The sequence below is a fragment of the Microchirus variegatus genome (genome assembly GCF_963457635.1).
Source record: "Microchirus variegatus genome assembly, chromosome: 23".
NCBI lineage: Eukaryota > Metazoa > Chordata > Actinopteri > Pleuronectiformes > Soleidae > Microchirus > Microchirus variegatus.
The window spans coordinates 5,573,517-5,645,175 of record NC_139824.1 but is presented as its reverse complement, the minus strand read 5'-3'; the positions used below and the strand labels follow the sequence as shown (position 1 = coordinate 5,645,175).

The following is a 71,659-nucleotide window of genomic DNA, read 5'->3' as shown; positions in this document are numbered from 1 at the left end:
AGACCTGCCTCACTCCTGCGCGGTCTGTGTGACAGCGGTTTAAAAGCACAGTCAATTTTCACATTTTTAATTCACCACTGGGCTGTTGGAGCATGAGTGCACATTGGATTTAGTTAACTATATTTCAGGTGTTAGGTAGCATGGTACAACAGTTTCCCAGCTGTCACACAAGTGGACTCCTAAAATGTCAGACATGAACTTGAAACTATGGCAACGACCTCAGTCAAAGCTTGATGTCTTACCCGGTGCTTTAAGAGTGGAATGTTTTATTTTAAAAAAATATTGAAATATTGTATATGATTGTTGACTCTTGCACTAACAGAGGAGGAAAACTCACAAATGTGTACATGTACAGCTCAGATGAACTTTTACCTCCACTGGTTAAAAAAAAAAAAAAAAAAACATTTGAACAAATAGCCTTGCAGCTGATGTGGGACTTAATTAAGAACCGGCTGCACAATCCTGATGTGTATAAACCACTTTTTTGTGACTACATTATGTGTGTATCTGGTTAAGAAGTGTAAATAATTGTAAATATTTAACACTCCGTAGTCTACAAATATACTTGTTGAACTTTTTTCAGTACTGTATTGCTCAGTAAATACTGAAATCTACTCATGAGGAGTATTTTCAGGTGAGAGAAATCTACCTTCAGTGTTGTGTAATTTTTCAAAATTGTATTCATTTGTTTTAATGTCAATTAAAGCAGATTGAGCGATGTAGAATGTCCATGGATTGTTAAAGGGTCACTACACCTAGTTTACAAAAGAGCATGTATATATATGCATATATACATATGTATGTGTATATATATATATATATATACACATATGTATATATATATATATTTATATGTATGTATATATATATATATATATATATGTATATATATAGCTTAATGTATATATACAGTAGCTTATATATATATGTGTATATATACAGATAGGTGGTGGCAGAAATCTAAGGTTGCACTGAAGTCCAGCCATTTCCCTGAAAGCGTCAAGAAGGACTGTATGTGTGAATGCAAATGATGCTCCAGAACATTTTATTTCCAAAATAGTGTGTCCACACCAGAAAACCACAGGGAACTAAGGTGTCCCGCCTCATACTATAGCATGTCATCCAAATTTTACCATGTTTTTGACCGAAAAGTCATACAAAAGTATGACATCCAAAATTTGTCCAAAAAGTCATACTATAGCTTGTCTTCCAAAATTAAAAAAAAAAGTCACCTTATTGTTTGTCGTCCAAAAGTCATACATTAGTAGGTCGTCCAAAATTTGGCCAAAAAGTCATACTATAGCATGTCGTCCAGAATTTGACCAAAAAGTCATACTATAGCATGCCGTCCAAAATGTTACTAAAAAGTCATAGTATATAGTATGTCGTCCTAAATCTGACTAAAAAGTCATAGTAAAGTATGTCTTCCAAAATTTGACCAAAAAGTCATACTATAGCATGTCCTCCAAAATTTGATCAAAATGTCATAGTATCGTATGATGTACAAAATTTGACCAAAAAGTCATACTATAGCATGTCGTCCAAAATTTAACCAAAAAGTCATACTATAGTATGTCGTCCAAAATTTGACTAAAAAGTCATAGTATAGTATGTCGTCCAAAATTTGACTACAAAGTCATACTATAGCATGTCGTCCAAAATTTGACCAAAAAGTCATACTATAGCATGTCGTCCAAAATTTGACCAAAAAGTCATACTATAGTATGTCGTCCAAAATATGACTAAAAAGTCATAGTATAGTATGTCGTCCAAAATTTGACAAAAAGTCATACTATAGCAGGTCATCCAAAATTTGGCCAAAAAGTCATACTATAGTATGTCGTCCAGAAATTTGACAAAAAAGTCATACTATAGCATGTCCTCCAAAATTTGACAAAAAGTCATACTATAGCATGTCGTCCAAAATTTGACCAAAAAGTCATACTATAGCATGTTGTCCTAAATTTGACAAAAAGTCATACTATAGCATGTCTTCCAAAGTTTGACCAGTCATACTATAGCATGTCGTCCAAAATTTGACCAAAAAGTCATACTATAGAATGTCGTCCAAAATTTGACCAAAATGCCATAGTATCGTATGATGTCCAAAATTTGACCATGAATTCATAGTATAGCATGTCGTCCTAAATTTGACAAAAATTCATACTATAGCATGTCTTCCAAAATTTGACCAAAGTCTTACTATAGCATGTCGTCCAAAATTTGACCAAAAAGTCATACTATAGCATGTTGTCCTAAATTTGACAAAAAGTCATACTATAGCATGTCCTCCAAAATTTGACAAAAAGTCATACCAGAGCATGTCGTCCAAAATTTGACCAAAAAGTCATACTATAGCATGTTGTCCTAAATTTGACAAAAAGTCATACTATAGCATGTCTTCCAAAGTTTGACCAGTCATACTATAGCATGTCGTCCAAAATTTGACCAAAAAGTCATACTATAGAATGTCGTCCAAAATTTGACCAAAATGCCATAGTATCGTATGATGTCCAAAATTTGACCATTAATTCATACTATAGCATGTCATCCTACATTTGACAAAAAGTCATACTATAGCATGTCTTCCAAAATTTGACCAAAGTCTTACTATAGCATGTCGTCCAAAATTTGACCAAAAAGTCATACTATAGTATGTCGTCCAAAATTTGACTAAAAAGTCATAGTATAGCATGTCATCCAAAATTTGGCCAAAAAATACTATAGTATGTGGTCCAGAAATTTGACAAAAAAGTCATACTATAGCATGTCGTCCAAAATTTGACCAAAAAGTCATACTATAGCATGTTGTCCTAAATTTGACAAAAAGTCATACTATAGCATGTCGTCCAAAATTTGACCAAAAAGTCATATTATAGCATGTCGTCCTAAATTTGACCAAAGTCATACTATAGCATGTCGTCCAAAATTCGACCAAAAAGTCATACTATAGTATGTCGTCCAAAATTTGACCAAAAAGTCATACTATAGCATGTCTTCCAAAATTTGACCAAAGTCATACTATAGCATGTCGTCCAAAATTTGACCAAAAAGTCATACTATAGCATGTTGTCCTAAATTTGACAAAGTCATACAATAGCATGTCTTCCAAAATTTGACCAAAGTCATACTATACTATGTAGTGCGTCCTACTATACTATGCCGTCCATAATGTGACCATTTTTTGGAAAAAAAAATGGTCCAAAATTTGACAAAAACGACATACTATACTATGTCGTCCAAAATCTGACCAATTTTTTTGAAAAACGTTTTTTTGGTCCAAAACATGACAAAAAATTCATACTATACTATGTAGTACGTCCTACTATACTATGCCGTCCATAATGTGACCATTTTTTGGAAAAAAAAATTGGTCCAACATTTGACAAAAACGACATACTATACTATGTCGTCCAAAATTGGATTTTTTTTTTGAAAAACGTTTTTTTGGTCCAAAACATGACAAAAACTTCATACTATACTATGTAGTGCGTCCTACTATACTATGCCGTCCATAATGTGGCCATTTTTTGGAGAAAAAAATTGGTCCGAAATTTGACAAAAACGACATACAAAATTGGACAATTTTTTTTAAAAACGTTTTTCTTTCCAAAACTTGACAAAAAGGTCATACTATACTATGTAGTACGTCCTACTATACTATGCCGTCCATAATGTGACCATTTTTTGGAGAAAAAAAATGGTCCAAAATTTGACAAAAACGACATACTATACTATGTCGTCCAAAATCTGACCAATTTTTTTGAAAAACGTTTTTTTGGTCCAAAACATGACAAAAAATTCATACTATACTATGTAGTACGTCCAACTCTACTATGCCGTCCATAATGTGGCCATTTTTTGGAAAAAAAAATTGGTCCAACATTTGACAAAAACGACATACTATACTATGTCGTCCAAAATTGGATTTTTTTTTTGAAAAACGTTTTTTTGGTCCAAAACATGACAAAAACTTCATACTATACTATGTAGTGCGTCCTACTATACTATGCTGTCCATAATGTGGCCATTTTTTGGAAAAAAAAATTGGTCCAAAATTTGACAAAAACGACATACTATACTATGTCGTCCAAAATTGGACGATTTTTTTTAAAAATGTTTTTTTGGTCCAAAACTTGACAAAAAGGTCATACTATACTATGTAGTACGTCCTACTATACTATGCCGTCCATAATGTGACCATTTTTTGGAGAAAAAAAACGGTCCAAAATTTGACAAAAACGACATACTATACTATGTCGTCCAAAATCTGACCAATTTTTTTGAAAAACGTTTTTTTGGTCCAAAACATGACAAAAACTTCATACTATACTATGTAGTGCGTCCTACTATACTATGCCGTCCATAATGTGGCCATTTTTTGGAAAAAAAAATTGGTCCAAAATTTGACAAAAACGACATACTATACTATGTCGTCCAAAATTGGACAATTTTTTTGAAAAACGTTTTTTTGGTCCAAAACATGACAAAAACTTCATACTATACTATGTAGTACGTCCTACTATACTATGCCGTCCATAATGTGACCATATCTTGGAAAAAAAAATTGGTCCAAAATTTGACAAAAACGACATACTATACTATGACGTCCAAAATCTGACAAATTTTTTTGAAAAACGTTTTTTTGGTCCAAAACATGACAAAAACTTCATACTATACTATGTAGTACGTCCTACTATACTATGCCGTCCATAATGTGACCATTTTTTGGAAAAAAAGAATTGGTCCAAAATTTGACAAAAACGACATACTATACTATGTCGTCCAAAATCTGACCAATTTTTTTGAAAAACGTTTTTTTGGTCCAAAACATGACAAAAACTTCATACTATACTATGTAGTACGTCCTACTATACTATGCCGTCCATAATGTGGCCATTTTTTGGAGAAAAAAAATTGGTCCAAAATTTGACAAAAACGACATACTATACTATGTCGTCCAAAATCTGACAAATTTTTTTGAAAAACGTTTTTTGGTCCAAAACATGACAAAAACTTCATACTATACTATGTAGTGCGTCCTACTATACTATGCCGTCCATAATGTGGCCATTTTTTGGAGAAAAAAAATTGGTCCAAAATTTGACAAAAACGACATACTATACTATGTCATCCAAAATCTGACCAATTTTTTTGAAAAACGTTTTTTTGGTCCAAAACATGACAAAAACTTCATACTATACTATGTAGTACGTCCTACTATACTTTGCCGTCCATAATGTGACCATATTTTGGAAAAAAGAATTGGTCCAAAATTTGACAAAAACGACATACTATACTATGTCGTCCAAAATCTGACCAATTTTTTTGAAAAACGTTTTTTTGGTCCAAAACATGACAAAAACTTCATACTATACTATGTAGTACGTCCTACTATACTATGCCGTCCATAATGTGACCATTTTTTGGAGAAAAAAAATTGGTCCAAAATTTGACAAAAACGACATACTATACTATGTCGTCCAAAATTGGAACATTTTTTTGAAAAACGTTTTTTGGTCCAAAACATGACAAAAACTTCATACTATACTATGTAGTGCGTCCTACTATACTATACCGTCCATAATGTGGCCATTTTTTGGAGAAAAAAAATTGGTCCAGAATTTGACAAAAACGACATACTATATACTATATCGTCCAAAATCTGACCAATTTTTTTGAAAAACGTTTTTTTGGTCCAAAACATGACAAAAACTTCATACTATACTATGTAGTACGTCCTACTATACTATGCCGTCCATAATGTGACCATTTTTTGGAAAAAAAAATTGGTCCAAAATTGGACAAAAACGACATACTATACTATGTTGTCCAAAATTGGAAAAAAAATTTGAAAAACGTTTTTTTGGTCCAAAACATGACAAAAACTTCGTACTATACTATGTAGTGCGTCCTACTATACTATGCCGTCCATAATGTGGCCATTTTTTGGAGAAAAAAAAAGGTCCAAAATTTGACAAAAACGACATACTATACTATGTCGTCCAAAATTGGACAATTTTTTTGAAAAACTTTTTTTGGTCCAAAACATGACAAAAACTTCATACTATACTATGTAGTACGTCCTACTATACTATGCCGTCCATAATGTGACCATATCTTGGAAAAAAAAATTGGTCCAAAATTTGACAAAAACGACATACTATACTATGTCGTCCAAAATCTGACCAATTTTTTTGAAAAACGTTTTTTTGGTCCAAAACATGACAAAAACTTCATACTATACTATGTAGTGCGTCCTACTATACTATGCCGTCCATAATGTGACCATTTTTTGGAGAAAAAAAATGGTCCAAAATTTGACAAAAACGACATACTATACTATGTCGTCCAAAATTGGATTTTTTTTTTGAAAAACGTTTTTTTGGTCCAAAACATGACAAAAACTTCATACTATACTATGTAGTGCGTCCAACTATACTATGCCGTCCATAATGTGGCCATTTTTTGGAAAAAAAAATTGGTCCAAAATTTGACAAAAACGACATACTATACTATGTCGTCCAAAATTGGACAATTTTTTTTAAAAACGTTTTTTTTTCCAAAACTTGACAAAAAGGTCATACTATACTATGTAGTGCGTCCTACTATACTATGCGGTCCAAAATCTGACCAATTTTTTTGAAAAACGTTTTTTTGGTCCAAAACATGACAAAAACTTCATACTATACTATGTAGTGCGTCCTACTATACTATGCCGTCCATAATGTGACCATATTTTGGAAAAAAAAATTGGTCCAGCATTTGACAAAAACGACATACTATACTATGTCGTCCAAAATTGGATTTTTTTTTTGAAAAACGTTTTTTTGGTCCAAAACATGACAAAAACTTCATACTATACTATGTAGTGCGTCCTACTATACTATGCCGTCCATAATGTGGCCATTTTTTGGAAAAAAAAATTGGTCCAAAATTTGACAAAAACGACATACTATACTTTGTCGTCCAAAATTGGACAATTTTTTTTAAAAACGTTTTTTTTTCCAAAACTTGACAAAAAGGTCATACTATACTATGTAGTACGTCCTACTATACTATGCCGTCCATAATGTGACCATTTTTTGGAAAAAAAAATGATCCAAAATTTGACAAAAACGACATACTTTACTATGTTGTCCAAAATCGGACAACTTTTTTTAAAAAACGTTTTTTTGGTCCAAAACTTGACAAAAAGGTCATACTATACTATGTAGTACGTCCTACTATACTATGCCGTCCATAATGTGACCATTTTTTGGAGAAAAAAAATGGTCCAAAATTTGACAAAAACGACATACTATACTATGTCGTCCAAAATCTGACCAATTTTTTTGAAAAACGTTTTTTTGGTCCAAAACATGACAAAAACTTCATACTATACTATGTAGTGCGTCCTACTATACTATGCCGTCCATAATGTGGCCATTTTTTGGAAAAAAAAATTGGTCCAAAATTGGACAAAAACGACATACTGTACTATGTCGTCAAAAATTGGACAATTTTTTTGAAAAACGTTTTTTTGGTCCAAAACATGACAAAAACTTCATACTATACTATGTAGTACGTCCTACTATACTATGCCGTCCATAATGTGACCATATCTTGGAAAAAAAAATTGGTCCAAAATTTGACAAAAACGACATACTATACTATGTCGTCCAAAATCTGACCAATTTTTTTGAAAAACGTTTTTTTGGTCCAAAACATGACAAAAACTTCATACTATACTATGTAGTACGTCCTACTATACTATGCCGTCCATAATGTGACCATTTTTTGGAAAAAAAAAATTGGTCCAAAATTTGACAAAAACGACATACTATACTATGTCGTCCAAAATCTGACCAATTTTTTTGAAAAACGTTTTTTTGGTCCAAAACATGACAAAAACTTCATACTATACTATGTAGTACGTCCTACTATACTATGCCGTCCATAATGTGGCCATTTTTTGGAGAAAAAAAATTGGTCCAAAATTTGACAAAAACGACATACTATACTATGTCGTCCAGAATCTGACCAATTTTTTTGAAAAACGTTTTTTGGTCCAAAACATGACAAAAACTTCATACTATACTATGTAGTGCGTCCTACTATACTATGCCGTCCATAATGTGGCCATTTTTTGGAGAAAAAAAATTGGTCCAAAATTTGACAAAAACGACATACTATACTATGTCGTCCAAAATCTGACCAATTTTTTTGAAAAACGTTTTTTTGGTCCAAAACATGACAAAAACTTCATACTATACTATGTAGTACGTCCTACTATACTTTGCCGTCCATAATGTGACCATATTTTGGAAAAAAGAATTGGTCCAAAATTTGACAAAAACGACATACTATACTATGTCGTCCAAAATCTGACCAATTTTTTTGAAAAACGTTTTTTTGGTCCAAAACATGACAAAAACTTCATACTATACTATGTAGTACGTCCTACTATACTATGCCGTCCATAATGTGACCATTTTTTGGAGAAAAAAAATTCGTCCAAAATTTGACAAAAACGACATACTATACTATGTCGTCCAAAATAGGAACATTTTTTTGAAAAACGTTTTTTGGTCCAAAACATGACAAAAACTTCATACTATACTATGTAGTGCGTCCTACTATACTATACCGTCCATAATGTGGCCATTTTTTGGAGAAAAAAAATTGGTCCAAAATTTGACAAAAACGACATACTATACTATGTCGTCCAAAATTGGACGATTTTTTTGAAAAACGTTTTTTTGGTCCAAAACATGGCAAAAACTTCATACTATACTATGTAGTGCGTCCTACTATACTATGCCGTCCATAATGTGACCATTTTTTGGAAAAAAAAATGGTCCAAAATTTGACAAAAACAACATACTGTACTATGTCGTCCAAAATCTGACCAATTTTTTTGAAAAACGTTTTTTTGGTCCAAAACATGACAAAAAATTCATACTATACTATGTAGTACGTCCTACTATACTATGCCGTCCATAATGTGACCATTTTTTGGAAAAAAAAATTGGTCCAACATTTGACAAAAATGACATACTATACTATGTCGTCCAAAATTGGATTTTTTTTTTGAAAAACGTTTTTTTGGTCCAAAACATGACAAAAACTTCATACTATACTATGTAGTGCGTCCTACTATACTATGCCGTCCGTAATGTGGCCATTTTTTGGAGAAAAAAATTGGTCCAAAATTTGACAAAAACGACATACTATACTATGTCCTCCAAAATTGGACAATTTTTTTTAAAAACGTTTTTCTTTCCAAAACTTGACAAAAAGGCCATACTATACTATGTAGTACGTCCTACTATACTATGCCGTCCATAATGTGACCATTTTTTGGAGAAAAAAAATGGTCCAAAATTTGACAAAAACGACATACTATACTATGTCGTCCAAAATCTGACCAATTTTTTTGAAAAACGTTTTTTTGGTCCAAAACATGACAAAAAATTCATACTATACTATGTAGTACATCCTACTATACTATGCCGTCCATAATGTGACCATTTTTTGGAAAAGAAAAATTGGTCCAAAATTTGACAAAAACGACATACTATACTATGTCGTCCAAAATTGGATTTTTTTTTTGAAAAACGTTTTTTTGGTCCAAAACATGACAAAAACTTCATACTATACTATGTAGTACGTCCTACTATACTATGCCGTCCATAATGTGACCATATCTTGGAAAAAAAAATTGGTCCAAAATTTGACAAAAACGACATACTATACTATGTCGTCCAAAATCTGACCAATTTTTTTGAAAAACGTTTTTTTGGTCCAAAACATGACAAAAACTTCATACTATACTATGTAGTGCGTCCTACTATACTATGCCGTCCATAATGTGACCATTTTTTGGAGAAAAAAAATGGTCCAAAATTTGACAAAAACGACATACTATACTATGTCGTCCAAAATTGGATTTTTTTTTTGAAAAACGTTTTTTTGGTCCAAAACATGACAAAAACTTCATACTATACTATGTAGTGCGTCCAACTATACTATGCCGTCCATAATGTGGCCATTTTTTGGAAAAAAAAATTGGTCCAAAATTTGACAAAAACGACATACTATACTATGTCGTCCAAAATTGGACAATTTTTTTTAAAAACGTTTTTTTTTCCAAAACTTGACAAAAAGGTCATACTATACTATGTAGTGCGTCCTACTATACTATGCGGTCCAAAATCTGACCAATTTTTTTGAAAAACGTTTTTTTGGTCCAAAACATGACAAAAACTTCATACTATACTATGTAGTGCGTCCTACTATACTATGCCGTCCATAATGTGACCATATTTTGGAAAAAAAAATTGGTCCAGCATTTGACAAAAACGACATACTATACTATGTCGTCCAAAATTGGATTTTTTTTTTGAAAAACGTTTTTTTGGTCCAAAACATGACAAAAACTTCATACTATACTATGTAGTGCGTCCTACTATACTATGCCGTCCATAATGTGGCCATTTTTTGGAAAAAAAAATTGGTCCAAAATTTGACAAAAACGACATACTATACTTTGTCGTCCAAAATTGGACAATTTTTTTTAAAAACGTTTTTTTTTCCAAAACTTGACAAAAAGGTCATACTATACTATGTAGTACGTCCTACTATACTATGCCGTCCATAATGTGACCATTTTTTGAAAAAAAAAATGATCCAAAATTTGACAAAAACGACATACTTTACTATGTTGTCCAAAATCGGACAACTTTTTTTAAAAAACGTTTTTTTGGTCCAAAACTTGACAAAAAGGTCATACTATACTATGTAGTACGTCCTACTATACTATGCCGTCCATAATGTGACCATTTTTTGGAGAAAAAAAATGGTCCAAAATTTGACAAAAACGACATACTATACTATGTCGTCCAAAATCTGACCAATTTTTTTGAAAAACGTTTTTTTGGTCCAAAACATGACAAAAACTTCATACTATACTATGTAGTGCGTCCTACTATACTATGCCGTCCATAATGTGGCCATTTTTTGGAAAAAAAAATTGGTCCAAAATTGGACAAAAACGACATACTGTACTATGTCGTCAAAAATTGGACAATTTTTTTGAAAAACGTTTTTTTGGTCCAAAACATGACAAAAACTTCATACTATACTATGTAGTACGTCCTACTATACTATGCCGTCCATAATGTGACCATATCTTGGAAAAAAAAATTGGTCCAAAATTTGACAAAAACGACATACTATACTATGTCGTCCAAAATCTGACCAATTTTTTTGAAAAACGTTTTTTTGGTCCAAAACATGACAAAAACTTCATACTATACTATGTAGTACGTCCTACTATACTATGCCGTCCATAATGTGACCATTTTTTGGAAAAAAAAAATTGGTCCAAAATTTGACAAAAACGACATACTATACTATGTCGTCCAAAATCTGACCAATTTTTTTGAAAAACGTTTTTTTGGTCCAAAACATGACAAAAACTTCATACTATACTATGTAGTACCTCCTACTATACTATGCCGTCCATAATGTGGCCATTTTTTGGAGAAAAAAAATTGGTCCAAAATTTGACAAAAACGACATACTATACTATGTCGTCCAGAATCTGACCAATTTTTTTGAAAAACGTTTTTTGGTCCAAAACATGACAAAAACTTCATACTATACTATGTAGTGCGTCCTACTATACTATGCCGTCCATAATGTGGCCATTTTTTGGAGAAAAAAAATTGGTCCAAAATTTGACAAAAACGACATACTATACTATGTCGTCCAAAATCTGACCAATTTTTTTGAAAAACGTTTTTTTGGTCCAAAACATGACAAAAACTTCATACTATACTATGTAGTACGTCCTACTATACTTTGCCGTCCATAATGTGACCATATTTTGGAAAAAAGAATTGGTCCAAAATTTGACAAAAACGACATACTATACTATGTCGTCCAAAATCTGACCAATTTTTTTGAAAAACGTTTTTTTGGTCCAAAACATGACAAAAACTTCATACTATACTATGTAGTACGTCCTACTATACTATGCCGTCCATAATGTGACCATTTTTTGGAGAAAAAAAATTGGTCCAAAATTTGACAAAAACGACATACTATACTATGTCGTCCAAAATAGGAACATTTTTTTGAAAAACGTTTTTTGGTCCAAAACATGACAAAAACTTCATACTATACTATGTAGTGCGTCCTACTATACTATACCGTCCATAATGTGGCCATTTTTTGGAGAAAAAAAATTGGTCCAAAATTTGACAAAAACGACATACTATACTATGTCGTCCAAAATTGGACGATTTTTTTGAAAAACGTTTTTTTGGTCCAAAACATGGCAAAAACTTCATACTATACTATGTAGTGCGTCCTACTATACTATGCCGTCCATAATGTGACCATTTTTTGGAAAAAAAAATGGTCCAAAATTTGACAAAAACAACATACTGTACTATGTCGTCCAAAATCTGACCAATTTTTTTGAAAAACGTTTTTTTGGTCCAAAACATGACAAAAAATTCATACTATACTATGTAGTACGTCCTACTATACTATGCCGTCCATAATGTGACCATTTTTTGGAAAAAAAAATTGGTCCAACATTTGACAAAAACGACATACTATACTTTGTCGTCCAAAATTGGACAATTTTTTTTAAAAACGTTTTTTTTTCCAAAACTTGACAAAAAGGTCATACTATACTATGTAGTACGTCCTACTATACTATGCCGTCCATAATGTGACCATTTTTTGGAAAAAAAAATGATCCAAAATTTGACAAAAACGACATACTTTACTATGTTGTCCAAAATCGGACAACTTTTTTTAAAAAACGTTTTTTTGGTCCAAAACTTGACAAAAAGGTCATACTATACTATGTAGTACGTCCTACTATACTATGCCGTCCATAATGTGACCATTTTTTGGAGAAAAAAAATGGTCCAAAATTTGACAAAAACGACATACTATACTATGTCGTCCAAAATCTGACCAATTTTTTTGAAAAACGTTTTTTTGGTCCAAAACATGACAAAAACTTCATACTATACTATGTAGTGCGTCCTACTATACTATGCCGTCCATAATGTGGCCATTTTTTGGAAAAAAAAATTGGTCCAAAATTGGACAAAAACGACATACTGTACTATGTCGTCAAAAATTGGACAATTTTTTTGAAAAACGTTTTTTTGGTCCAAAACATGACAAAAACTTCATACTATACTATGTAGTACGTCCTACTATACTATGCCGTCCATAATGTGACCATATCTTGGAAAAAAAAATTGGTCCAAAATTTGACAAAAACGACATACTATACTATGTCGTCCAAAATCTGACCAATTTTTTTGAAAAACGTTTTTTTGGTCCAAAACATGACAAAAACTTCATACTATACTATGTAGTACGTCCTACTATACTATGCCGTCCATAATGTGACCATTTTTTGGAAAAAAAAAATTGGTCCAAAATTTGACAAAAACGACATACTATACTATGTCGTCCAAAATCTGACCAATTTTTTTGAAAAACGTTTTTTTGGTCCAAAACATGACAAAAACTTCATACTATACTATGTAGTACGTCCTACTATACTATGCCGTCCATAATGTGGCCATTTTTTGGAGAAAAAAAATTGGTCCAAAATTTGACAAAAACGACATACTATACTATGTCGTCCAGAATCTGACCAATTTTTTTGAAAAACGTTTTTTGGTCCAAAACATGACAAAAACTTCATACTATACTATGTAGTGCGTCCTACTATACTATGCCGTCCATAATGTGGCCATTTTTTGGAGAAAAAAAATTGGTCCAAAATTTGACAAAAACGACATACTATACTATGTCGTCCAAAATCTGACCAATTTTTTTGAAAAACGTTTTTTTGGTCCAAAACATGACAAAAACTTCATACTATACTATGTAGTACGTCCTACTATACTTTGCCGTCCATAATGTGACCATATTTTGGAAAAAAGAATTGGTCCAAAATTTGACAAAAACGACATACTATACTATGTCGTCCAAAATCTGACCAATTTTTTTGAAAAACGTTTTTTTGGTCCAAAACATGACAAAAACTTCATACTATACTATGTAGTACGTCCTACTATACTATGCCGTCCATAATGTGACCATTTTTTGGAGAAAAAAAATTCGTCCAAAATTTGACAAAAACGACATACTATACTATGTCGTCCAAAATAGGAACATTTTTTTGAAAAACGTTTTTTGGTCCAAAACATGACAAAAACTTCATACTATACTATGTAGTGCGTCCTACTATACTATACCGTCCATAATGTGGCCATTTTTTGGAGAAAAAAAATTGGTCCAAAATTTGACAAAAACGACATACTATACTATGTCGTCCAAAATTGGACGATTTTTTTGAAAAACGTTTTTTTGGTCCAAAACATGGCAAAAACTTCATACTATACTATGTAGTGCGTCCTACTATACTATGCCGTCCATAATGTGACCATTTTTTGGAAAAAAAAATGGTCCAAAATTTGACAAAAACAACATACTGTACTATGTCGTCCAAAATCTGACCAATTTTTTTGAAAAACGTTTTTTTGGTCCAAAACATGACAAAAAATTCATACTATACTATGTAGTACGTCCTACTATACTATGCCGTCCATAATGTGACCATTTTTTGGAAAAAAAAATTGGTCCAACATTTGACAAAAATGACATACTATACTATGTCGTCCAAAATTGGATTTTTTTTTTGAAAAACGTTTTTTTGGTCCAAAACATGACAAAAACTTCATACTATACTATGTAGTGCGTCCTACTATACTATGCCGTCCGTAATGTGGCCATTTTTTGGAGAAAAAAATTGGTCCAAAATTTGACAAAAACGACATACTATACTATGTCCTCCAAAATTGGACAATTTTTTTTAAAAACGTTTTTCTTTCCAAAACTTGACAAAAAGGCCATACTATACTATGTAGTACGTCCTACTATACTATGCCGTCCATAATGTGACCATTTTTTGGAGAAAAAAAATGGTCCAAAATTTGACAAAAACGACATACTATACTATGTCGTCCAAAATCTGACCAATTTTTTTGAAAAACGTTTTTTTGGTCCAAAACATGACAAAAAATTCATACTATACTATGTAGTACATCCTACTATACTATGCCGTCCATAATGTGACCATTTTTTGGAAAAGAAAAATTGGTCCAAAATTTGACAAAAACGACATACTATACTATGTCGTCCAAAATTGGATTTTTTTTTTGAAAAACGTTTTTTTGGTCCAAAACATGACAAAAACTTCATACTATACTATGTAGTACGTCCTACTATACTATGCCGTCCATAATGTGACCATATCTTGGAAAAAAAAATTGGTCCAAAATTTGACAAAAACGACATACTATACTATGTCGTCCAAAATCTGACCAATTTTTTTGAAAAACGTTTTTTTGGTCCAAAACATGACAAAAACTTCATACTATACTATGTAGTGCGTCCTACTATACTATGCCGTCCATAATGTGACCATTTTTTGGAGAAAAAAAATGGTCCAAAATTTGACAAAAACGACATACTATACTATGTCGTCCAAAATTGGATTTTTTTTTTGAAAAACGTTTTTTTGGTCCAAAACATGACAAAAACTTCATACTATACTATGTAGTGCGTCCAACTATACTATGCCGTCCATAATGTGGCCATTTTTTGGAAAAAAAAATTGGTCCAAAATTTGACAAAAACGACATACTATACTATGTCGTCCAAAATTGGACAATTTTTTTTAAAAACGTTTTTTTTTCCAAAACTTGACAAAAAGGTCATACTATACTATGTAGTGCGTCCTACTATACTATGCGGTCCAAAATCTGACCAATTTTTTTGAAAAACGTTTTTTTGGTCCAAAACATGACAAAAACTTCATACTATACTATGTAGTGCGTCCTACTATACTATGCCGTCCATAATGTGACCATATTTTGGAAAAAAAAATTGGTCCAGCATTTGACAAAAACGACATACTATACTATGTCGTCCAAAATTGGATTTTTTTTTTGAAAAACGTTTTTTTGGTCCAAAACATGACAAAAACTTCATACTATACTATGTAGTGCGTCCTACTATACTATGCCGTCCATAATGTGGCCATTTTTTGGAAAAAAAAATTGGTCCAAAATTTGACAAAAACGACATACTATACTTTGTCGTCCAAAATTGGACAATTTTTTTTAAAAACGTTTTTTTTTCCAAAACTTGACAAAAAGGTCATACTATACTATGTAGTACGTCCTACTATACTATGCCGTCCATAATGTGACCATTTTTTGAAAAAAAAAATGATCCAAAATTTGACAAAAACGACATACTTTACTATGTTGTCCAAAATCGGACAACTTTTTTTAAAAAACGTTTTTTTGGTCCAAAACTTGACAAAAAGGTCATACTATACTATGTAGTACGTCCTACTATACTATGCCGTCCATAATGTGACCATTTTTTGGAGAAAAAAAATGGTCCAAAATTTGACAAAAACGACATACTATACTATGTCGTCCAAAATCTGACCAATTTTTTTGAAAAACGTTTTTTTGGTCCAAAACATGACAAAAACTTCATACTATACTATGTAGTGCGTCCTACTATACTATGCCGTCCATAATGTGGCCATTTTTTGGAAAAAAAAATTGGTCCAAAATTGGACAAAAACGACATACTGTACTATGTCGTCAAAAATTGGACAATTTTTTTGAAAAACGTTTTTTTGGTCCAAAACATGACAAAAACTTCATACTATACTATGTAGTACGTCCTACTATACTATGCCGTCCATAATGTGACCATATCTTGGAAAAAAAAATTGGTCCAAAATTTGACAAAAACGACATACTATACTATGTCGTCCAAAATCTGACCAATTTTTTTGAAAAACGTTTTTTTGGTCCAAAACATGACAAAAACTTCATACTATACTATGTAGTACGTCCTACTATACTATGCCGTCCATAATGTGACCATTTTTTGGAAAAAAAAAATTGGTCCAAAATTTGACAAAAACGACATACTATACTATGTCGTCCAAAATCTGACCAATTTTTTTGAAAAACGTTTTTTTGGTCCAAAACATGACAAAAACTTCATACTATACTATGTAGTACCTCCTACTATACTATGCCGTCCATAATGTGGCCATTTTTTGGAGAAAAAAAATTGGTCCAAAATTTGACAAAAACGACATACTATACTATGTCGTCCAGAATCTGACCAATTTTTTTGAAAAACGTTTTTTGGTCCAAAACATGACAAAAACTTCATACTATACTATGTAGTGCGTCCTACTATACTATGCCGTCCATAATGTGGCCATTTTTTGGAGAAAAAAAATTGGTCCAAAATTTGACAAAAACGACATACTATACTATGTCGTCCAAAATCTGACCAATTTTTTTGAAAAACGTTTTTTTGGTCCAAAACATGACAAAAACTTCATACTATACTATGTAGTACGTCCTACTATACTTTGCCGTCCATAATGTGACCATATTTTGGAAAAAAGAATTGGTCCAAAATTTGACAAAAACGACATACTATACTATGTCGTCCAAAATCTGACCAATTTTTTTGAAAAACCAATTTTTTTGAAAAACGTTTTTTTGGTCCAAAACATGACAAAAACTTCATACTATACTATGTAGTACGTCCTACTATACTATGCCGTCCATAATGTGACCATTTTTTGGAGAAAAAAAATTGGTCCAAAATTTGACAAAAACGACATACTATACTATGTCGTCCAAAATAGGAACATTTTTTTGAAAAACGTTTTTTGGTCCAAAACATGACAAAAACTTCATACTATTCTATGTAGTGCGTCCTACTATACTATACCGTCCATAATGTGGCCATTTTTTGGAGAAAAAAAATTGGTCCAAAATTTGACAAAAACGACATACTATACTATGTCGTCCAAAATTGGACGATTTTTTTGAAAAACGTTTTTTTGGTCCAAAACATGGCAAAAACTTCATACTATACTATGTAGTGCGTCCTACTATACTATGCCGTCCATAATGTGACCATTTTTTGGAAAAAAAAATGGTCCAAAATTTGACAAAAACAACATACTGTACTATGTCGTCCAAAATCTGACCAATTTTTTTGAAAAACGTTTTTTTGGTCCAAAACATGACAAAAAATTCATACTATACTATGTAGTACGTCCTACTATACTATGCCGTCCATAATGTGACCATTTTTTGGAAAAAAAAATTGGTCCAACATTTGACAAAAACGACATACTATACTTTGTCGTCCAAAATTGGACAATTTTTTTTAAAAACGTTTTTTTTTCCAAAACTTGACAAAAAGGTCATACTATACTATGTAGTACGTCCTACTATACTATGCCGTCCATAATGTGACCATTTTTTGGAAAAAAAAATGATCCAAAATTTGACAAAAACGACATACTTTACTATGTTGTCCAAAATCGGACAACTTTTTTTAAAAAACGTTTTTTTGGTCCAAAACTTGACAAAAAGGTCATACTATACTATGTAGTACGTCCTACTATACTATGCCGTCCATAATGTGACCATTTTTTGGAGAAAAAAAATGGTCCAAAATTTGACAAAAACGACATACTATACTATGTCGTCCAAAATCTGACCAATTTTTTTGAAAAACGTTTTTTTGGTCCAAAACATGACAAAAACTTCATACTATACTATGTAGTGCGTCCTACTATACTATGCCGTCCATAATGTGGCCATTTTTTGGAAAAAAAAATTGGTCCAAAATTGGACAAAAACGACATACTGTACTATGTCGTCAAAAATTGGACAATTTTTTTGAAAAACGTTTTTTTGGTCCAAAACATGACAAAAACTTCATACTATACTATGTAGTACGTCCTACTATACTATGCCGTCCATAATGTGACCATATCTTGGAAAAAAAAATTGGTCCAAAATTTGACAAAAACGACATACTATACTATGTCGTCCAAAATCTGACCAATTTTTTTGAAAAACGTTTTTTTGGTCCAAAACATGACAAAAACTTCATACTATACTATGTAGTACGTCCTACTATACTATGCCGTCCATAATGTGACCATTTTTTGGAAAAAAAAAATTGGTCCAAAATTTGACAAAAACGACATACTATACTATGTCGTCCAAAATCTGACCAATTTTTTTGAAAAACGTTTTTTTGGTCCAAAACATGACAAAAACTTCATACTATACTATGTAGTACGTCCTACTATACTATGCCGTCCATAATGTGGCCATTTTTTGGAGAAAAAAAATTGGTCCAAAATTTGACAAAAACGACATACTATACTATGTCGTCCAGAATCTGACCAATTTTTTTGAAAAACGTTTTTTGGTCCAAAACATGACAAAAACTTCATACTATACTATGTAGTGCGTCCTACTATACTATGCCGTCCATAATGTGGCCATTTTTTGGAGAAAAAAAATTGGTCCAAAATTTGACAAAAACGACATACTATACTATGTCGTCCAAAATCTGACCAATTTTTTTGAAAAACGTTTTTTTGGTCCAAAACATGACAAAAACTTCATACTATACTATGTAGTACGTCCTACTATACTTTGCCGTCCATAATGTGACCATATTTTGGAAAAAAGAATTGGTCCAAAATTTGACAAAAACGACATACTATACTATGTCGTCCAAAATCTGACCAATTTTTTTGAAAAACGTTTTTTTGGTCCAAAACATGACAAAAACTTCATACTATACTATGTAGTACGTCCTACTATACTATGCCGTCCATAATGTGACCATTTTTTGGAGAAAAAAAATTGGTCCAAAATTTGACAAAAACGACATACTATACTATGTCGTCCAAAATAGGAACATTTTTTTGAAAAACGTTTTTTGGTCCAAAACATGACAAAAACTTCATACTATACTATGTAGTGCGTCCTACTATACTATACCGTCCATAATGTGGCCATTTTTTGGAGAAAAAAAATTGGTCCAAAATTTGACAAAAACGACATACTATACTATGTCGTCCAAAATTGGACGATTTTTTTGAAAAACGTTTTTTTGGTCGAAAACATGGCAAAAACTTCATACTATACTATGTAGTGCGTCCTACTATACTATGCCGTCCATAATGTGACCATTTTTTGGAAAAAAAAATGGTCCAAAATTTGACAAAAACAACATACTGTACTATGTCGTCCAAAATCTGACCAATTTTTTTGAAAAACGTTTTTTTGGTCCAAAACATGACAAAAAATTCATACTATACTATGTAGTACGTCCTACTATACTATGCCGTCCATAATGTGACCATTTTTTGGAAAAAAAAATTGGTCCAACATTTGACAAAAATGACATACTATACTATGTCGTCCAAAATTGGATTTTTTTTTTGAAAAACGTTTTTTTGGTCCAAAACATGACAAAAACTTCATACTATACTATGTAGTGCGTCCTACTATACTATGCCGTCCGTAATGTGGCCATTTTTTGGAGAAAAAAATTGGTCCAAAATTTGACAAAAACGACATACTATACTATGTCCTCCAAAATTGGACAATTTTTTTTAAAAACGTTTTTCTTTCCAAAACTTGACAAAAAGGCCATACTATACTATGTAGTACGTCCTACTATACTATGCCGTCCATAATGTGACCATTTTTTGGAGAAAAAAAATGGTCCAAAATTTGACAAAAACGACATACTATACTATGTCGTCCAAAATCTGACCAATTTTTTTGAAAAACGTTTTTTTGGTCCAAAACATGACAAAAAATTCATACTATACTATGTAGTACGTCCTACTATACTATGCAGTCCATAATGTGACCATTTTTTGGAAAAGAAAAATTGGTCCAAAATTTGACAAAAACGACATACTATACTATGTCGTCCAAAATTGGATTTTTTTTTTGAAAAACGTTTTTTTGGTCCAAAACATGACAAAAACTTCATACTATACTATGTAGTACGTCCTACTATACTATGCCGTCCATAATGTGGCCATTTTTTGGAAAAAAAAATTGGTCCAAAATTGGACAAAAACGACATACTATACTATGTCGTCCAAAATTGGACAATTTTTTTGAAAAACGTTTTTTTGGTCCAAAACATGACAAAAACTTCATACTATACTATGTAGTGCGTCCTACTATACTATGCCGTCCATAATGTGGCCATTTTTTGGAAAAAAAAATTGGTCCAAAATTTGACAAAAACGACATACTATACTATGTCGTCCAAAATTGGATTTTTTTTTTGAAAAACGTTTTTTTGGTCCAAAACATGACAAAAACTTCATACTATACTATGTAGTGCGTCCTACTATACTATGCCGTCCATAATGTGGCCATTTTTTGGAGAAAAAAAATTGGTCCAAAATTTGACAAAAACGACATACTATACTATGTCGTCCAAAATCTGACCAATTTTTTTGAAAAACTTTTTTGGTCCAAAACATCACAAAAACTTCATACTATACTATGTAGTGCGTCCTACTATACTATGCCGTCCATAATGTGGCCATTTTTTGGAAAAAAAAATTGGTCCAAAATTTGACAAAAACGACATACTATACTATGTCGTCCAAAATTGGACAATTTTTTTGAAAAACGTTTTTTTGGTCCAAAACATGACAAAAACTTCATACTATACTATGTAGTACGTCCTACTATACTATGCCGTCCATAATGTGACCATTTTTTGGAAAAAAAAATTGGTCCAAAATTTGACAAAAACGACATACTATACTATGTCCTCCAAAATTGGACAATTTTTTTTAAAAACGTTTTTCTTTCCAAAACTTGACAAAAAGGTCATACTATACTATGTAGTACGTCCTACTATACTATGCCGTCCATAATGTGACCATTTTTTGGAGAAAAAAAATGGTCCAAAATTTGACAAAAACGACATACTATACTATGTCGTCCAAAATCTGACCAATTTTTTTGAAAAACTTTTTTTGGTCCAAAACATCACAAAAACTTCATACTATACTATGTAGTGCGTCCTACTATACTATGCCGTCCATAATGTGGCCATTTTTTGGAAAAAAAAATTGGTCCAAAATTTGACAAAAACGACATACTATACTATGTCGTCCAAAATTGGACAATTTTTTTGAAAAAGGTTTTTTTGGTCCAAAACATGACAAAAACTTCATACTATACTATGTGGTACGTCCTACTATACTATGCCGTCCATAATGTGACCATTTTTTGGAAAAAAAAATTGGTCCAAAATTTGACAAAAACGACATACTATACTATGTCGTCCAAAATTGGATTTTTTTTTTGAAAAACGTTTTTTTGGTCCAAAACATGACAAAAACTTCATACTATACTATGTAGTGCGTCCTACTATACTATGCCGTCCATAATGTGGCCATTTTTTGGAAAAAAAAATTGGTCCAAAATTTGACAAAAACGACATACTATACTATGTCGTCCAAAATCTGACAAATTTTTTTGAAAAACTTTTTTGGTCCAAAACATCACAAAAACTTCATACTATACTATGTAGTGCGTCCTACTATACTATGCCGTCCATAATGTGGCCATTTTTTGGAAAAAAAAATTGGTCCAAAATTTGACAAAAACGACATACTTATACTATGTCGTCCAAAATTGGACAATTTTTTTGAAAAATGTTTTTTTGGTCCAAAACATGACAAAAACTTCATACTATGCTATGTAGTACGTCCTACTATACTATGCCGTCCATAATGTGACCCTTTTTTGGAAAAAAAAATTGGTCCAAAATTTGACAAAAACGACATACTATACTATGTCGTCCAAAATTGGACAATTTTTTTTAAAAACGTTTTTCTTTCCAAAACTTGACAAAAAGGTCATACTATACTATGTAGTACGTCCTACTATACTATGCCGTCCATAATGTGACCATTTTTTGGAAAAAAAAATGGTCCAAAATTTGACAAAAACGACATACTATACTATGTCGTCCAAAATTGGATTTTTTTTTTGAAAAACGTTTTTTTGGTCCAAAACATCACAAAAACTTCATACTATACTATGTAGTACGTCCTACTATACTATGCCGTCCATAATGTGACCATATTTTGGAAAAAAAAATTGGTCCAAAATTTGACAAAAACGACATACTACACTATGTCGTCCAAAATTGGACAATTTTTTTGAAAAACTTTTTTTGGTCCAAAACATCACAAAAACTTCATACTATACTATGTAGTGCGTCCTACTATACTATGCCGTCCATAATGTGGCCATTTTTTGGAAAAAAAAATTGGTCCAAAATTTGACAAAAACGACATACTATACTATGTCGTCCAAAATTGGACAATTTTTTTGAAAAACTTTTTTTGGTCCAAAACATGACAAAAACTTCATACTATACTATGTAGTACGTCCTACTATACTATGCCGTCCATAATGTGACCATTTTTTGGAAAAAAAAATTGGTCCAAAATTTGACAAAAACGACATACTATACTATATCGTCCAAAATTGGACAATTTTTTTGAAAAACATTTTTTTGGTCCAAAACATGACAAAAACTTCATACTATACTATGTAGTACGTCCTACTATACTATGCCGTCCATAATGTGACCATTTTTTGGAAAAAAAAATTGGTCCAAAATTTGACAAAAACGACATACTATACTATGTCGTCCAAAATTGGATTTTTTTTTTGAAAAACGTTTTTTTTTGGTCCAAAACATGACAAAAACTTCATACTATACTATGTAGTGCGTCCTACTATACTATGCCGTCCATAATGTGGCCATTTTTTGGGAAAAAAAATTGGTCCAAAATTTGACAAAAACGACATACTATACTATGTCGTCCAAAATTGGACAATTTTTTTGAAAAACGTTTTTTTGGTCCAAAACATGACAAAAACTTCATACTATACTATGTAGTACGTCCTACTATACTATGCCGTCCATAATGTGACCATATTTTGGAAAAAAAAATTGGTCCAAAATTGGACAATTTTTTTGAAAAACGTTTTTTGGTCCAAAACATGACAAAAACTTCATACTATACTATGTAGTACGTCCTACTATACTATGCCTTCCATAATGTGACCATTTTTTGGAGAAAAAAAATTGGTCCAAAATTTGACAAAAACGACATACTATACTATGTCGTCCAAAATTGGAACATTTTTTTGAAAAACGTTTTTTGGTCCAAAACATGACAAAAACTTCATACTATACTATGTAGTGCGTCCTACTATACTATACCGTCCATAATGTGGCCATTTTTTGGAGAAAAAAAATTGGTCCAAAATTTGACAAAAACGACATACTATATACTTTGTCGTCCAAAATCTGACCAATTTTTTTGAAAAACGTTTTTTTGGTCCAAAACATGACAAAAACTTCATACTATACTATGTAGTACGTCCTACTATACTATGCCGTCCATAATGTGACCATTTTTTGGAAAAAAAAATTGGTCCAAAATTGGACAAAAACGACATACTATACTATGTTGTCCAAAATTGGAAAAAAAATTTGAAAAACGTTTTTTTGGTCCAAAACATGACAAAAACTTCATACTATACTATGTAGTGCGTCCTACTATACTATGCCGTCCATAATGTGGCCATTTTTTGGAGAAAAAAAATTGGTCCAAAATTTGACAAAAACGACATACTATATACTATGTCGTCTAAAAATCTGACCAAATTTTTTGAAAAACGATTTTTTGGTCCAAAACATCACAAAAACTTGATACTATACTATGTAGTACGTCCTACTATACTATGCCGTGCATAATGTGACAATTTTTTTGAAAAAAAAATTGGTCCAAAATTTGACAAAAACGACATACTATATACTATGTCGTCCAAAATTGGAAAAAAAAAATTGAAAAACTTTTTTTGGTCCAAAACTTGACAAAAAGGTCATTCTATACTATGTAGTGCGTCCTACTATACTATGCCGTCCATAATGTGACCATTTTTTGGAAAAAAGAATTGGTCCAAAATTTGACAAAAAGCATGTCGTCCAAAATTTGACCAAAAAGTCATACTATATAGTATGTCGTCCAAAATTTGACAAAAAGTCATACTATAGCATGTCATCCAAAATTTGACCAAAAAGTCATACTGTAGCATGTCGTCCAAAATTTGACAAAAAGTAATACTATAGCATGTCGTCCAAAATTTGACAAAAAGTCATACTATAGCATGTCGTCCAAAATTTGACCAAAAAGTCATATTATAGCATGTCGTCCTAAATTTGACCAAAGTCATACTATAGCATGTCGTCCAAAATTTGACCAAAAAGTCATACTATAGCATGTCGTCCTAAATTTGACAAAGTCATACTATAGCATGTCTTCCAAAATTTGACCAAAAAGTCATACTATAGCATGTCTTCCAAAATTTGACCAAAGTCATACTATAGCATGTCGTCCAAAATTGGACAATTTTTTTGAAAAACGTTTTTTTGGTCCAAAACATGACAAAAACTTCATACTATACTATGTAGTGCGTCCTACTATACTATGCCGTCCATAATGTGGCCATTTTTTGGAAAAAAAAATTGGTCCAAAATTTGACAAAAACGACATACTATACTATGTCGTCCAAAATCGGACAATTTTTTTAAAAAACGTTTTTTTGGTCCAAACTTTGACAAAAAGGTCATACTATACCATGTAGTACGTCCTACTATACTATGCCGTCCATAATGTGACCATTTTTTGGAGAAAAAAAATTGGTCCAAAATTTGACAAAAACGACATACTATACTATGTCGTCCAAAATTGGACATTTTTTTTGAAAAACGTTTTTTTGGTCCAAAATTTGACAAAAACAACATACTATATATACTATGTCGTCCAAAATTGGACAATTTTTTTTTAAAACGTTGTTTTGGTCCAAAACTTGACAAAAAGGTCATACTATACTATGTAGTACGTCCTACTATACTATGCCGTCCATAATGTGACCATTTTTTGGAAAAAAAAATTGGTCCAAAATTTGACAAAAACGACATACTATACCAGGGGTCACCAACGTGGTGCCCGCGGGCACCTGGTAGCCCGCGGGCAGCCAATACGGTGCCCGCGGGCTCACTTCACTTCACCTCACTTGCATGTATCCATATGATCTCTCAGTAAAATATCTTTGATATTGTTTATAAAAACTGGTAATCGTTAGGAGTAAGCACTGGAATGAATGTGTATGCAGTTGAATGCATAATATTAATCATTTAAATGGTAAACAAACAAAAAAATATTATATGGTAGCCCTCCATATTATTTTTTACCCTTAAGGTAGCTCTCTGACTCAAAAAGGTTGGTGACCCCTGTACTATACTATGTCGTCCAAAATTGGAAAAAAAATTTGAAAAACGTTTTTTGGTCCAAAACATGACAAAAACTTCAAACTATACTATGTAGTGCGTCCTACTATACTATGCCGTCCATAATGTGACCATTTTTTGGAAAAAAAAATTGGTCCAAAATTTGACAAAAACAACATACTATACTATGGAGTCCAAAATTGGACAATTTTTTTTAAAAACTTTTTTTGGTCCAAAACTTGACAAAAAGGTCATACTATACTATGTAGTACGTCCTAGTATACTTACGTCCATAATGTGACCATTTTTTGGAGAAAAAAAATTGGTCCAAAATTTGACAAAAAACGACATACTAAACTATGTCGTCCAAAATCTGACCAATTTTTTTGAAAAACTTTTTTTGGTCCAAACCATAACAAAAACTTCATACTATACTATGTAGTACGTCCTACTATACTATGCCGTCCATAATGTGACCATTTTTTGGAAAAAAAAATTGGTCCAAAATTTGACAAAAAGCATGTCGTCCAAAATTTGACCAAAAAGTCATACTATATAGTATGTCGTCCAAAATTTGACAAAAAGTCATACTATAGCATGTCATCCAAAATTTGACCAAAAAGTCATACTGTAGCATGTCGTCCAAAATTTGACAAAAAGTAATACTATAGCATGTCGTCCAAAATTTGACAAAAAGTCATACTATAGCATGTCGTCCAAAATTTGACCAAAAAGTCATATTATAGCATGTCGTCCTAAATTTGACCAAAGTCATACTATAGCATGTCGTCCAAAATTTGACCAAAAAGTCATACTATAGCATGTCGTCCAAAATTTGACCAAAAAGTCATACTATAGCATGTATTCCAAAATTTGACCAAAGTCATACTATAGCATGTCGTCCAAAATTTGACCAAAAAGTCATACTATAGCATGTCGTCCTAAATTTGACAAAAAGTCATACTATAGCATGTCTTCCAAAACTTGACCAAAGTCATACTATAGCATGTCGTCCAAAATTTGACCAAAAAGTCATACTATAGCATGTTGTCCTAAATTTGACAAAGTCATACTATAGCATGTCTTCCAAAATTTGACCAAAGTCATACGATAGCATGTCGTCCAAAATTTGACCAAAAAGTCATACTATAGAATGTCGTCCAAAATTTGAACAAAGTCATACTATACTATGTAGTGCGTCCTACTATACTATGCCGTCTGTAATGTGACCATTTTTTGAAAAAAAAAATTGGTCCAAAATTTGACAAAAAACGACATACTATACTATGTCGTCCAAAATCGGACAATTTTTTTAAAAAACGTTTTTTTTGGTCCAAAACTTGACAAAAAAGTCATACTATACTATGTAGTACGTCCTACTATACTATGCCGTCCATAATGTGACCATTTTTTGGAAAAGAAAATTGGTCCAAAATTTGACAAAAACGACATACTATACTATGTCGTCCAAAATCTGACCAATTTTTTTGAAAAACGTTTTTTTGGTCCAAAACATGACAAAAACTTCATACTATACTATGTAGTACGTCCTACTATACTATGCCGTCCATAATGTGACCATTTTTTGGAAAAAAAAAATTGGTCCAAAATTTGACAAAAACGACATACTATACTATGTCGTCCAAAATTTTATTTTTTTTTTAAAAACGTTTTTTTGGTCCAAAACTTGACAAAAAGGTCAAACTATACTATGTAGTACGTCCTACTATACTATGCCGTCCATAATGTGACCATTTTTTGGAAAAAAAAATTGGTCCAAAATTTGACAAAAAACGACATACTATATACAATGTCGTCCAAAATCTGACAAAAAATTTTGAAAAACGTTTTTTTGGTCCAAAACATGACAAAAACTTCATACTATACTATGTAGTACGTCCTACTATACTATGCCGTCCATAATGTGACCATTTTTTGGAGAAAAAAAATTGGTCAAAAATTTGACAAAAACGACATACTATACTATGTCGTCCAAAATTGGACCAAAAAGTCATACTATAGAATGTCGTCCAAAATTTGAACAAAGTCATACTATAGTATGTCGTCCAAAATTTGACAAAAACGACATACTATACTATGTCGTCCAAAATTGGAACATTTTTTTGAAAAACGTTTTTTGGTCCAAAATTTGAACAAAGTCATACTATAATATGTCGTCCAAAATTTGACCAAAAAGTCATACTATAGCATGTCGTCCAAAATATGACCAAAAAGTCATACTATAGAATGTCGTCCAAAATTTGAACAAAGTCATACTATAGCATGTCTTCCAAAGTTTGACCAAAAAGTCATACTATAGCATGTCGTCCAAAATTTGACCAAAAAGTCATACAATAGCATGTTGTCCAAAATTTGACCAAAAAGTCATACTATAGCATGTCATCCAAAAATTAAAAAAAAGTCATACTATTGCATGTCATCCAAAATTTGAACAAAGTCATACTATAGTATGTCGTCCAAAATTTAACCAAAAAGTCATACTATAGCATGTCGTCCAAAATATGACCAAAAAGTCATACTATAGAATGTCGTCCAAAATTTAACCAAAAAGTCATACTATAGCATGTCGTCCAAAATTTAACCAAAAAGTCATACTATAGCATGTCGTCCAAAATATGACCAAAAAGTCATACTATAGAATGTCGTCCAAAATTTGAACAAAGTCATACTATAGCATGTCGTCCAAAATTTGACAAAAAGTCATACTAATAGCATGTCTACCAAAATTTGACCAAAAAGTCATAGTATAGTATGTCTTCCAAAATTTGACCAAAAAGTCATACTATAGCATGTCATCCAAAATTTGAATAAAAAATCATACTATAGTATGACATGCTATAGCATGTTGTCCAAAATTTGACTAAAAAGTCATAATATAGTGTCGTCCAAAATTGTACAAAAACTCATACTTTAGCATGCCGTCCAAAATTTGACCCAAAAGTCATTATATAATTATAGTATATCTTCCAAATTTGACCAAAAAGTCACACCTCCTCCTTCTTGATTGCTTAATTATTCAACACACGTCAATATCCGTCTCGTTTTATTCTCAAGCTCTGATTTTGTTCCTTTGCAGTTACATTTTCAAAGTTTGTTGGCCTCATACTTGTCTAATCTTCTCTGGTCATTATTTATACTGTGAAAAATGATGGTACTTGATAATAAAGGGTGTTGGACAATTGTATTTTCCTGCTTTCAAACTGTAAAAGTGTGACTGCAACACTGACTGAGAGTGGAATCGTACACAGGACTTCACTGCAGTCATTCCTCTTCTACAGCTTTATCCACCACATGAGGGTCGTGGGGGCCAATCCCAGCTGACATAGGGCAAAAGGCGTGGCTCACCATGGACAGGTCACCAGTCCATCATCAATTTCGAGCATTGGTTCTCAAAGTGCGGACCTCGAGCCAATGGCGGCCCGAAGAGACATTTCTGGCGGCCCAGGTTTTGTGTAGACTGTTTTTTGGGAAGGAGATGTGTGCGTGCATGCGTGCGTGTGTTCATTACGGACGCTGCTGTTAATTGATCTAATGTGTTTTACTATGAGACGAATGTGCGCGTGTCAAAATAGCAACAATCATGCAAGCACGATGATGAGAACCCACCAGCAAAAACATAAATCGGTGCCCCTGCCGTTTGATCAGCTGCTCGTCATCTAACAAAGTCAGGACATCCTTCCTTCCTCAGTGCCATCCCCTGCTGGCAACTCCTAACCACTTAGGACACCTCTGGAGGTCTCTTAAATATCTGGGAGAGTAGGAGTGATTCTTAGACTTAAGAAAGTTGAGGAATAGCTTTTATTCTTAAGTTTGAGAGTAGGACTAAATTTCACAAATTCTCAGGACTTAAGTGTAAAATGGCACTCTAAGACGCTTGATAAATACGGCCCCTGGTCATTAAAATGATTACAAATGGGATTTCTTTCTGTCTTTTTTTGTTCCTTTGGTGGCCCTCAGTCCAATGTTGGGTTCCTAAATTGGCCCTCAGGTATCAAAACTTTGAGAACCCCTGATTTAGAGTGTCAAATTTGCCTATTTCCCAAATCGGCATGTTTTTGGACTGTGGAAACGTGGAGAAATCCCACACACCAGGAGAAAAAAATGCATATTTCACACAGAAAGACCTGGTCGTGAAACCCAGATCTTCTGTGGCCCACAGGACTGCATTTATTTTTTCCAAGATCGTACACATTACCAAGAGCAGAGAGAATATTTACGTCAATAAGGAATTTAATTTGTGCTACACAATTTAACAAATCACAAAAAAAAAAAAACAGGAACATTTAAAAATACGTACACTTCTCTCTATTTCCAGAATGTTTACTTATTGATGACAGCTGTTTTTACAGATAGCAAAATATTTATTTTTGTCCAAAAATGAGAAAATACCTTCTAAATAGCGTTTTCATTTAGCAGATAGAGCAGCATACAATCATCACGCATCATCTTTTTCTTTCTTTTCATTACTTATGTGCAACAAAATACGCAACAATCACTGACTTTTTTTTTCCTTTCCTTTTCTCTTTTTTTTGCCTGATTAACAGCAAGGCAGTGAGGCCATTCAGAAAAAAGCTAAAGGCAGAGTGAGAAGGAGAGGATTGAGAGCGGGAAGAAAGTGCTGGAGAATATCTAATTGGGGCGACAGCTGTGACAGGAATTGCCAACGGCTTGGTGCCTCTGAAGAAACGGCAGATATAAAAGGACAAGGAGAGGAAGAAGAGGAGGGGAAAATAAAAGTAGAGAGGATGTCAAATGTACCATAAAGAAAGAAAGAAAATAGACAAGAAAGCAGTTGAGATTGGTGTTGTCATGTGTTGGTCCCGCCCATCCCCTCGATAAAAACTGATACAAGTCCACTGATGAAATGTAATTGTCCCGTTGTAGTGTTGCTGATCATGTGCTGTTAAAGAAGCGCTGTGTTAAAACTAAACTAAACAAAAAAAGTCAAGCTTGTCTAAAGGTTAAATTAAAAAGACAAAAAATAAAAAGTAAAAATATTTAAGGCTTTAAGGATTTACAATAATGCTCTGCTGTGCCGAGACAACACTGTGTGCACAGGCTGTTTCATTCATCCTCACACCACTACAGAAACGAGAAGAAAAAGAAAACAATCAGTTCGTCTACATTAGTTTAGCTCCTGTTCACTCAACTTCAAATAGTTGCCTCTTTTTTTTTTTTTTCTTTTTATTGTTGCCCTTTCTTGTTTTAGCTCCAGTGCCTAATTACCCACTTAATCCTGAATCTGAGGAGCGTCACACAGCAACAGTCGTGCTTTTTTGTCATTTGTGGATTTCCTTCCATCGTCCCTCTTAATACTTGACACAGAAGACGCCTCACATTCTGGTCTCAGCCTTAATATTCATACACATCTTTTCTAATACAGACATCTGATTTCCTCTGCCAACCAGGTCGGTTGTTTTTCTGTCTGCTTGCAGGACGACTCAAAAACAACTGACCCCACTGTGTTTCCTGAGGCTTGACCCATTAAATTTAAGAGCAGATCCACGACTTTGTTTCCCACTTTTCTTTAAAATGGCCTGAAAAGGTCATTAGCCTCTCTACTTATCAAAGATTGCCTTTTGGGGAGTACAATCATAGTCCCCGGAGCTCCATTAGCTTTGTCTGCTGATTTTTTGGGGGGTTTAAATCCACAATACGTCAGCTCCAATAGTCACAGTTTCTTCTGTAAATGCAGGCCACTGAAATCTCTGATCACATTCCCTGATATTGAATCAGACAGCGACTGTAATCAGACATGCAGGAGAGGATAGGTTCTTTGGCCTAAGAATGATAACGAACGATGACCGTCATCCGTCGAGAAGACGTAGAGAGGTTGTAGCTGAGGATCATCTCCAACATTCACGTGAGCAAAAGTAGTGCTGAAATTATTTTATTATGCATAATGCTCTCATAAGTCCTTAACCTGTCAGTGAATGATTACATTTATTAAAAAAAAAAAAAGAAGAAGAAGAAGGCTGAAGCAGAAAAAGCCCTGAAAGATTTACCTGCATTTAAATTCAGAATGTATGTGAAAGTTTTCATCTATTGTTGACCAAACTTACAATTTAATTCCCTTCTGTGAAAAGAGGCTGCTTGTACATTTTTTGGCCGTGTCGGCCGCAGTCATGTCGAATGAGTATAAAAGGGGAGAAGTTACAGGAGGCTGTCCGTTGGGTACCTAGTGACGAGGCCTGGGTTTTTTTTTTTTGTTTTTTTTTACTTCCTAGGGTCATGGCTTTGTGATGTAAAGGCAACAATGACAGGCTGCTGGGCAGATGTGATTTGTTGCTGAGGAGATTCACTTTCACCATCATCCTCCATCTTTGGCCGCTTGGCCTGGGGTGCGCCCGGCTGCTCGGCCAACATTTCTGCACTGGGCTGTCTGTTCACGAACACAGGAGGGGAGCTGGAGGCCTGAGCCGCCAAGATCTGGAGAGCACTGTTCAAGCCTGGGAGGGAAACCATGACAAAGGAAAAGATAGAATCAGTTGGCTGGAGATAATATCCGGTCTGCGAGCTCCACCAAACTAAAAGTGAAGTCTTGTAATTAGTGATGGGACAATACGTGTATGTGTTATTATCCTGATTAAAAGCACTTAAAATAATTTAATGGTGTTGAATTTCTCTTATCGTGATAATCGTGAATGAAGAAAACTTTAATATTTCACTTTATTTGACTTTAATCCACTTTAACTCACCAGCATACTGTCCTTTTGTTGTAATGTGCCACAATGGGGAGCGGGATCTTTCCTCATGACCAATTATGATTTTATAAAATGAATTATGTTTCACTGAAAACTATGCAACGTCTGTTTAAGGTTAAGATTCTATAAAGACAACATTAAACATGTTTTTTCATCTTGCAATAATATAATGTATCCCAATGATGCAGTTTTTTTCAGTCTTATAAACCAAATGCATGTTTTTATGTCTTTCATTTTAGTCGTTATTCTTGAAAAATAAAATCTACGGTTTTATGTTATCTCACATTATTACCTATATTGTGCAGCTCAAAACAGAAGTGACAAGGACGAAAATCCTCATCTTCATACACGCTGTTAAGTCAGCCGATCCTACACATCATCACTTCCTTTCACCATGGCCTTCAAAATAAGAGCTACTGAATTTGCCTTTTTTTTTTAAAACCACTTCCTGTATAAAACTGAAACAATTATTCTAATAAAATAAAATACACTTTGTATGTTATCTTTTGTTTTAATATTCATTCCACAACTGTCTTAAAACATCAGTGGAAACAGGAAGTAGATGCACTTTCACACGTGCAGAACATATCATACTCGCTTATTTTGCAATAACCATCAGTAATTACGGAAGATTGCACTTCCGACATGTACATTTTGAACTTGAACGGTGTTAAGTATTCGAGTTTGAACTTCCTTCCTAGTTTCAAACAGATATCTGAATTTCAGGTAAAAACTAATGGTGCTTTTCCACTACACAGTCCCAGCACATCTCGCCTGGTATGATTTTACATTGCTTTAGTACCTCCTCAATGTGGGTGGAGTCATCATGACGAGTGACTTGTAAAGCAGTTTTATTTCAGTGTAACTGAATCATTAGAATCAGTTAATTAAACTTATTTGTTCTTCCTGCATTACCAGAGCACAGACTCCGTTTGACTGAAATAAAGCGTCAGGGTTTGTGATTTGGCTCATGATCGCCAGCTTTCAGCAGTGCTATTTCTAAATAGACCAGACTCCTCTGTTAGCATATAAATAAGTACCATAAAAAGCTTCATGTAAATAATCGGTTATATGCAGGCTAAAATGCACCTGGAGTATCTCATCCACATTTAACAAGCATAAACAATCTATACTCATCACTGCCGGTGGTCATTAAAAAAAAACTTACCAGATGCATTAGCAAGGCTGGTTGCTGTGGCAACAGCAGCAGTGGTGTGTTTGCCATTCTGAGTGACAGCACGAACAGGAAGTTGATGTAAACCTGGAGCCAGGTTCCGTCCGTCTGCGCCCTGGACTGCACTGTCCACGGTCTGGATCACTCCCTCTCTGTTCACCTGGGCTTCTGAGATTAAAGAAAATACATTAAATTCATTGAAATTTAAATAAAAATGATCAAAGTTGCTATATTAACTACACAATTGCATGAAAATTCAGTCTTGCAGGAAGTTCACACCTAATAGACAGCAAACATATTGTTGGAGAAGAGAAACCTTTGTTCAATATTAAACAAAATTAAAATAAAATCTGCTTAAGAAGGTTAATTCTCCCCCCCAAAATAGCTGATCCATTAAGAACTAATTAGAAATGAAGCATGTGTTTTATCTCAAACTGCCTGTCTCTACAGGGTGCACACTAGGGCTTTTTGACAACTACTCAAATAATCGATTATTAATCGATTACTAAACTAATCGTCCACTATTTTGATATTCGAATAATCAGTTTGAGGGTTTTTTTCACAACAAGATTTGATTGTTTTAGCTTCTTAAATGTGAATATTTGCTTGTTTCTTTGCTCCATATAACAAAGAAATCATTTAAAGTGAATCATGTTGGTTTGTGGAAAAAAACAAGACATTCGAGAACATCATTATTTCCAGGTCTGACAAACACTGATCAATATTTTTCAACATTTCATGTTGCTGCCTTGTTTGAACCAAAAGGTAACACGTTTGCCAAGAAAAGATACTAACGACCTAAATCTGGGGAAATCGAACCTTTAGGGGCTCACATGGTGGCACAACCTAGTATCTCCTGCCCTGAACCTGGACACAGACGCTGTGAATGTCAGTGTAAACGTCAAAGGAGCAATGAGTTATTATGGATGGATACACTACTGTTCAAAAGTTTGGGATCACATCGAAATGTCCTTATTTTTGAAGGAAAAGCACTTTTTTCAATGAATCAGAAATACACTCTGTACATTGTTAATGTGGTAAACGACTATTCTAGCTGCAAACGTCTGGTTTTTAATGGAATATGTATATAGGTGTATAGAGGCCCATTTCCAGTGTTCTAATGGTACAGTGTGTTTGCTAATCACGTTAGAAGGCTATTGGATGATTAGAAAACCCTTGTGCAATGATGTTAGCACAGCTGAAAACAGTTTTGCTGGTTGTTTGACGAAAGGGCCAAATTATTATTTGGAATAAAAATCATTATTTCTAATCTTGTCAATGTCTTGAATATATTTTCTATTCATTTTGCAACTCTTTTGATGAATAAACATGTGAGTTTTAATGGAAAACACCAAAAAATGATATAGGTGACCCCAAACTTTTGAACGGTAGTGTATAACTGATTATCAACTCAACAGCAAAACAATAAATGGCTCCATTCCGTGCTTGCATAGACCACATTGTCATGGCACCAACGACTGGGCTAGCTGTGTGTGAAGGGAAACACACACACGCACAAACACACACACACTTACTTAAACATAATTCTAAATTTCAAAATGTTAATTTGTTCATTTTGTCATCTATTGACAGCCCTACAGTGACCCATTCTAATGTCAGGTGTAAAGGCAGTTGTTGTCACTTCATCAGAGATTCACACACCTCTGGGCTCACTGTTGCTTTCTACTCCTACAACAGAAAGGCTGCTGTAACCATTTGGAGGGTTGGAAAGTGGAGGGATACTGGTAACCACCCTCATCATGGTGAGTGCAGGCTGTGAGGGGTTCTGGAGCAAGTGGATGGGCTGGAGTTGGCTGATGCCACCTGGAACCAAAGCAAGTGCTTTTCCTGTTCCTGAGGACAGGATGGATGGGTGAGGGGGTGCAGCCATGATGACAGGCTGAGCACTGACGGGTGAACCTGCGCAGAGACGGAACAAAGCTGTTTAATAGGACGTGTGGAAAATGTATTTTGACTGCATTGATGCACATTTGTGAGCATGCTGACCTGGGGCGCTCTGAGAGTACCTATACTCGGGTACAGATGCCAGTTTGTTTGCCAGCTGTTCGTGGTGGTCGTGGGGGATAGGAGAGCCCTCCCTGCTCAGACATTCAGGAGTCTGCAGCCCACTGGATGGAGGAGAAAGAAGGCCCTGGTGCGTCGGGGATGCAGGGGCACTTCTGAAAATGACATTGAAGAAAAAGGGAGACGTCAATAACAAAAATAACAGACACTAACAGAAACATACAGAGCTACTTCACGGCTAGAACCTTCCTGTTGATTATTATTTACCTAGAAATTAGACTTACTTTGTTCTATCCAATCAAATGATAAGCGAGGAGCAGAAGCAGAGAAAAAGGAGGGAGAGTTAACCTAGTAAGAACCTAAGAGACACAGCATGTGTTTGACAGTCTCATACGTGTGTGTACGCTCAAACACCCAAGTGCAAGTGCATCCCACTTACCGAGAAGAGAGAGGTCCAAATGGCGTCCTAAAGCAAGCAACTCCCCTTTGCCGTCTTTTCCTGAAGGCCTGCTCCACCAACTTGCTCTCAGAAGCAGAATCCACTCGCCAAAAACTCCCTTTCCCAGGTTCATCCTGAGAGCGGGCCACTTTCAGAAAGTAGCGGTTGAGGGACAGGTTGTGTCTGATTGAATTCTGGAGGTTAATAAAAAGTATTTTGTCACTGAACCAACAAGAGCTGATCAGATCTTGACACATTTTAAAAAGACAAAACAGAGATTTAATCCATAAGGGAGAACATATTCATACATTCAACATATTCTTTACTGTAACCTTTTTTTGTTATTATTTGTAGTAGAACACATGAACACATTCATTAATTACATTAAGATGTATTGATTTACATCGTTTTCATCTGTATACTGAGAAATTCATCTTAGATCACAAGGCAACAGATCACTGAATAAGAGGATAAGATTCTACGTCACTACTCTTGTGACAAAAGGCAGTATTCAAGATTATTTCAGAAATCTGTATGATTGAATGTATCACTATTATAACACAGTCTAATAGTTATTCTTATAATGATAATTTATTTGTGTCCTCATCAGTGAAGAACTGTATTATACAGCTTATATTTATATATTATACCTACACACATGTGTTTGTGTACATTTATTCCAGCTCACACACATTTAGGTATGTAAAAATAACACGAGGCGTTTCCATGACGACTGACTGGAAAAAGACTCGTGTGACATCATGTTTACGTGAATCCAGATTGTTAAAATGAGTCTCTAAAGTAACGCTAAACTTTTAAAAAAGAGGCACACGTATGCAGTACACAGGTACGCTGGTTATTTGCAGCGCTGCTCTTTTATGCAGACCGCTCCAGTTGGACTGTAGGCGCGCTAACGGCGCTAAAGAGCTAATGCAGCTAGCGGAGCTAACTGGTAAAGGGTGCCTGGACTCCAGTGTTGCAGCACATAAACATGACGTCACGCGCGTCTTTTTTCCGGTCGGTCGTAATGGAAACGCATCGTGCATTAACCTAGTGCCCAGCACTAAAAAATATGCTTCAATCTTAAGTAAGCTAATTTTAAATCATCAAGTTCTGGAATGAGTGGAAGGGCATAACATTTTTTGCATTAAAATATCAATGAAAAAACAATGAAACTAATGTTATTGTGTACAAAATCAAAATATTTCCAACACTCAAATACAAATACAAATCCATATTCGACGAGCGTGAGCGAGCACGAGCGCGCACGCACGCACGCACTCACGCACTCACGCTATTACACAGGTATAGCTGCATGTGACTTCAAGTGACTTCTGCGTCTACCGTAAAGCACAACGCCAATGCACAATTATAAGTATACTACTACTAAATATTAAGTACAACTACTTATCCAGTGTGTTGACTTTTTGTTTGTGAATTGTATTGTGTATATTTGTTACTAATGATTAGGGATCAAAGTAAAAAATATAATTATTATTGTAGCCATGAATTTTCAAATTTACTGTTTTACAGAAAACAGTAAAAAACAGTAAAGCATGTGATTATTTCTTCATTAAGATGTCAAATTATATTTACTTGCATTCCTGAACAGAAAAAAATGTTTAGTTGTTGAATGTTTATTGATTCATTTCCGACTTCTCAAAGCCCAGTGTGCCAAATAAAATTTTAGAATAAACAGGGGAATTAGTTTTATTTGCCAAATAAACAATACGATTTTTTAGAAAAATCAAATATCTATGATTTTTTATGCCAGGTCTAATAAATTTGTTAACTATATATCATATATTCGCTCATCCAAACACAGATCCCACAAACAAATGACATAAACATGTGGAAAGCCATTCATTCCCAGTATTTAAGACAGGAAGTGCTCACCTGCCAGCCCTTGTCTGCAGTGCGATAGTAGGGGTAGTGTTTAGTGATGTGAGCATAAATGCCACTAAGAGTCAGCTGTTTGTCTACTGCAGAAGAGATGGCCTGGACGATGAGCTGTGCATAGGAGTACGGCGGCTTGGACTCATCCTGCACAAACAAGACACAAGCATTAATAATAACCAGACAACCTCGAGCACACCCTGCACTAAAAAGCTGAATATGATGCAGCAGTTTCATGAGGGTGACAATGTTATGACCGGGTGTCCGCACCTTGGGACTGTCTCCACCAGCTGATTCCCCCCGCTGCTCACTCCCCCCACCTCTCTGCTCGACAATGCTTCGTCTCTGCTCAGAAACGGCCTTGGCAGCATATTCAGCAGCTAACTGGAGGTCGGGGGTCACGTTGCGTCCATAGCGATACCCTGATGACCCTGCCCCGCGTGGACTGGCTGGACAGGAGTTAGGAACACTGTGAAAACAGCAAGAGTCTGAGTTAATGTGATGGTTTTAGGTACCAGAGTAAAAATACCCAAGATAACAAGACAGTTGGTTTAATCTTCAGTGCTACAACAACAACAACAACAACTAGAAGCAGCAGCTTAGTTATAACTAAAACACAAGATAAAGTAGTTTTAGCTCCCCGGCCAACAGGTCTAACAAGGTCTATAGACAAGTATTATCTCAGAATGTATGTGCTCAGCTCATTCTAAGAACATGCACATGGTCCAGAGAAGGTTTACTTGGATAACAGCTGATGAGTTGATTGAATTCCTGTTGAATTTCAGCTGACTTATAGGACAAGATACTAAACACACTTTCCTATTGGAGTCAACAAATGACTACAATTACAATTATTACAAAACAAACAAACCAGGCCTGAAGTGTATTGATGTAAAGAAACACACAACACACACACACACACACACACACAGAGAAAGAGCCATGATTGGAAAATGATTATATCACATTACCACTGTGTTTTAAACACACAAAGCATATCACAAGATACACAACAACGAGAAAAATACTCAAAAGTGTGTTAATTATTAACTGGGTTTTATCTGTTGCTGTTGAGAGGAAGAACACAGGAAAACACGAGTAACTTATTATACAACATACACCTGCTTCTGTTAGTAAAGTAAACAGCAGTTTCTGGGAGAGTCAGTGCGCTTTGATTTGCCTTTGGCAACAGAGAGCCACGGATACAGAGAGAGAGCAAGAGAAAGAGAGAATATGTTTGTATTCTTTGGCTCAGGAAACTGAGCTTCAGGCTCTGTTTGTGAAATGGCTCAGTAAGGTCACTGTTGCAAAATGAATGAAGGCAAACAGAAACATGGAACTTCTTTGGTATAAAAACAAATCCGTATATGATGTGATGGCACATGTGCACTATTGTGTGAGCCTCCATGTAGAAACAAAAGTTGTTTTTTTTCTTCTTTCCACGTACAACAACCATTTCACCCCCAGTGCTCACGCACAGGGACCAGCACTACAAACGGCTGACGCGTACAGGAGGGGGGGGGGGGTTGGGTGGTGTTATTATATGTAGTTCCTATAAGTTGCTAAACAGGAAAAGTGACGGCCCGCTGAAAAGACAGCACATGTTTTTGCACAACACTCTTCAAGTGTGTGTATTGTACGCAGGATATATGAGCAACCGTCGTTAGTCTGTGTGTGTGCGCTCATCCACGTGTGAGAGAACAGGAGCTGAGGGCTGTGTGGGAGGAGTAGGGGGCTCTGAAAAGGAAACCACGAATGGACGGAAGAGAACGGCCTGCAGGCAAAACAATCTGCCTGACAGCCAATCACTTGCCTCAAAGCTGTAGCCATTCCATATAAGGCAGGCACACACACCCGCTGACACTGGTGGGAATGTATGAGGTGAAGTGCAGACACAGACCACCAGAGGGCGCAATCAGCACCACCACTCCACACCAGTAACACACGGCTGTGTACAGTACATTTATAGAGCAGTGATTTTTCAAACATGTGCCATCACAGCTGTTTAGAGAGCAGATTTCCATTCCATCTCAACAGAAACACTGATGAACGCACCTTCAACCAGGACCGAGAGCTTCAAGTGAGCTCATACAAAATGTGGCGACGGGGGCGGGGAAAAAAACTGAGCTGCACATATTCAAACAAGAGATGACAGCGTAAACTTGAGTAAACATGCACAGAACCAACATACGACGATGACAACACAGTCACAAAATGTTGTTTTCTGAGGATTTTTGAAGTTTCTTGATGACTTGATTATTGTCAACAAATTTGATGATCTGGCCAATAAATACATTTTGAAAAAATGCAAATTTTTTATTTTTCGCAGAATTTTGTCATTAAGTTACATATACCATCACACAGAACAGCAAATCCTCAAATTTGAGAAGCCAGGTGAGGGAATCTTTCTTTGCATTTGGTAGCCATTAAAAAATGTTAATAGACTGATCAAGTAGGGGTTAGCACTCTTTGCAGCAAGAAGACCCAGGTTCGAGCTCCGGTTGGAACAAGGGCCTTTCTGCATGTAGTTTGCATGTTCTCCCTGTGTGTGTGTGTGGTTTTCTCTGGGTTCTCCAGTTTCCTCCCACTGTCCAGGGTGTACCCCGCCGATCGCCCTATGTCAGCTGAGGCCCTCACGTGGAGGATGAAGCGGTAGAAAATGGATCTACAGGTTACAAAAGCCTGCTAAATTTAAAACTTTCGAAGACAATTTAAAAAAACTGTATGAATGCAATTCAAGATCTATGGTAAAAACATTAACTTATCATGACACAGATGTAGGAGTAAGAGTAATCTACATATTCATTAATCTGCAAAAAATGTGGCATTTTTGTTCTCAGAAACTTGATAAATGTTGCTATGTCGCTGACATTTTCATTCATCCAGATTTTAATGTAGTTTTTTAATTACCTGTTTTGTGTTTTTAAACTTAAGTTTTTTGAAAATACTGCAAACCCTTAGTGCTGTTCCAGAGCTGGTTATAGTATTTGTTATCATTAAACAGTTCTATTTAATCAGATGGAGGGGGGGGAATTGATTGGCTAAATATATGGGCCAAAGAAATTGGCATCATTTATTAGCCATGGGCGAGCCTGATTTCAATTTGGCATCAGCGACCTCTAATGTGTACGAGTGTGTCTATGTGCCCACAAGAACTGGACTAAATTAATTTGAGCTCTTCTACTTCTATCACAATGTTCTCTACAATGATTCTTGTTAATATAGTACTTTTCCAGGTAAATGTAAAATAACAATTTCCTTGCACGCAGACAACTTTTCCCATCACTGCTTTTATATTGGATTATTGTTGTTGCAACACATTTGAAGAAATGTAATGTCTACTTTTTAAAAAGGACCAGCAGAAACCCTATGATTCAAATTCACAACTCATGCCGCCATTAAAACAACCATAAGCAAAGCATATCATGGCGTAGTTGGCGTAGTTGGTGTAGTTGGTGTAGTTGGGTTACCTGATGGTGCCAGTGGGCGAGGGCAGCGGAGAGCCAAACGCCCTGATGTGTTCTTCATGCTGCTGCATGGTGGGAATGCTGATTTTAAGAGGGGAAATGTGGGGCAGAAGCGGACGCCGTGGAGGAGAAGGCTGCTCTTTCTCTCGGTGATCCTCAATGTCCAGGAGCGACATGAACTGGATTTTGATGACCGTACTGGGAAAACGAAAGATACACCTGAAGAGAGCAGGACAGCAGGAGGTACAGATGGTGGAACCATCAGAAGACGGAAAATGGAAGCAAAGGTTAATCAGTACATTTTAATCTTATACTGTGACTGACGGCTGAGCATTTAAATACTATGTGGTTTTGAATCAAATTACATGAGTGTCCAAATGAGATGAGGTTAAAAATTAGGAATTGCAGATGAAAACATTTCAGATATTTTAGTACACACATTTAGAAAACTGCTAATAAATCTTAACATGCTCAGGGAAATGTAAGAATTTACAAAACCATGCTACTAATGTTCTTAACTATGAATACTGTGGTAACTGCTGAGGATGATCGTGTGAAATAATCCAAAACCGAGAGAAGATCTGCTAGACGGACACCCTTGTTTTTAGTGATGAGACAATATACAATATCACTGCTCATTGTGATAAAAAGCTCTTACAACAAGTTAATCGCGGTGAATTTCTCGTACCTTCGAAAAGCATTCATATTTAATTTGAGTGATTTAAAAATCCTGTATAACTCATAACATACAGTACAGTACAGTACAGTACAGTACAGTGCACTCCATATTACAAGGGGGGAACTGCATCTTTCCTTTCCTAACAATATCGCGAATCACAATTATTTTTGGTCAGGATAATCGTGATGGGAAATGTTTGTATCGTCCCATGACTATTGATTGAAATTAAGTCACTTTTGTATTCAAAAGCAAAAGTGGAATTGGGGATTTAGCCACGCCCCTGGTTTGACTTCCTGCTGGCGTGCCAGAGAGGGTGGGGGACAGTCTTGTGGTTGTAGCCACTATAGCATGACTACACGTTACCTCCTGCTGATTTGGAAATATTATTAATATAAATATAATACGTATATAAGTACGTGTAGCAAAGCACAGGACCCAGCTGCACTAAAAGAGAGAAAGGGAAAGATCGAGAATTTAATCTAATCGTTACCTTAAAATCGAAAAATCAAATTGAATCGAGGATAAAGTGAACAAGACTCAACACAAAGCCCAGTGACATGGATTTCAACTTCTTCAACTTTCAACAAATTATAAAATAGATGACAAATGTCCTGTAAACAGTTGGAGCCAAGAAAAAAAAAAAAGACATGGACATGAAATGTTCCCTGTATTCGAGTTGGTGTATCTTAAGAAAACTGCAGCTGCCAATCCAATCACGGATCCATGGACAGACTGCTCACAGCTGTCTCTGCCTAAAACAGGCTGTCCTCAACAACCAAAAGCCCTCAGTGAGGTAGCAAAGAGGCCACAGCAACTCTGCAAGAGCTGCAGGGTTCCTCAACTCAGATGGAAGAGACTGTGCAAACAAGAGCTTCATCAGCTCCAGCTGTATGCGGGGCAGCACAGAGAAAGCTGCTATTAAAAGAAATCACATGACATTTCCATCAGTGTTTACTGGAAGGAACAAGAGAGATTCTGGGACAGAGTGGAAGATGGTTCAGTGGACTGACCAGATTAAATCAAGTCTCTTTTCAACAAACAGAATACTGCACATCATAAACTGTGTGGCTGTGTCACTGCTGCAGGCCAATTTATAGCTTGTGAAGCAGTGAAAAAACAAAGTCTGCTGCAGTCTGAAGAACAACTATGACTTGGGTGGAAATTCATTCTTATGACAAGCTAATGACCATGAACAAAAATACAAGTCCACACAAGAAAAGCTTACAAATAACAATGTTAATGTCCTCGAGGAGCCAAGTCAAGAGTACAGGCCTCAATCCAATCCAGATCTGAAAACTGCTTCTCACTCGAGTAGCCATGCAAATGATAGTGACAGTTCCAGAAGAATCACAGTATAACAGTCTACACCACAAAGATTCAAAGCAGAAAACTATCAGACAAATGTGTCTCTATAGGGTTTGCATGAGGGACTGATTTGCATGTTTTACACTTTTGACCCATTTAATTCAGAGTGATTAAAAGCTGAGTTGTCAAAATAGAGCCAGTTATTCCAATTTTATATTTGTTTTCCATTCGAGCCTCTGTTTAATATTCAATGTGAAACAGATTTAAAATGTAATAGAGCATCATCAGTCACCACATACAAAATTAAACCCGACCCTACGGTATGTCCTTTCTACTACTAGTGGTGGTCTCTCAAGCGAAACAACAATAATAAGACATAGTTTAATGATGTCGAGACGCAGTAAGGAATCATGGGAATTGTTGACCCAGGAGACTTTGTGTGGTAGTAGTCATGATCCATTAGTGACACACACAATAACATGCAACAAGGCAAAAGACAACACACTGGCTAACAAGGAATACTGAATTTTGCCTTTCTCACTCGTCTGGCTGTCACATGGTAATAAACAAATGTGGTTGCACTTTTGTTACGTGCATTACAGTAGAAAGGGAGATGCAGCTTGCGGTGTGTAATACACAGGAGATTATGTTGGACAGACAAATTACTATGCTTAAAATAGTGGTTTCAATTGAAATAAAAAATCAGCCCTAGTTAACAAAGAGTCATTTCAAATCAGTAGCAATAATAACCACAAACAATATCAGACATTCAAGATTTCATTTAGGTCCTGAGTGAAAGCGTACATGTGGTTTTAAACCTAATTATGGACATAAAAATCACAATCACAATTTGTACAAAGAAGTGTTTAACAAATCTGGATTAAAATATTCAAAGCAATTAAATGCATGAACTCAAAGTGTGCTTGTGCTCTATCAGTACATATAGTTGGTAAAGAAAATTATATTGCATTTTTTCTAACTATCACTGTTCTAAAATCAAAGTCATTGTTCTGCTTCAAAATCAAAGGGGTTCGAGATTTGACCGGCTAATTTTATAATCCTGAAGTGAACGACAGGGGCCAAAAACAATACAAGCAAACATGGCTGTGGCCTTGATTTTAAGAGTCTTGTGTTTACTCCATGTGCCCCGGCAATAAGGATGTCATTTCAGCCTGCACTTCCTATTCACTGCCGGACACGCCCCCCAAACAGTCCTGACAGCCAATCAGTGAAGACCTGGCCACAACCCCTTCCCGACCTGCTTCCCCCAGCAGCAGCATGACACACACACATAAACAGTTCTCTGTGTGTGTGTGTGTGTATACACAGATATATATACACACACGCACACAGACATGAACAGTACGCACATAAACAGTTCACACACACACTAATATATATATATATATATATAAACAGTACACACACACGCACATAAACAGTACGCACGCACATAAACAGTACACACACCAACAAACACGCCATCAAAGCTTTCAGTTTTACAGCAAATGTGCTGAAGTAAATCAATGCAAGCACTTTCTTTGTTTCCCGTCTGCTTTATGTGTTGTAATTACTATGTTTTGTTTATGTATCATGTGTATTTTTATGTTGTTGTGCTTCCTACTTTTGGTTTAAGGATGATGATGAAATTAACCAGCAAAGGCAACTTATTTTACATTAAAGGTATAACAACAATAAAGCTCAAAGAGTAATGTAACACCAGACGCTTCACAGCGATCCAAAGTAAGTGTTTCAAGTTTCAACACAAAAGAAATGTACCTCTTTCCGCAACATTTACATTTATGTTCATACAATGATAACACTTTGGTTAGCCAGCAGACTCACCACAACCAAGCTCACTTCAGTGCTGTAAAAACTGTACAAATATAACTTTTACCAGCAGCTAAAGGAAGTTCAAGGAAAGTGTATAAAGTTCATTTATGTTAGAAACTAAGCTCTATCATGTTATGAAAGCATAAAACATAATGTGTTGCCCATGTAGAATTGGCCAAATCACAAAACTGTTAATTCAAGTAAAAATAGTGTCTGTAAAGACAGGTTTTGTTTTCTCGGTCCTTTATTTTACGATTCGGTTTCACTGTTAATCTTCAACGCTTTTTTCCTCACCCCCATGTGTGAAAAATCACTAAACACATGACATGTTCTGGTGACATATCGCGTCTTTTCAGGCAGACTTTAGTTCATTTTCATAGACAGTAGTTGGTAACACTGTCAAACTATCTGTCAAACACGAGACAGCGAATGCCAGCGCAAGAGACAGGTAGGACTATGACATTGTTGTTTTCCTAAAGTAGCGTATTCGGCGTCTACACGAAAACGCAAGGCTGGTGTTTTCAGATTTTCCCACTCTGGGAGCCACTTTCAAAATATACCATTTCAGGTCATTTCCATGTGGACGAAATACCAATACAATAAAAAAAAAAAAAAAATGCATATTCACCCATTTCCATGTGGATGGCCTCTAAGGGCCTCCGTACAAATTAGTGTCAACAAAGTTTTCACTGCGAATCGAAAGAGGGATACAGTTGACGTTGGAGCTTCACTGACCAAGACAATGTGACAGGAACTTGAAATTAAATCAACTGCTCCTGATCAGAGCATCATGACAAACTCTATACTCTCTGTATAAGCATTTATATTCTTATGTTTCAGTATGGAGGTTCTGAATGAAAACAGAGAGTGTATCCACCAGAACAAACAACCTAAATAAATAAATAAATAAATAAAAATTAAGTGACGATATGCCCCAATAATAAAAACATGGCCCATGACCTCACTGTCTTTTAAACACAGTGTGTAGCTGAGGCGCAGCTGCCAGCGAGGTGATAGAATATAATACATGTTTGAAAGCAAAGTTTTTTTTATAACAGTAATAATAAGACATTTGGTCATAATTATCCCATTATTAAATGTATCATTATACAGTATACAACATATAAATACGCTTGTTAGGGCCGAACCACGAATGGCAGTGGCCGAAATGGCTCCTGGTATGAATTTTAATTACAGTTGTCCACACTATTATTAATCTAATTTAAAATAAATGTCTGTTCTTGATGTTAATACATTAATTTTGCATCATAAATAGTATTATTAAGTATACGTGTGATATCATGATGCAATATTGTGAACAGTTTTTTTTTTTCCCCACTTTTTGTTCTCTAGGCCAGCCTCCTATTGACCACAATAGATGTGCATTGGCCCCCAGATCATTTGAGTTTGAGACCCCTGTTCTAAATGAACCAAAATAGACCGCGAAGACCATCGGCACCGGAACCAGACTAACCCCCGATTTCCATTCATACCTACACAAGCGAACCGAACCAAGGGACCAAACACATTTGGTGCGCACCAAATGCTGTAGGTGTGAAAGCACCTTACTCAGTATATAGGCCACTGTTGGCAATGGGTGAGGTTGCAGATCTAATTCTAAAGTCCTGTTATGATCTGTTCATTCACTGACATTAAAAATGCCTAATGCATGAAAAATCTTACATAGAGTCACTTTAATGCATCCAGGATTCACAATTGTGAATGTGCAGGGTTTGGGCTGCAACACTATTCGAATTTTGATCATCGATTAATCGTTTTGAGTGTTCTGTCACTAATTAAATCAGATGTTCAACCTCTTAAATGTGAAGGTTTTCTAGTTTCACAAACAAAATTAGTCGCTTGCTCGATACACACACTGTATCGAGCAAGCGACTAATTTTGTTTTGTGGACAAAAGTAGACATTCAACATCATAATTTCCAGATTTGGTCAGGTCTCAGACCTACATGTTTTCTGAAAGCTTACAAATGCAGATAAAAACATTAGAATATTACACGAACATTTTCAGGATATGGAAATTATTTGTGAATATTATAAAAGTGCAAACACAAGAATGTTACATGAGTAGATCACAAGGGTCTGGACTGAGTGTAAATAAAAATAAATGACTTGGACTGCAAAAAAAAACACCAAAATAAACAGTTTGTGAGAACTTTTGGTGGATATGCTCCACATTGTCGCATATAAATAATAATAGAATGTATTTAAAATGTACGTTTAAGTTTGAGAAGTTCTGCAGCAGCTATGGAGCCATGAGCAATAGTGTATTTATATGTACCACAAGGTTCAGTGTTTGTTTATAATGATGAGTCTGCGAACACTTATCTGTGTCACTTAACGCGATAAACATCATTATCTGAAACTGAAATAGTTTTTGACAAGATAAGGTTTTTGGCCACATCGCCACAACAGTAGTCAGCCAAGGTGTTGCCATAATTAGCCTGTGTATGTGTGTGTGTGTGTGTGTGTGCAGCTATGCTCCCTGACTGCACTCACTCTCTGGGCAGCGGCAGTGGCGGCGCCCCTCTCCGCTGGAACACCCCGTCAACGAACACGCCATTCTTGCCCAGGCACCGCAGGGAGAAACCAATTTCGTCGTCGTACATGACCTGCAGGTGTCGCCGTGAAATAAAGCTCGAGTGGCCCATGTTTATGTCCACGGGGCCGTGGGACGAGTTCCGGCCTATGGTGACCGTCCTCTGGCGCATGACAAACTCAAAGTCCCGGCCCTCTAGCCTGGCGAGGGCCTGTGGAGGAGGACCAGCGAGGCGCACGGGCAGAATGCCGCCGTCGGTGCGGGCTTCCATCATAGGAGGACCCTGGAGGGCGAACGAGCCCTGGTGATATATGCGCGAGGTCATCGCGACACGCACGGGACTGCACGGTGCTGACTGTAGAGCAAGCAAGGCTCTCGCCCCGGTGTCGTCCCGGTAGTCTGCCATCTTCTTTCGGAGGGTCAAGACTCTCACACGTTCTCACACACACACACAAACACACACTCACACAAACACTCAACAACTTCTTACACACACACACACACAGAGTTGCAACGTGAGAGTTTTCGGCCAGAGCACTTGTTAGCTCCGTGGCTGTCGGAACAACATGGAGTCCGGATCGTTGCAAGAAGTGGAGCGGAGTACCCGCAGGAACCGGACTGGTGCTGCGTTCAGGGCCCACGTCGTATTTCATTTCAATGATGTACAAAATATTTTTAGTTAATAAATATATATGAAGTATTTTAAGTGAAGCGTATTGTTGAGTTTAGAATATGTGTCTCTGTGCCTAAATGACTACTATGATAACTTAATTACCAGAAGAGCAGCAAATATTTTCTGCCTGTCTGTTTAATCGCTATTCATCTTGTATTTACAAGTAACTATTTAGAACAAACTAACATGTTCAGAATTAAATTTGTCTTGCATTCTTAATGCCCCTGGCACATTTTTCCACTATACAGTTTAGCTTTATTTTCGAAACAAATGTGGTGCGGAAATGACATCTGCAGACAGAAACACACGATCAACATCTCGGCGCAGCAGGTTCTGTTTCCTGAACGCAACATGTGGACACCGATAGGTCGACAGGCAGACTGCACTTCATGACGTCACACCAGGAAACCGGCGTCGCTCTCTCGAGATTCATGTTCTTAATATACATCCATGTGTGTAACTGCTCATTTATGTCACCGTTATGTTCCACAACAGCCAAACTGAACAGGTTCAAATCTGTGGATTCTGTGGGAGTTCTGTGAATTTAAGTAATTCAATGCAGGCAAAAATAATTAATAAATTATACAAAGTACTGCCACTGAAAACAATTTGTACAACAATCATTATATATACTTATATATGTAGAGATAATGTATGATTGTGTTGTATACATTTATTTGACAGTAACTACTGTACAAAAAATTATATTTATTTATCTATCTATCTATCTCATAACATGTGTCTGCTGTGTAGCTGGTTTGCCCACCTTCTCTCTCTCTCTCTTTTTTTATCTCTAACCTCTGTTTATAAACATGGAAAGAACAAGATGATTGAAAAAGGCGGATAGTGGAATATTTGAAGGAGCTGGAGCACCTGTGCAGGCAAACTTTTTTTTTTATTTTAGCAAAGACTGCTCCCTAGTGGATGCTGCTGGGACACACAGAGAAACATTCAAATGAGGGTAGATAAGGCTCCAACACATGAATATAGAATGTTTTGATTTTGTCGATTTATCAAGAAATACTTATTGAGTCCTTTAAATGCAGAGTGGTGTAAAATATCAACGGGTGTTTCCCAACACATGAAACCAGAACATGTTCCCGTTTAATGTATTTTATTGAAAGGAAAAATAACACTCAAAACAAGTAATCAATTATCAAAGTAGTTGGCAATTTACCCTGTTAACTGGGTAATTCATCAGTGCAGCACTAATGATTAGTTATATGCCACAAACACAAATATATTTAATTGTACACAGATGAACATATTACATATAAGAATAACAGTTTTTTACAAATGATCCATAGTTTATGGATTTCAAAATAAAAGCTTCAGCAAAGACTACAAAGAAAAAACTGTGGTCCTGACTCTTTCTGCTTTCTATTGTTATATAATTCTATACACATGTAGGTTTGTCAGGTTGTGTAGGTTTGTGTGCCACACAATTCACATTGTTTTTAGCTGCAGGTTTCCGAACGTGGCACCAGCTTCAGTTTGATTGGTCGTTTTGGCATAAGCAGAATCTGGTTGTCCATCTCAAGCGGGATCTGGCCATTAATGACATTCACAGAGAAACAAAGTGTGACCAAAATCAGTGATGCACAAAAACTCAGCTTTGATGTCAAATTATAAAAGACAGAGATTCAGTATGTGTAATTAGTACCATTACTTGATGAAAAAAGTTATGGTACTTTTAATTATTTAAAAAAAAATTGGGGGGGAAAGTCGAGATCTTGAGTTTCCAAAAAATAATGAAAACAATTTTTTTGTTTAAAAATAAATAAATAAAAATAATAATATATATTTTTTTGGAAACTCGAGATCTCGACTTTGAAACTCAAGATTAAAAAAAAAAAAAAAAAGTCTTCATTTTTTTTTCCTCATGTCACTTCGGGGGCTCCGTAAAAAAAGTGCCTATAAAGTTGAAGATTTGCGGTCTCACCTCAGTCTCCTCGCACACAGAGAAGCTGAACCTCTGGAGGATCTCCACAGCTACAAGTTTCATTGACATCAGAGCAAATCGCATTCCAATGCATTTCCTTGGCCCTTCTCCGAAAGGCAAATACGTGTAGGGATCAATATTCTGCTTGTTTTCCTTGCTGAACCTAAGGACACAGACACACATCAATCAACATAAAATAAAAAGGAATTTAATTTACTGGCTGTCTTAGTAAACCATAAATATATTACAGTACCTCTCAGGTTTGAATTCCTCTGGTTCAGGCCAGTAGTCAGGGTCACGGTGCAGAGTCCATATGGGGACCGTGACAACCATACCTTTGGGAATCTCAAGACCATTTATCTCCAAATTTGCCTTGGCCACACGCTCCGCACGTAGGACGATGGGGTACAATCGAAGAGACTCATTGATGACGCTGTCTAGATATTCCATTTGCATCAGTGCCTGGTACTCAACAGGAGCCTGCACACATGCACAGACACACATTTACCCGTGGTTTTTAAACTTTTAACACCAAGTACCACCCGAGAAAAGACTGAGCTCTCAAGTCACACCGTTATCACCATCGTTAAATGCTGTCAGCAGTCAGCTACAGACTTAGATAATGAAATAATAATTTGCTCTCTCATCGTCCTCCTCTTCCTCACAAATACTAGAGAAATTAGATTAAGATGGAGTGAGAGATAGTGTGACTCTAATTATTATTAGTTAATTTATTATTATTTTGTTTAACTTTCTACGCACTCTTCAGCTCTGCTCCGATCACTGGTATATACAGTAGCACAGTATTCCTGACTTTCCTCCAAGTACCACCAGAGGATGCTCGCGTAACCACTGGTGGTACACGTACCACAGTTTGAGAACCATTCTTCCTCAACAAGTTATAATATAATGAAATTCCGCTGATGTGATGAAAATGTAACGCATAATATAATATTTTCTTTGCTACTTTGGGGCCAAAACTTAACTGTCAAAACCTTACAAGTGTGTAAGAAAAAGAGTTTGACTTTGTCTACAATTCCAATTTCTACCAAATGAAAATAGGTTTATCTAAATTTTACACACTGGACCTTTATGGTTTGATACAAATATGTATCGTCTTAATACATTTAATAAAATAAAAGATGGGCTACGTTTAACGCGAAAGAGACCAGTTGCTAAGAAACCAAGATAATTCCCAACTAGAGTAACTCAAACACGGCTTACGGTACATTTTTATTTGATTTAAAGGGGCTATATGTAAGATGTGCTATTACAATTCAAAATGGAAACCACAATCCAAATAAAAAAATATCGGAGGCCATTCTGTTCCTCCTCAGAGACTTGACCATAGTTTGAGGAACCAGTTTGACATGAACCTAAATATAGCTACGCTCTTACCCCTGTTCCACAAATTCAATTTGAAGTCATAAATAAACTCTAAGTACCACTGTTATCAGTGAAAAGCATTTCATGTTTTCTTAATCTCTTATACAATACTTAAGATTGGGGACACACTACCACAATATTGGGGCCGATTTTACCCACGATTCACAGGACAGAGTCTGCACTAGTCAGCACTAGTTGGGGACATTTGGCACAGAAATCTGTTGCTGTGTGTGAGGGGTTACAGACCTGAGCCGACCTCAGTTGATTTGTTTGAGCCGACTCTGTACACAACCGTCTGTGCGTGTGCATTGATTACTGACCCGACTGCAAACACATGCTGCCAACAGTCAATGAAAAAGAGTAGGAGGGACACGGGACGCAGCGTCAGAAGACGTCAGGAAGTACGGGGAATCAAATATTTGATTTCTCAGAGCAGATAGCTGCGCAAACAACAGCAACAGCGAAACCTCTATGTTTGTTTAGCCATTTGCACTGTCGCTTTCGTAGACTCTCTCGCAAGAGAGCGCCATCTGATTAGTTGTCTTCTACGATGCCGGTCATGTCGTCTGTAAAGTCTATAAAGGTTGCCAAAGTTATGTAGTGGTGCGTCCCGAGCAACTTCAACATCAGCACGTGGCCCCATATTCCCTCTCCTCACAACTGACCTACCTTGTTAGGGAAGGTGGAGTCAATCTCCTCCTGCAGCTTTTTCATGACATGAGGATTTCTCGCCAGAATGTAAGCCAGGAAAGTCAGTGAGCTGCTGTTCGTTTCATACGCAGCGAAGATCATGAACAGGCCTTGAGAAAGGAGCTCGTGATCACTTAAACCTGAGGGAGTAGCAAGAGTTGTGGTTCACAACAGGTTTACTTTGTGTGCGTGGACTAATCATGAGGCCGTGTGTGTTTATCACCTTTATTCTTCTCTGCTGTGTTGTTTTTCTGGGCGTCCATCATCAACTGAAGGGAATCCACTCGATTCTGAGAGCAGACATCAATTAGAAGTTTGATTATACCTCCGAATCTGCGGTTACATTCACGTTCATACAAACATACATACATACAGCTTGTTTGCTGGATTTCCTGTTATTCTTGATCTTCTGCAGTACAGAGTAATAAAAGTCTGTGACAGAGGAAGGGAAATAGGCAAGCTCCATCTTGTCATATAACGGGATCAGAAAGGGGAAGAAGACTGGAGACAAATAGAAACCAATATATTTATGAAGGAACATTTGTGTTTAGTGTGTGAAATTGTAATTGTTCCAAAAAATAAATGTTGTACCCTGAATGATGAAGAGAGGGCTGAAAAAGTCAAACCTCGCCAACTCCCTAACGTTAGAGACAAATGGGTCAGAGGGGTTGTTGAGCGAGCCGATGTCTACACTGAATCCTGTGGTCATTATTGCATCCATACTGAAGGATCCAAAGAACCTAAAGAACACAGAAAACACATTAGATATTCTTATCCTTTAAGGTTAATGAAAACATATCTGAGTGATTCATTGTTCTTACTCCTTCAGATCCAGGGGCTCATCCTTGTCTGCCTTCTTTTGCATGTTGATGATCAGCTTGGCAGAGTTTTGCTTAATTATATCAAACATCTGTGGCACAAAGCAAAAAAAAATACTGTACAGATACAACTACAGAAACAGAGGTCTCAAACTCACGAGCCCGTGGGCTATTCGCAGAAAACCCGCGCATGCACGGTGGGAACATGCAAACTCCATGCAGAAAGGCCCTTGTTGATCCCCAGTGATCCAGCCTGGGTCTTCTTGCTGCAAAGAGTGCTGACCACTAACACCAACCGTGTGGTCATGACTCAAAATTAGCCAGAGGAGATCATCAGTGCACACTTTACCTCTTTCAGTTTTCCTGTGCTAAAGAAGGGAGAGAGTACACTGCGGATCCTCTTCCATTGCTCATCTTCAACGAAGTTCACGGCGTCGTACATCCCCCCGTTCACATGGAAGTTCTGCAAATGAGTTCAGAAATGTCTCCGAAAGACGAGAACGAGAGTTCCAGCGACCGCATTATGCGATGTGGTTGTGTAGTACATGTATATAAATGTATGCAGAACTTACTCTGCGGTTGGTGAAGAGAAGGTAACCCTCCTTCACCATAACGCTTTTTATCATGGCAGGATCTGTGATACACAGCACGGGCTGCCGGCCATCGAAAATCCTAAACCGGAGAAGTGAAAATACCAAATCAGCAGGTGGTATGTTCACAGTCGCATATTTGCAAAACATGTATGTAAGACAATTCCAGACAGAATATGACCTCTGAGGACAACAGTTAGATTAATGTTATGTCCATGTATATACATGCAGAAACACACTGTACACACAGTGCTGTGGAATATACAGACTTACCCCCATATTTTTCCATATTTCTTGAAGCATTCATAATCAAAATTCACTAATGCCTGAACAATAGGTGGGAAAGGGAAAAATTAACAACAATATACAAGGTAAGAAGAATAAGAATTCAACATTTGAACTACATTTACAGGATAGGTGGTTTCACATGTGAACATAATAGATTCAAATTAATCAAGGCAATCTCTCTAATTCATTTAAACTAACCCTAGGCCGACCATAGTAGATTGAATGTAGGGTTACAGTTACAGGTTATAGGGACTTCAAATAGTATTACAACCTTTCTATATTCCATCCAAGTGCCCAGAAAAAGTAGTGGTTTGGGACCAGGAACGCCCATTTGTTTAAACATCCCATGTGACCAAGAGCCATACCTGTGAAAAAAGCATAAAAACAAGAGGTGAAAGACAAATAAGTATTTTTCAATCAAATCAGAGAAAAACACAGAAACAAACGTGCTTTCATAAATGATCACTCACACAAGGATCAATGTGACAAGAGCAACCAGGAGAGTCCACGTCTCTGCAGAGAAATAAAGAAGGTAGCCCATCTTTGCACGTTTACTGTCCTCTATCAGTGTTTGTGGAAAATATTCCAGAGACCTGAAAAAACACTCGTCTTTATATCCTCCTGTGTGTCCAAGTCAAGCACGTGAGACTTGACCCAACTGGCAGAAAGTCCAGTGAATGATTGACATTATTAAAGAAAAAAACAGGGGTCAGCCTTTACTGTGTTCAGTTTAACCAGCATTGACCTCAGTCATTCCACTGCTGATGTTCAGAGACAGAGAGACGTTTCTGTGAGTGTGTGTCTCCTCAGATGGGGTTCATGTTTACACTCTACATTCCTCGTGTCAGTAGAGACATTCGTTTTTGTTGCTTTGTCCTCGCACAGAGAGAAGGAAAAGGGTAAGGTCCTTATTTAACCCAACATGTACACACTTTGGAAGTAAACACACTGTGGGCTACAGTTAAATAATGGAAAAGGTGATTGGCAGTAATGATGCATCTGTTTAAACTGCTGAATTACCATACAGGAAGCTTCGTATGAATAAAGTTATTGACTATTTATGTTCCCCTGAATTGGATCTTGCAGACAGTCCCTGCACTCCCACCTGAGAGACACTGCTCCCTGGTGGCTGCTGTTGGGACAAGGAATATTAATTTCGTCCTTTAAACTAAAAAAAAAATCGGTGGGTTTTTCCAACGCATGAAACCAGAACATGTTCACATTTAATTTATTTTTATTTAAAAAAATAAACACTCAAATAAAGTAATCAATTATCAAAGTAGCTGGCAATTCATTTTGTTAATTGAGTGATTAATCAGTGCAGAGAAGTTTAACTGCCACAAACATAAATATATTTAATTGTACATAGATGAATAGATTACATATAAGAAAAACAGTGTAGAAAAATCCACACAATACAAGTTTTTACAAATGATCCATATTGACTTAGTTTAGGATGGATTTCAAAAGAACTACAAAGTAAAGACTGTGGTCCTGAAAGACTGACTCTATATATGCAACACGTTCTAAATGGAAATCTTTCATCTATCTCTACTTTTTTTTTAGCTGCATGTTTCCGATCGTGGCACCAGCTTCAGTTTGATTGGTCGTTTTGGCATAAGCAGAATCTGGTTGTCCATCTCGAGCGGGATCTGGCCATTAACGACAGTCACAGAGAAACAAAGTGTGCGTAATTAGTACCATAACTTTGTCATGTGTTGTGTCAGAATGTGTTGCTCGATCTGTGGTCTCACCTCAGTCTCCTCGCACACAGAGAAGCTGAACCTCTGGAGGATCTCCACAGCTACAAGTTTCATTGAAATCAGACCAAATCGCATTCCAATGCATTTCCTTGGCCCTTCTCCGAAAGGCAAATACGTGTAGGGATCGATATTCTGCTTGTTTTCCTTGCTGAACCTAAGGACACACACACACGTCAATCAACATAAAAAATAGGGAATTTAATTTTACTGGCTGTTTTAGTAAACCATAAATATATTACAGTACCTCTCAGGTATGAATTCCTCTGGTTCGGGCCAGTAGTCAGGGTCGCGGTGCAGGACATATGTGGGGACCATGATGACCATATCTTTTGGAATCTGAAGACCATTTATCTCCACAGTTGCCTTGGTCAAACGCTCCACGCGTAGGACGATGGGGTACAATCGAAGAGACTCATTGACGACGCTGTCTAGATATTCCATTTGCATCAGTGCCTGGTACTCAACAGGAGCCTACACACATGCACAGGCACACATTTACCAGTGGTTCTTAAACTTCCACCTGAGAAAAACATTGAGCTCTTGAAGCGACAACGCTCAAATACAGTGGTGTAAATAGACCGAGCAAAGTCAGCTACAGGCTTTTCACAGGAGGCAGATTTATTCCCAATAAGATAATTTGCAGAAAGTGGTTTAGTGAAATTAGATTAAGATGGAGCAAAAGATAAGGTAACTTAATTATTATTATTTTGTTTAATTTCAGAGGAAACTTTGCGCACCACAATTTGACAACCATGGACTGAATGGACTACTATCATTGACTGAATGGACTCAACCATCAACAACCACTGTCTCGTCTTGGACACGAGGAGCCACCGAAAGTGTAATTCAACGCCATTGATGTGACGACAAAGTGCTCGTTTTAGCGGAAGCAAAAAATAATGTTTGAAATTGTGCAGTGAGATTTTGAGATACAGAGACAGGTCATAGTTTACTTTGTTACTCTGGGACCCAAACTAAACTGACAAAACCGAAAAAATGGTATTTCAAAATAGCAGCCTCTGTAGAGCTGACCTGACTACTGGTATAAATATAAAAGGCTCACTCAATGCAATGAGTAACAACAATTCATACGATCAGGTGATTGAATATTTAAATGAAATGAAGTCATTATTCTATTTTCAATTCCTGCCAAATGAAAACAGTTTTGTCTAAATTTTACACACTGGACCTTTAAGGTCAAACATGTATCTTCTTGATAAACTTCATAAAATAAAAGCTATTATTATTATTTAAGTTTAAAGTTAAAGAGGCCAGTCATTAAGAAACGAAGATTATCATCTAGAGCAGGAGTGTCAAAGTCAAGGCCCGGGGGCCAGATGTGGCCCGCCACATCATTTTATGTGGCCCACGAGTGATTAATTGGTCTTAGAAATCTGTGTTAAAGTAAGTCTATGCTGCTTAAAGACGTGCGTTGACCATATACTACATTTCCCACAATACATGGCGATTGTGTTAACTGCAAATTGACGGCATCCTTCCACTAGATCGCAGTGTATCATTGTATATCACGCGATGAGTGAAATTGAGATTGAGACTGTGATCGCAGCAGAATGTGTTCACAAAAGCCACAACCAAAAACGATGTGTCAGTGAAAGCTAGTTTTATTGTGGCTGAAGAAATCACCCGTGCTTCAAAGTCTTTTTCTGAGGGTGAGTTTTTGAAGCAGTGCTTGCCATAGAAGGTGTGTGAGCAGGTCTGACCTGACCAGATACAGACTTTTAAAACTGTTAGTTTGTCAAGAAACACCATCGTGGACAGGGTTACATCTATAATGCATAATATTGGTAACTTGAATAAGTCATAAATACAGAAAGTTACCTTTATTTTACATTATATTTGGTTACATTTAGTTACATTTATTCTGTATGACAGTTGCATCTGGCCCTTTGAGGGTAACCATTATGCTGATGTGGCCCTCAGTGAAAATTAGTTTGACACCCATGATCCAGAGTAACTAAAAAAAAAACTTTATAGGGGCTATATGCAACTTTAACATCATCATGTGGCCCCATACATAGACCTACCTTGTTAGGGAAGGTGGAGTCAATCTCCTCCTGCAGCTTTTTCATGACATGAGGGTTTTTCGCCAGATTGTAAGCCAGGAATGTCAGTGATCCGCTGATTGTTTCATACGCAGTAAAGATCAAAACCAGGGCTTGAGAAAGGAGCTCGTGATCACTTAAACCTGAGGGAGTAGCAAGAGTTGTGGTTCACAACAGGTTTACTTTGTGTGTGTAGACTAATCATGAGGCCGTGTGTGTTTATCACCTTTATTCTTTTCTACTGTGCTGTTTTTCTGGGAGTCCATCATCAACTGAAGGGGATCCACTCGATTCTGAGAGCAGACATCAATTAGAAGTTTGATTATACCTCTGAATCTGCGGTTACATTCACGTTCATACAAACATATATACATACAGCTTGTTTGCTGGACTTCCTATCATTCTTGATCTTCTGCAGTGCAGTGTAAAAAAAGTCTGTGACAGAGGAAGGGAAAAAGCCAAGCTCCATCTTGTCATATAACGGGACCACGAAGGGGAAGAAGACTGGAGACAAATAGAAACCAATATATTTATGAAGGACACATTTTTGTTTTGCAGGCAATCACACAATAAAGTGATATATATATATAAAAAAAAGAAAATACCATACCCAGAGTGAGGAAGAGAGGGCTGAATAAGTTAAATCTCAACAACTTCTTAATGTTAGAGACAAATGGGTCAGAGGGGTTGTTGAGCGAGCCGATGTCTACACTGAATAATGTGCTGGTTATTGCATCCATAGTGAAGGATCCAAATAATCTAAAGAACACAGAAAACACGTCATATATTCGTATCCTTTAAGGTTAATGAAAACATATCTGAGTGATTCATTGTTCTTACTCCTTCAGGTCCAGGGACTCATCCTTGTCTGCCTTCTTTTGCATATTGGTGATCAGCTTGGCAGAGTTTCGCTGAATTTGGTCAAACATCTGTGGCACAAAGTGAAAGACGAGGAGGATATAGAGTACAACAGAAACACAACGTTCTCGTAGAGCTGCTTCTGGATAAGTTTAGCTTTAAGACGAGGTTCGAGGAAGTGTCACGATGAGAAAATGGGACATTGTTTTATATTATGAAGAACAGAGGAGTGACCACAACTGGACACCAAGGACGTGCACCACATATTGTGTCCCAAAAGCTTCTGCTGAGAACAAACGGATGGTGATATGCAACTTATTATTGTTTTACTTGTTACTTAAAGGGTTTTAGAACTTTTGGTTGACTTTGTGAAACTCCTATGCACACATTTTCCATATAACGACTTAGAATTAGCCAGAGGAGGTCATCAATGCACACTTTACCTCTTTCAGTTTTCCTGTGGTAAAGAAGGGAGAGAGAACACTGCGGATCCTCTTCCACTGCTCATCTTCAGCGATGGTCACGATATCGTACATTGCCCCATTCACATGGAAGTTCTGCAATTGAGTTCAGAAATGTCTTACGAAGGACGGGGACGAGAGTTCCACTAACCACATTTCGAGTGCGTACGCAAAACTTACTCTGCGGTTGGTGAACAGAAGGTAACCCTCCTTTACCAGAATCGTTTTTATCATGGCAGGATCTGTGACACACAGCACAGGCTGCCGGCCATCGAAAATGCTAAACCGGAGAAGAAAAAAAGATGAGAAATACTAGAACAGCAGGTGACATTTTCACACAGTCACATATTTACATAACATACTAACAACATATTAATGTTATGACCATGCAGAAACACACAACATACAGACTTACCCCCACACTTTTCCATATTTCTTGAAGCATTCATAATCAAAATTGATCACTCCCTAAACAAAACAACAAGTTACAAAGTAATGAGAATACGATTAAGAGGGAAAAAGTCATTAAGAATGGTCACAAGTCCATGTCTGAACTACATTTACAATATAGATGATTTTACATGTGAACATAGCAGAAATTAATCCAGTGAATCACCCTAATTTATTTGAATGTATCTAAAATAAACAGCGTCCTCCTATTGCAAAAACCCCACAGCAGTTGTACCGATTGGTGACTGCGTCTAAAGAGTCTTCTGGTCTTTTTAAAAGCTGCAGTTTCTGGTTCCAAACAGACATTTTTTTTTCTATTAGATATAGGGAAAGGCTAAATAACAGAGAACTATAATGCCCTATGATTTATTAAACTATTGCCCATTCATTTTAACTTGTTGTAATGTAATACACTGCCAGTTGAAGGTAGGGTTACAGTTAGGGAATTTTTGTTACTTCAAATAGTATTACAACCTTTCTATATTCCATCCAAGTGCCCAGAAAAAGTAGTGGTTTGGGACCAGGAACGCCCATTTGCTTAAACAACCCAAATGAAAAAGAGCCATACCTGTGAAAAAAGCATAAAAACAAGAGGTGAAAGACAAATAAGTATTTTTCAATCAAATCAGAGGAAAAACACAGAATCAAACATGCATTCATAAATGATCACTCACACAAGGATCAACGTGACAAGAGCAACCAGGAGAATCCACGTCTCTGCAGAGAAATAAAGGAGGTAACCCATCGTTGCACGTTGACTGTCCTCTATCAGTGGTTGTGGAAAATATCCCAGAGACCTGAAAAACCACAGGTCTTTATATCCTCCTGCAAAGGCCTGTTTTGTGTCCAAGTCGAGCACGTGAGACTTGACCTAATTGGGAGAAATGTCAGTAGTGAATGATTGACATTATAAAAAAAAAAAAGGGCAGCAATTACTATGTTCAGTTTAACCACCACTGACCGAAATCATTCTGCTCATGTTCAGAGACAGAGAGACGTTTCTGTGATTGTGTGTCTCCTCACATGTGGTTCATGTTTACACTCTGCATTCCTCATGTCAGTAGAGACATTCATTTTCTTTTTTCTTGCTTTGTCCCTGCACAGAAAGAAAAGAAAGGAAAGGGTAAGGTCCTTATGTAACCCAGACAGGAAGTGTCGCGCATCCTGCAGGGTTAGGGAACGCTCACTGTTCTGAGATCACAACAGCTCGGACAAGAACGAGAGAGCAATGGGTTTTCTTCCTTTCTTCTCTGTAGAAACGTGGATTTTACTGATCACATGTATCTGCCTGTTTGTCATGTAAGTATCAGAGATCACAGCTACTTCTATCAAAGCATTAGCACTCCATCTAGAAGTAAACAGTGTCTTTCTTGTTTACTGCAAAGCTATGGCAAATGGACTTATGGAGTTTTTGACAAAATGGGGATTCCTGGTCCAAAACCGTCGATGTACATGGGCTCAATATGCCGACACAACAAAGTAGGTGAACCCTTGTGTAAAATTTGTGAATATGAAGTGAAGGAGTTTTATTTATGATGTTAAAACTGATTCCTGGACAACTCGGTTGCAGTGTTTGTGTGTGGAAAAAAAATACTTTTTGGCAAGAGTGCTTATAAATAATGCATATTATGCATCTTTACAACAATGACCAAATATAATAATAATATATACCTCAGTTGTGTGTTGCCAAATTAATAATAACTTATTAATATGTAAATCTGTCACTAGGTTTACTATTTAGATGACCACGAATGTGCAAAAAAGTACGGGAGAGTATGGGGGTGAGTAAAGACTCTCTTGATTATTTTAATTAATAACCAGTTTAATGCAGTGTGTTTGGCAGATTCTAACCTTTGACCGTTGTAAATGTGTGTTTATGTAATGTCCAGCACGTATGAGCTCAGATGTCCTTTGCTGGCTGTGATGGATCCTGAAATGTTGAAAATCATCCTGGTGAAGGAGTGCTTCACCTACTTCATCAACCGCAGGGTAAGAAAAAAAAACCACACAAGATTACGCGAGATTAAGATGCTGAAGGAAAAGTAGAGGAAGTGACACTGTTTGAAATGGAACTCTTGACAAAAGATTATCGGTAGGTCACAGGTTTTAAGAAAACTTCAATTTCATCCGAGGGGCACTTTGTTTGTTTTGCAGAATATAACATATGGCACATTTAAAAGACCAGGTAGACTGAAATGCATGGGTTTACCTCAGGTTTCATCTCAATTGCTGCTAATTTTATGGTATCTTTGACCTTTGACCTTTGACCAGGAGTACAAGGCTGACTCTCCCTGGACAGAGACTGTTGTGTATTTCCAAAGACAGCCTCCTAAGGTCCAGGTGGCTCAGATCAGATCATCTACACAACTTTACCCAGACAATACAATAACGCTTGTCTTTACTTGTCTTTCAAGTAAAACAAGGTACAATGATGTTATCAACATGTAAAAGCATAGCCTCTTGAGGAAGTAAACACGCTGCTGGCTCTTTTTTCAAAATAAGACAGCTAAGTAATGAAATACAAGGCGACTGGCAGTCAGGGAAAATGATGATAATAATGTTAAAAAACAGTGTTGTAATGTAACAAAGTACAAATACTTCATACGTTACTTAAGTACAACATTCACATATATGTACTTTACTTTGTTAATTATATTTCTCGCAACTTTTTAACTATTTTTGAGACTCGTTACTACCAGATAAAATCAGAAGAAGAAGAACAGTTGGTCATGGTCTGTATTTAAAGAGCTTTTCTAGCCTTAATAACCTGCTTTACACTATAGTTTTGCCCTTCAGCCATTCACATGCTGCAACATGGTGTTAAATGTCTTGCTCAAGGACACATATAGATGAGCAGATCCAGGAATTGAACCCACAACCTTCCAGTTCATATAGTTACAGTTAGTTCTTAAACTTGCATTTTATATCAGAAAATTACTTTTGATGCTTATGGACAGTAAATGTCATATACTTTAAGTAATATTCAAAAAAAAAATGTGACTTAAACTTCTACTAAAGTCATTTTCTGGTACTTTAACTCAAGTATCCCTTTTATGTACTTTATACATGACTGAACAGTGTGGTTACAAAATCTAGAAAACATATATTCACATGACTATCATGTGCTTTTAGAACTTAAAGCTGAATGGAGACCTTAATGATGCACTGGTTTTTTGTGAGGATGATCAGTGGAGGCGAATCCGTAATCTCCTCACGCCCTCGTTCACCTCTGGTCGTTTAAAAGAGGTAGGAATAATATATACATATATATATATATTTTTTTTTAAGTGATTTGTGATATGTGATTCATATGTCAATATCATTTCATTCAGTTTCTCTTATTTACCTTATCACTCTTCATCCAATTAAGATGTTTAGCATCATGAAACATCATTCCCGCAAAATGACAGACTCTCTGCAGTCCAAAGTGGACAATAACGAAGTGATTTCAATAAACGAGTAAGTGTGTCCATTATGGGAGCATTTGTTAAGTAAGTACCCAATAAATGTTACGTGTATTAAATCCACTGTCACCAGAAATTGCGAAAATGTTTCTTTTACAAATGAGAGAAAGAATTGCAAACTTCTTTGAATCCATGTCCAGCTCACCACCAAAATCTAACAATATCTTCCATTGCCATCACTTACATCCTTAGAAAATGTCATCAAAATATGTCCTTACATTTTTCTCCTACGCTGCTCACAACGAAACCAAAGACATGCTGTAATCTGCTTTTCTTAGATGTTTCTGTGGAAACACGTTTAACCCTCACTGATGTTTGAAACCAGCTATAAAAAGATATAACATTCACAACAGAATATTAACACTAAAAGGCAGTAGTTAAAGGAGAGAGAATAGTAAAAAAAAAAAAAAAAAAAGGAGTGGCCATACAAACAAGATTCATATAACACCTTTATAGACGTTTATAGAAGGCAGTGTCTGAAGAGAATTTTTTGCAGCTCATTTCATGTCCATAGACGTTTTTAACCAAATTCTGAGTTCATTTTAACGAAAGGCTGTTAAAATCTGTGTGTCTCAGGTTCTTTGGACCATACAGTTTGGATGTGATGGTAAACTGTGTATTAAGCGTGGACACAGACTCACTCAACAACCCAACCTGTTCCATGATGAGACATGCAAAGAACATATTTAAAATTTCAATCCCTGTCTTCCTATTACAAGGTATTTCCATGTGTTTCTATACCACCTGTCTTTTCTTAGTAGTAGTATTTTTTTTGTTTGTCACCTAATAACTTCCTTTACTTACCTTTTCCCTCACAGGATGCTTCCCAGTCTTTCTTCCTCTCTTGGAGATGCTCGGTGTCACTCTGTTCCCCAAAGATCCTATTGCTTTCTTTAAATTGATTGTGAACAAGATCAGGGCAGAACGAAACGGAAGCAAGGTGAGAGACACACACAGGGAGAGAGAGAGACACACAGTGAGCGAGAGAGAGAGAGAGACACACACACACAGGGAGAGAGAGACACACAGTGAGAGAGAGACACACACACGGGGAGAGAGAGACACACAGTGAGAAAGAGAGAGACACACACACACGGGGAGAGAGACACAGTGAGAGAGAGACACACACAGGGAGAGAGACACACACAGTGAGAGAGAGAGACACACAAACAAGGAGAGAGAGACACACACACACAGGCAGAGAGAGACACACACACAGGGAGAGAGAGGCACACGGTGAGATACACAGACAGGGAGAGAGACACACACACACAGGGAGAGAGAGACACAAGGTGAGAGAGAGACACACAGGGTGAGAGACACACACAGGGAGAGAGAGAGACACACAAAGGGAGAAACAGACACACAGGGAGAGAGAGACACAGTGAGAGAGAGACACACACACAGGGAGAGAGAGACACACATACAGGGAGAGAGAGCGACACACACACAGGGAGAGAGAGACACAAGGTGAGAGAGAGACACACACAGGGTGAGAGACACACACAGCCAGAGAGAGAGACAAGGTGAAAGAGAGAGTGAGAGACACAGAGGGAGAGAGAGACACACACAGGGAGAAAGAGAGACACACAAGGTGAGAGACACACAGGGGAAGAGAGAGAGACACACACACAGCGAGAGAGAGAGAGAGACATGCACAGGGGGTGACAGACACACACATGGGGAGAGAGACACACACAGGGTGAGAGACACACACAGCCAGAGAGAGAGACAAGGTGAAAGAGAGAGTGAGACACACACAGGGAGAAAGAGAGACACACAAGGTGAGAGACACACAGGGGGAGAGAGAGAGAGACACACACAGTGAGAGAGAGAGAGAGAGAGAGAGAGAGAGACATGCACAGGGGGTGAGAGAAACACACGGGGGAGAGAGAGACACACACTGGGAGAGAGACACACACAAGGTGAGACACACTAAACTCTTCATCGCTACAATCACTTTCTGTCTAACCTATTTTCAGAATTCAAGAGACATCCTTCAACAAATGATCAACTCTAAGACAATGAAGGAATCCAACAAACCAGCGGGTAAATAAACACTTACACTGACACACAACTGTACACTACGATCACATATATGACTCCTTTTAATGTGTCGTTGTTTGTGCATCTTACACTGACCCTCACAGGTTTCACCGATCATGAGATTACCTCTCAAATAACAATGTTTGCCTTTGCTGGATTTGAAACCACTGCTAATACTCTCTACTTCCTGGCCTACCTTTTGGCGAGAAATCCTGACGTCATGACCCGCCTGCAAAAGGAGATAGACTCTACTTTCCCCGACCAGGTAAATCTCACGTTTCTGCTTCTGGAGCCATTCTTTCTCTTACTTGTGTGTGTTTAATCAAAGAGTTTTAAACCGTCCACAGGGTTCGGTCGAGTATGAAGCTCTGATGCAGATGGAGTACCTGGACGGAGTGGTCAGCGAGTGTCTCAGGTGAGAACTTTATTCAGAACAGAAACGTGACGTGGAATCATGGCAAGGCAAAACATTTAAAGCTGTAGTAGGCAGCTTTATTTTCTCAGGTGGCCATTTTGCTGCATATCCATCTTTTACCACTTTATCCTCCACATGGGGGTCGCCTAATACCCAATTAATACCCAACTTTATGTCCAGGAAAGGCCATTACACAAACCGTGTGGCCACCATTTTGCTGAACAGCAACATGGGGTGTGGTTTTCAGTAAACCACACCAAAAGAAATTGAATGTATTTATTATTTAACAAAGCAATCCAGGTAGGTACAGATGAGAGTGTAAGTCTTAACTCTGACCTGGAAATGACTGCAGGAGAAATGTTAGGGAAGCAGGAAAGGTCAAATAAAATATTTAGCAGACATCTCAAGTTCTGGGGTAACTAGGGTGGTAAATAAAATTCTCCTCTCTTCTTAATAGGCTCTACCCTCCGATTCCACGTCTCGACCGAAAGGCCAAAGAAAGTGTCATGATTAAAGGAATCACAATCCCAAAGGACATGGCACTGATGGTTCCTGTCTACGCTCTGCACCGTGACCCTGAGCTGTGGCCGGAGCCAGAGGAGTTCAGGCCTGACAGGTAACAGAAATAAGCAGAGTCAAACTGTCAACTGTCATGATTTGAATGTTTCACAATCCAGCAGCGTTACTCTCACTCACACATTGGGTGAGAGTAACGCTGTGCGGTGTGGCCCCTTGGGGCCCAAGCAGCAGGTCAGCAACAGGAATTACTGAGTTTTCTTGAGGATGTTTCACCTCTTATCCTGTCAGAGTTGTAATGTAACAATTAGAAAATAGAACGGAAAATAACTTTGGATACTTAAGTTCAGTAAATGTCATATACTTTACTTAAGTAATATTATCAGTAATATTTTACTGAAGTAATATTATTAAAAAGGGGAAAAAGGGACTTTAACTTCGACCAAAGTCATTTTCTGGTACTTTTAATCAAGGTACTTTATACAAGTCTGGTGTCCACTGGTCAAGGGAGATAATATGTTTATCAGTGCAGGTCATTCCCCCCCGACCCAGTTTGGAGAAAGTTTGCGAGGATAAAGTCTGCTAACTTTTATGCTAACGTGTTAGCATACATCTGCTAGCCTACAGCCTAACGCGTCTGCTCGCATAGCAGAAGCCTCTGTCTATTTTAAAGGTGCATTATGTAATAAATCTAAAGCAACTGGCCATAAAATCCTCCTAATATGTCACAGAGACTCAGGAATAATGTTCATATAACAAACTGAACTCAGTCACTAGAGTCTCAGCTGCCGAGCAACCACGGGTTGCCAGTTACGTCGGAAAACAAAACCTAAAAGACCTCGATATATTGAATTTGAATGTAGTAACTGTTTTTGGCCACATTCTTACATATGGCACCTTTAAGAAGTACAGCCACGATTTAGTTCTGCGTTTATGAATCGATTCACAGCAACCAAAAAACCCTAATTCATATACAAAGTTTAGGGTTTTAATACCCACAGTACTGTGATTTGATTGTAGTGGCTTCTTCGAAACTTCAACTTGCACAATTTTGAGAAAAAAAACAAAAACAAAAACGAAAATACGAAAATTAAAAAAAAAAAAAAAAAAAAAAGTGTACTTAGTTTGCCAGCTTGTTGCTGGTTTAGCCGTGGTGGGTGATAGACTTCTTGGTATTCATAAATGTTTAACTTTCATTTCATTTGATGACGTCTGCTTATTTTCTAGATTCAGTAAAGAGAACAAGCAGAACATTCACTCTTACGCTTACCTGCCCTTCGGCACTGGGCCTAGAAACTGTCTGGGCATGCGATTTGGTCTGGTGATTGTGAAACTGGCCTTGGTCGAAGTGTTGCAGAACTACAGCTTCTCAGTCTGTGAGGAGACAGAGGTAAATATATTTAAATTTCATGCCGATGTGCATTTCATTTCATTTGCATTAAATGACACCCAACATGCAATACGTGTATCAAGAGAGTGGTTCCTGATTTTGTGAATTTGTTGATTCTACAGATCCCTTTGCAGATGAACCCTGAAAGCCTTGTTGGACCCTTACGACCAATTAAACTGAAGATGTTGGCGCGCTCCACCACCTGAGGAAAAGTGGACGCAGGCAACTTGAAAGCATGTATACATTTGTAGACTAATGCGAATCAGAGTGCATAGTGACTGGAGTCCAGTATATAAAATGTGGATCTTGTTATGGCATTTCATGATAATTACAGCAAACATTCAATAATCTGATTAATAAAATATATACAGTGCTGTAAAAAAGTATTTGTCATCTTCTTGGTTTCTTTTTTTTTTTTTTGCATGTTTATCACACTCAAAGACAAAGATAACCCACAAAATGCAGATTTTAAAGTGATGATTTTATTTATTAAGGAAAAAAACTATCCAAGCCTACATGGCCCTATTTGAAAAAGTAATGAAAAAAGTTGCAATAACTGGTAATGAATCTCACATCACTGTGGAGGAATTTTTGCAAACTTTTCTTTGCTGAATTGTTTTAGTTCCAATTTTAGCCATATTGGATGGTTTCGGAGCATGATCCATTTTGTGAGGTTGAGTTATGAACACTGACCTTAACTGAGGTAAGTGAGGCCTGCAGTTCTTTAGATGTTGTTCTGGGTTCATTTGTGACCTCTTGGATGAGTCGTTGCACTCTTGGGGTAATTCTTGTAGGCTGGCAACTCCGTGATGGACTGGAGACCTGTCCAGCATGTCAGCTGGGATTGGCACCAGCGCCGTAGGGAAGTATCAATTTAAAAAGATGATATTGACTCTGGTGGTTCAACAGTCGAGGAGCTGATGGCCACATCTTGGTTTGTTTGGCCTGGCCTATAGCCACACAAATCACACCAGATGAAAGTCCCCAGCTTTAAAGCATCAACATGCAATCAAAGTAAATATTTTACTGCCCTACAAAGGTAACGTTCACTGCAGTTCACTTTAGTATCACGACATATTCTACCATCAATAAATTTACTGCGGTCACTGACAGATATTTGATAGAAGTTAATGATCTACCAAAACTGACCTTTTACAAGACAAATCGAGCAGTGTCATGTCTGTAAAATGTTTTATACTTTTGTCTGTATAAAACAATATCTGCCTAACCTTCATAGTTTGATTTTGTCTTAGGGGTTTGATTGGAAACATTTTAAGGTGATGTATGTATGGTGCACAGGTTTTATCCTGGTTGTCCGGTTTCCTCCCACAGTCCAAAAACATGCAGATTTTTGGGTTAGGGAAATTGGACACTCTCTATTGACTTTTAGCCCTTAAAGCATTACTACAGTCCCAAGTCACAACATTTCAGGAGTGTGGTTCAAATAGGTTGCCAGATGAAGCAGGATTAAGGGAAAGCCTCGATTATTTCAATAATTCTGGCTCACTTAAGTGTTCCACCACTGTGGCTTAAACCAGGCTAACTGTCAAATTCTGTTTAGCTTTGTCTCAAATAATGTCTACTAACATCATTCATCCATCCATTATCCACCTCTTTATCCTCCACCGGAGGGTCACAGGGGGTGCTGTGTCAATCTCAGCTGACATAGGGCGATAGGTGGGGTACACCCTGGACACTTCGCCAGTCCATCGCAGGGCCGCACATAGAGACAAACAACCATTCACTCACACTCTCACACCTATGGTCAATTTAGATTTTTACCTAATATCAATATTGCATGTTTTTGGACTGTGGGAGGAAGCCGGAGAACCTGGAGAAAACCCACACACACAAAGGGAGAACATGCAAACTCCTTGCAGAAAGGCCCTTGTTATAACCGGGGCCTGAACCCGGGAACCTGGGTCTTCTTGCTGCAAAGGCGAGAGCGGTAACCACTACACCAACCTTGGGTCTGCTACTAACACCATGTAAGAAAAATAATAAAGTGTATTCATGGGGCCCTAAGCCAAATTTGATTTTGGAGCCCTTTATCAACGTTAATACTAAAGCAGCTCCAGAGGGATATACATGTTCACACTGCAAATGCACATAAATGTCATGGTTGTCACGACCCAAGCTCCGAGGGGGAAGGAATCACTTCTCCAAAAGCAGTACTATTTATATAATAGTATAATATTAACTAGACTATTGTCTTTTTTAACAGTGTCATGCCCTGACTTATGGTTCTGGGTAATATTATCAAAAACAATAAAAGGAATACGATCATAAAATGCTCTAGGTGGGCCCCCTGGCACTTAGTCAGCTTATGCCTCAGGCTGGCTCTGAGTGCATTAAATCACATCTCAGTAGTTTCATTGTCTCTAAACTAAATAAGGAAAGGATCTTGATTGTCATTGTACAACCAAAATTGCACAACACAATTACGAGGTCAGATGGAGTTTTAAAAGCAGAAGCCCATTAAATTTTGTGACTTGTTTGCAGCAAATGCAATGTCTGCTCTTGTATTTGATATGAATATTGAATACGAAAGTGCTAATTAGTTCTCAGTCATTTTTGTGATTTTAATCTAACGTTAAAAAACAAGAGTGACACTGGTTTGGAGTAAATAACACAAATAATGAATGCATTTTATAATGTGTATCAATAAGAGTCAAGCACAGGCTACTCTGAAGTGGATGAAGGGGGGGCCCATATTCAATTCCGCCATAAAGGCTTGGGCCGGCACTGTTTGCTGCCACGTGCGTCACTGCACACTGAAATTGCCTCTGTAGACGTGTAATTGTTATGGATGGAGATGCAGATCAAGGGTTACCAGGTCAGTGTGCTTCACACACACCTAACTATGGATTTCATCTAAGACTGACTTTGTATTTCTGTCAGAGGTTCGATCAAAACTTTTTTTAGCTAATATTATTGCGATTGCTGAGATGATTAGTATTGACTGGAGTTGCAAAGGTGGTTTCAATCGGGCTCCAAATGATGATTACTGTCGTTAGTGATGAGATGTTTTGATTTTATCGATGTCATGTACCATGTTAGTCAGTTAGTTTATGTTTACCCTTGGTTTTATTTTGGTGAAGGGGTTTTTTTGTCTTCCTTTTTTGCATGTTATCTGTCTAGTAAGTCTCGTCCCCTGATTGTCTGCACCTGGTGTTAATCAGCCCACACTCTTTAAATGTGCCCTCTTTCCTGTGCCCGTGCGTCTTGTGTGCTACACCCTACGGATCCTGTTGAAGAATTACAGCTTATCGCTACCCGCGCCTGGAATTTTTGGAACCTTAACTTGTGTAAGACCTTTTGTTTGATTTTTTTTTTATAGTAAATTGCTTTTTTGAACTGAGAACTCTGCCTTCGCCTCGTGCTTTTGGGTCCACATTGTTTGTGTGTGGTACAGTCCTGACAATCGATTTATCAAC

The 71,659-nt window shown here is 36.5% G+C and overlaps 4 protein-coding genes across 5 annotated transcripts; 1 reads left to right on the top strand and 3 right to left on the bottom strand.

The window, feature by feature from the left end:
- Positions 1-30,613: 30,613 nt before the first annotated feature.
- On the bottom strand, positions 30,614-49,044 carry foxk1 (forkhead box K1). Of its 2 annotated transcripts, none has more exons than XM_083909426.1 (9): positions 48,370-49,044; positions 42,040-42,255; positions 38,840-39,038; positions 38,570-38,716; positions 36,674-36,867; positions 36,217-36,389; positions 35,872-36,129; positions 34,204-34,377; positions 30,614-32,780 (listed from the first exon to the last, which is right to left on the bottom strand). In XM_083909426.1, exons 1-9 carry the CDS (start codon positions 48,813-48,815, stop codon positions 32,548-32,550), a joined length of 2,040 nt encoding a protein of 679 aa, XP_083765552.1. In that variant the 5' UTR covers positions 48,816-49,044; the 3' UTR covers positions 30,614-32,547. The 2 variants fall into 2 exon arrangements, with proteins under 2 accessions (XP_083765552.1, XP_083765553.1); XM_083909427.1 differs by having other exon boundaries at positions 34,204-34,374.
- Positions 49,045-50,539: 1,495 nt separating this feature from the next.
- On the bottom strand, positions 50,540-54,945 carry LOC310943685 (cytochrome P450 3A56-like; the record flags this gene model as incomplete). The annotated part of the gene is made up of 12 exons (XM_083909321.1): positions 50,540-50,629; positions 51,025-51,187; positions 51,278-51,504; positions 53,080-53,240; positions 53,324-53,390; positions 53,474-53,601; positions 53,692-53,840; positions 53,922-54,010; positions 54,268-54,381; positions 54,491-54,590; positions 54,782-54,834; positions 54,919-54,945. 12 exons carry the CDS (start codon positions 54,943-54,945, stop codon positions 50,540-50,542), a joined length of 1,368 nt encoding a protein of 455 aa, XP_083765447.1.
- A 1,413-nt stretch (positions 54,946-56,358) lies between these two features.
- On the bottom strand, positions 56,359-61,361 carry LOC310943684 (cytochrome P450 3A56-like; the record flags this gene model as incomplete). The annotated part of the gene is made up of 12 exons (XM_083909320.1): positions 56,359-56,448; positions 56,551-56,713; positions 56,804-57,030; positions 58,605-58,765; positions 58,849-58,915; positions 58,999-59,126; positions 59,233-59,381; positions 59,463-59,551; positions 59,924-60,037; positions 60,122-60,221; positions 60,357-60,409; positions 61,353-61,361. The coding sequence occupies 12 exons, from the start codon at positions 61,359-61,361 to the stop codon at positions 56,359-56,361; spliced, it is 1,350 nt and encodes a 449-aa protein (XP_083765446.1).
- A 258-nt stretch (positions 61,362-61,619) lies between these two features.
- Positions 61,620-68,428, top strand: LOC310943682 (cytochrome P450 3A27-like; the record flags this gene model as incomplete). The annotated part of the gene is made up of 14 exons (XM_083909318.1): positions 61,620-61,690; positions 61,777-61,870; positions 62,120-62,172; positions 62,281-62,380; positions 63,524-63,637; positions 63,762-63,850; positions 64,432-64,574; positions 64,674-64,795; positions 65,838-65,904; positions 66,006-66,166; positions 66,249-66,316; positions 66,774-66,932; positions 68,060-68,222; positions 68,345-68,428. 14 exons carry the CDS (start codon positions 61,620-61,622, stop codon positions 68,426-68,428), a joined length of 1,488 nt encoding a protein of 495 aa, XP_083765444.1.
- Between the last annotated feature and the right edge of the window lie 3,231 nt (positions 68,429-71,659).

Bases quoted from the DNA above. Each gene is read 5' to 3' on its own strand.
- foxk1 (XM_083909426.1), bottom strand. From the start codon at position 48,815: ATGGCAGACTACCGGGACGACACCGGGGCGAGAGCCTTGCTTGCTCTA. The intron at 38,717-38,839 runs GTGCGGACACCC...TTGTTTGTGCAG, and splicing joins CTGGTGGAGACAGTCCCAAG to GATGAGTCCAAGCCGCCGTA. The intron at 36,390-36,673 runs GTAAGTGGGATG...TGTCATTTTCAG, and splicing joins TTTGGACCTCTCTCTTCTCG to AAGTGCCCCTGCATCCCCGA.